The following is a 71,490-nucleotide window of genomic DNA, read 5'->3' as shown; positions in this document are numbered from 1 at the left end:
TTAAGCTATTCATTATAATTTAGTTTTCACTTAATTTTAACCAAACAGGCCGTGGAGAAAATGGTTCCACCTGTAATGAAAAGGATGAAAAACAAAAAGGGTTTGACTCCTAAAGAATTATTCTCAGTCACACAAAGAGTTGCACAAAGAAGCAGTATCTGAAGTAAAAGATGCGGCAAATACTTTAGTAGTGGTAGCAACTCTTGTTATCAGCCTAGGGATCACCGCAGGCATGACCATTTCCGTTAATGACATTGATGGTACACAAGCAAACTCCTATTTTTCCGAAGAAGACATGGTATACGTTATTTTTCCTATCAATTGCATTTGGAACATGCTTTTGTGCTTCATCTATGTTCTTCTATGCTTCAGCTATTCTTCCTTCAAGTTGGGAACCAAAAGATGATTCTGTCCACTTGCGGCAAACAAAGTTGGTATTTGGGAATATAACACTTTTTGGCGTCTCTTGCAATCATGTTTACTGCTATTGTTTCCGGTTCCATATTGATCTTTGAATTCTTATCCAATTGGATCCTTTATTTCATTACTGGACTTGGTGGTGTCGTATTGGCTGTGCATCTTACACTTGACCATAAGCGATGGATTAACGTTTTGCACTCAGTGCTATCCTATTGTCAAGATTATTATGCCCGATACACAAAATCTCTGAAGCCTGCTACACCATTGCCAAACAAAGAAAAGCTTAAATTAGTTGGAATAAACTAAAGCATAATATCGTGCGCGCTCAAGAGTTTTGGCTGATTATAAGATGGAAAATTTGCAAGGACATTTTATATTTTAAGACAGTTTTACATTAGATTAAGGCTCTGTGATTCGTTTTCTTTGTGAATCTATTATGTGTCTTCTATTCTTTTCATTTCACATTTACATCTTTGCTCAATTGAACTGCTTGTGCATGGAATATGAAATAATTTTCGGAAAACGGATCTTGATATTATATATGATGGTGAATGCTAAACATGCTGCATCTCGATCAGAAGCACTCTCTAGATCTAGACTGTATATGCTTAACAGCATATTCTTTTTCGAATCTACTTAGGGAGAGGAAAAAACAAGGTACTTCTTTCATCTGTTTCATGTGAACTTGATTGTGCATCAAGTCATCAACCAAACAAGGTAAGTATTAGTGAATTGCATATCAATATTCATGGTGATAAAAAAATAAAAATATTATATATACTATTAGTTTCATTGTTATTAAACTCAAATTTTTTAAATAAAATCTTCAGATATGAATAAAAATAAATGGTTAAAAGAAAGAGATTTTAATAAAAATTGACATAAGTTAATCATCGATACACACTAAAACAGTAAATATTTATTATATACAATAATATTTAATATCTTCAAATAAACATATGAAATATTCTCTAACTAATATAATACTTTAGTGCATTGTTGGAAAATTCAGTTGATAAATAATCATAAGTGGCGGGGGTGGGCATAAACCCGCGGCCCACTAAATCCGTCGGTCCAATTGGTGAATTTGACGGGTGAACTCAGTGGAACTCGGTTGGTCTTGGAAAACATGTTACGTGGGTGGCCGAAAGCAAGCGACAAGCCCAAACTGAATTGGGCTTCTATATTTTTAGAACTATGCACATCAGATAATTTTATGTTTGTGTCTGCACAGTTTGATTTTTTTGTTTTTCCTCCTTTTATGTTTCCTTAATTTTTATACTACTATATACGTTATCAGATAATTTATACACATATTTAATAAGATTTTATTATAAAGTAAATTCGCATTAAATGTTACTGATTAAAGTACTCATTTATTTTAGCATATCAATTTTCTTCAAAATCATAAATGTTATGTAATTATATTTGCTGATATGATTATGTGTTAAGTTAATTTATGTATAAATTCACTTATAATTAAACAAAGTTATTTTACGTTTTAAATTTCAGTACTTGTATGAATAACGCTGTTTCTTTGGCTAGTTTATGGCGTATTTTATTTCTCTCTTTTGTTTCCGCCCTGCACTCCTTTGGGGTAAATGCATCTACCGATTATAGTGAACTGGGTATTGTTGTGGGTGAGGCAGAGCATCTACAATCACTGGACCCGAAAGCTGTTTTTTGGAGCTAGACAGTATGATTTTTATTTGGTTTATTTTATGTTCTTTTATTTCAAAATACTAAAGGAGATAAGTTATTATTTGTCTAGCTAATTGTTAATTTCTGCTAATACTCTTACAAGTTATAGTAATTACCTTTTATATTTTAATCTTATTTAGGTCTGAAATTTTGAATAGATTTACTCAACAAAATATACGTAGGAAGTAGGAATTAGGATTAATTTTTCAAGTCGACTTGCTAACTTTGAATGCTGACAATTAACCTAAATACAATATATTTTTTTATACCTTAAAAGTTTGATTTCTATTTGTATAATATAATTTTGTTTGATATACTAGGAATGGTGCAAGAAGAATCAAACTATTAGTTGCATAACTTATAAGTTACTTTTTCAGTGATTTTTTAAAAAATTAACCTAAAATTATTAAGATATATATTTTCCATTTTTCTTCTTCTTAACATCACCCCCACACCTCTGCACCATCACCCAGATAATTATTCTCTTTCTCTTTATAAATTACAATTCCTTTATATCTCAAAAAGCTTCTTTAACATCACCCAGGTAAATTTTGCAATATCTACAACAACGAAGTTAATTAACTCGCTGATAAGTTCAATGATTCAAGAAGCTTAGAAAAGGAGGCATAATCAGATACTTCAAAGGCACGCCAAAATACAGAAACAGTATTTTTAAGACGGATTTACTGATACCACCTTTTTCTTGATGCAAATGGAAAATATTGGAGTGTAGGAAAGTACAGAAAATCAAGATAGAAATGTGGTTAACCCTAAAAAAGCAGAAAATTGCTCTAGAGAGATTTTAATTACAACGGGATTATTTTTTGGATCACTGTAGTGATTAGACATGTCATTCCTGACTGAAAATGGAGGTTATCTTTATATGTATGATTGATTGTCTGCTACACCATTCATCTTCTTACAACCGTGCTCTCATCCATTCTGTATTTCCAAAGAGAGCGGAAAGAACAGCCAAAATCCCTTTGAGTCACCTTATCTGCCTTGATATACCACCTTAGTCTCCAAGTACTATAGGTTATTTTCTTGACTACACCTTCTAATCTAACAACCTATCATTCACTTTGCAATGGCCTCTATAAATGCACTATGTTCCATTACAACATCCACACAGCAAACAATCATTACAATGACAATTAATTAACCCGTTATTTGCGTCTTTCCAAAAGCAGCAAAGAAATCTGGAATTTTCAATCATCAATTTGATGGATGAAGTTAATCATCTTCTTCTCCTTCCTACTAGCACTGTTGCTTTACCCCAGTCAATGCTGCAGCTCCTAAACCCTGGCCAAACATGTCATTAGAGTAAAAATGTAAATATAAAGTCTCGTACGGAATAAAAATGGACAAGTAATATATAATTAATTGATAAAGACCCACAAACCTAATTCATATATTTTAGTGAATGTTTATTTCACCAAATGTTATTTATAATTACTAGCGGAAACACAGATTTTATTGGGTATGTGTCCGCATTTCTACGAGAGTGAACATTTAATTATAATTTAAAAACAATTGTGAAACTTTCTTGTGTAATTTTTTTTAATAATTAAGAGCATAATTGTCTTAAAAATATAGTAACCAAATAATTGTCTTAAAAATATAGTAACCAAAAAATAGTTAACAAAAGAAATATTCTATTTATCTATTGTTATAATATGAATGAGATTAAAAAAAATCATTAGATTTTTTCTCTTTGCCTATAAAAATACTTAAGAATACTTAAGAAGAAACAATAAAGTAAAAAAAAAAATCAGAAGAAGAAAATAGTTAAAAATTTCATAAAATATAAAATGTTTTTTTTTTTTATTTTGTGTATCTCGTTTTTCTCTTTGTCAACACAACACATACATCTTTTTACCTCCATGAAATATTAGAAAATTATATACTCTCATAACTTTTGTTTCCTAAAGGCATAAAGCTAATAAAAAAAAGTAATTAAAAAAACTTATAGCATATGAATGAGATAAGAGAAAAATTATTGCCTATAAAAACACTTAAAAGAAGAAGCAACATAGTAAATAAATAAAAATAAAACTAAAGAAGAAGACAGTTAAAAAAAATCTATAAAATATAAGAGATTTTTAACTTATTTTATATCTTCTAATTTCTCTCTTTAGATTAAAGAGTCTTTTGTCAACAAAGCACTATATATTTTTTTACAATCCTTAATATTGAAAAATTATATATTTTTATGGTTCTCTTTCCCTAAAGGCACAAGGATAAAACAAAATTTTTTTTAAAAAAAACTTAAAAAATCTCTAGAGTATTGTTATTAGTTTGAAGAAAGTATATGTTGAAAAAAAAAAGTAATATGCGGTTACACAAACACAAATGATTAAAATAAGATGTTCATAAAAATGAAGCCTTTAAATATTAATTAAAATATTGGGTAGGTTTTTAAAATTTTAAAAATGGATAGTATAATTAACAAATTAGTAGATTTTTAAAATTAAAAAATGGACAGTTTTAATTAAAATATTGGCTTGTTAAATAATTAACAACAAAAAGATAGCAGTTTTAGTTAACTAATTTGTAGGCTTTTAAGATTAGTTATCTTTGTTACTCTTTTTTATTTTTTTTCAAATGGAAACAAAAAAAAAAATCACCAAAAAAATAAAGAAAAGAAAGGGGAGAAAAATAGTTATTGAAAAATATGATGAAAAAATGAGTAAGTTGAAAGCAAATAACGTAAGGAGTTTAATAAAAACAAAAGTTGAAAAAAATTAAGAATCCTTTCAATTTTAAAATTTGTTCATTCCAAAATATTATTTATTGTAATGTCTTAAAAAAAACATGAAAAATAAGGAGAGGTACATGAAACAAACAATTCTATTGAATCTTGCAAAACACTTGTAAAATTTCAAGAAGCTAAGATTTTCTCATCTTCACATATAAAAGGAAAAAAAATCATGTATTCAGAAAAAAAAAAACTTCCATGGACCACAAAGCAGAATATTTTTGTATCTTTTTTGAAACACAAAAGAAATATATTTTGTATGCAAACTTAGAAACAATAAATTGTAATACTTAAAAAACTGATAACAAAATTGAGTAATTTTTTTTTAAAATTGAACTGATAATAGGAGGACCAGTAATAGAAACATAGATTCAAAAGAAGGGTTAAAAGAATTTAAGAACATGAAAATAAAATATAATATGGAGTTCGATTTTCGCCTAGGCTCATCAAGAAACAATGAAACCCCTCTCCTTTTCTAGAGTATAGGCTCAAATTCCCTTCTCAGTTCTCAAAGAAACCAAAGTGAAAAATCTGCATTTAATCCTTCACATGCTTCAATGAGTGATGAAAAAAAAATCAGAGGCAAAAAAACAAAAATAAAAAAAATCTTTCAATTCAATTACTGAAAAAGAAATTTCATGTAAATTATAGTAATCAAATGTGTAATTTAAAACAACCATATAACTTTCTTGAATCTGTGTAATTTTTTTAATAATTAAAGGTATAATTGTCTTAAAAATATATAAAAAAAAACAGTTAACAAAGGATATCCCTTTTATCTATTATTATAGATGTGTAATTTATATACATAAAAAAATTGAAAATTAATTGTTGATATAAAATACAATATCTTTTATATAAATAAAGATATTTTAGTTGTTATCATATATTCATAGGATAAAAAATTTGAGCCAAACACGTGTTTTAAGTATTGATGGAATATTAAAAAGATTCTCAATCAATTTTAACAATTTATCAACATATTTTTTTAAAATTCTCAAGAATGTCATTTCTATGTTATATTTTTTGAAATAACAATATTCCAACAAATACAATAACCTTTCGTGAAGTTTTCTGTTCTTTTTCTTGCATTTTATCTGTATTATCGTAGCCAGAAAGATTATTGTATGGGAGCTACGAGAACTCTTGCCTAATTTTCTTCTAATAAAAAAAATGTCTGTTATGTTTTGAGGAAACTAAATTGAATAATTGATTTTCTTATTGTTTGTTCGTGCACTTTGCTGTCAGGAATCGTGTTCAAAGGGGTGGTCACGCGGAATAAAATGTCTCAAACAGTTTGAATTAGTATACTAATCATTGAATTAGTAATTTAGATGAAAGAAAAAAATAATTAATATTAAAAATCAGTAAAACGGATGATTAATTTTTTTCATATAACCTGAATGATTATTTTTAGTGATTTTCGTTTTTAATTATATTTTTTCAATTTAAATTTGATATATTACTTAAATAAAAGATCAAGTCAAGTAATAATCGGATAACCAACGACTTAATATACATTAATGTACCAAATTAATCAAAATATTATTTTAATGAGTTTAATATAATGCATTGTAAGTGTAATGAGAAATGATGTTTACTTGAATAAAATGAGAGAAGGGAAAGAAAGACAACTTAATAGCCGAGAAAATTTTGTTTCAAGGCACATGTGCAATGTGCAGCGTGCAGCGTGACTTTCTTTTCTTTAACTAATATAATGCGCGTAAGTTAGGAATATTTTAAAATATATAATATTCCCAACTTAAAACAAAATATATCAAATATTCTTTAACTAATACTTTGAGTGCAATGTGCAGCGTGACTTTCTAATATTTGAAGGAACTGGTTGTCTTGTCCCTTTTTACATTACCTACGTGTTTCGCTCCAAACAGATGGAAAATTTACTTTATAATTGATCATAACCAGAGGAATACCCAGAGATAGAAGAAGGAAAGCACAGGAGTGAGTTATGTCTGACTCAGATGCAATTACGTTGTCAGCAGCTGATGACATTCCCAAGCCTGAGAGTACGTTAATAGTTAATACTATTTTATTATTGACTTCGTTAATATTCTGTGCTTGTACATTCCATGCGTGCCTGCACGTACAGTTTAAATTTTGCACTTTAATTTGTATTATATGTGTATAAATAAATAAATTGAATCAGAAACAAAGTATTTACTTTTTAAATTTCAGTAGTTGTATTGTATGAATAAGATTTCACTTTGCTATTATATTTTTGCTGTTTTTTAATTTTGTTTATGGTTTTTTTGTTATTATATATTTCTGTTTTTCTGTTCGTCCTGCTCTACTCATGTTTCAATTCTGATGTAGACATATATATCCTTTAGTAAATGCATCTGCAGATTGTAGTGATCTGGGTATTGTCGTGGATGAAGCAGAGCATCTACAATTACTAGGTATATATTATTGAATTGGTAAATGGTTTATTTTCTGTTCTTATATTTGAAAATTATTTAATAATTTATAGTGAAACCATTTGGACACAACTAAATTGATATATCCAAATAAAGATATTTTCAAGAAGAAAAAATACTAAAGGATCGAATTATATAAGAATATTTTAGGTTTTCAAGTTAGTTTTGACTTTTGAGTTAAAAAATTGTTCAGATATTTTTCATCTTATTGACATCACCCAGCAATACCCACATCACCCAGAAAAATGACAACCGAGTTGAACCAGCATACTGATACTGCTAGTCACCGCTCTGTCGACTTGATCACCGGGTTCTTCTATTTACTTTACAATTATTCTTTCCACTTTATAAATTACAATTCCTTTTATGCCTAAAAACTGCATTGCAACTGCTACACAATACAGTCAACATATTATTTATTAAGAGAAAATTTGGATAATTTGCATTAAAGTTATAGGTTTTATTCTTATTGTTGTCATAGTGGAGAAAAAAATGGTATTTTGGTAATATATATCATATCCCGTTATATATCCTTAGTCTTATATAGCCAAGAGCTTCCTCATGATAAGAGGAGAAACACTAAATAATTCTCTTGAAACCCTAACGATCGACAAACCAAATAGGATGAGTAAAAGAGACTAAATATATAATTTGCATGTCTTCTCCTTCAAGTTTAGGTTGGCTAGCTTAATCTCGCTTTGAAAAACTATTTTTTTCCTACTACCCCAAGATCATTCTACTTTTTGTATCATGTTTTTAAAATTAAACTATTCATTATTCGAATCTATTAATTGAGGTAAGTCAAACTTAATTCTAAAAGAAATTTGATTGTATGAAGTGCATATGAGATGCAGGAATGCATAAAAGACAAATATATATAGTATCAGCTTCAGGAAATTGGAATAAGGCTTCATCCTATTTCAAAATCCATCCTTATTGGTGGCGAATTTCATTGTCTGCACGTGGAATTACAGCCCTACATATTGCAGTTATAATGGAACAAACTAGTTTTGTACAAAAGTTGGTTGAGTGTATGGACGTGCAAGATTTGGAAATTTGCATGGCAGATAGGAATACAGCCTTTTGTTTGGCTGCGATTTCTGGAAATAAGAAAATTGCTGAAATTCTGTTTGGTAAGAATCCGAGGTTGCTATGGATTAGAGGCCAAAAAGATATGCTGCCAATTCAATTAGCATCTTCTGCTGGCCACATTAAAATGACAGAATTTTTATTTCAAAAGACTGAAGAGGACTTACACAATATTCTACCCTTCCAAGACGTTGTGAAGCTATTTTTCTCTACCATCACCAACAGCATTTACAGTAAGCTCATCCACATTTCTTTCGCATAACAATAAATAAACAATATAAATAAAATTAGTAACGAGTCAATTTATATTTATATGTATTTTTTTATAAAAAAATCGACTACTAAAATTTTTATGGCCCCATAATTAGTTGCACAGTTTTTTATTACTAAATTTGGTTTCTCTTGTTTCACTTTTCTCCGCACAAGCTATCCCACTGCACATTCACAGAATTTCCTAACTAATTACTGTAATAACCGCATGTACATTCCTTTTGCGTATTCAACAATAATTTTCTCTTGCCTAATGATTTTTATGCATGCTCATCTTCATTTGATTCTGGCCATGGCAGCCGTTACATCAAAATTGTTGAATCGTGATCCAAAATTGCTTACCATAAAAAACGAAAGGGAATTGACACCTTTGCAAATGCTTGCTCAATTTTGTGAGTTCTCATAATCCTTACAAACTTGCTTTTTCTAGTTTACAAATGTTACTCCTAGTTTTCTGAATCTAACTTCAAAGCAAGCAACTCATTTATATAATGTAGTAAGTTATCGGAGTTTTTAATAATAGGTTTAGTTATCCATTTGGTCCTTATAGTTTTCAAACTTATCTAATTTAGTTTCAATAGTTAATATAGTTTATCTTTTAATTTCCAATAAATCTCTATCATTAAAATTGTTTAACACCGTCAGAAGATTGTTGTCAAGACCTTAGGTTTTGTTGCTCTTCTCGCACAATATCGCAAAACTCCCTTGACAATCGGCATTTTCAATTCATCTCACTCTCAGTCACTCAAAACTGATTGCAATTTGCTTCAACTAAGCATTGGCCCATGTCGTCCATTGTTACAACCAACTGAAAATCAGGCGTGTTCTTCTTTAACAGAGGATGAAGACATATTAAGGTTAAAGTTGGTTTATTGCAAAACTCAGAGCTTATCAAGGTTGATTTATTGCGAGTGTGGAAGGAGGTTAAGGTTGTTTATGTCATGAACTAAAAGAAATTTGGAACAAATTTTGCACATGTGCGATGCGAGGTGTCGTGCGAGATGCAGTGCGAGGTGTCATGCGAAAACACACCTGAGCGTTCTTCGTGCAAGTGAGAGGAGTTCTGAGTGAACTTTGGCAACAATTTTCTAATGGTGTTAAACAATTTTAACGGTAAGGACCTATTGGGAATTAAAAGGTAAACTACATGGCCTATAAGTCATCTATTAACTATAAGGATTAAATTGGATAAGTTTGAAAATTATAGGGATCAAATGGGTAATTAAACCTTAATAATAAAATAAAAATCAATGGCTAATATTAAATACGCACGCATAATAAATTGCATACGTTTTATAATATCAACTACCATTAACTTTTTGATAAATGACCGAAATTACTTAATCATTTTTCATGAATGGTTAATATTATATACACATGCATAATAAATCAGGAATTTTCTATATATATATGTGCTTTTTTATGATTTTTCTATTTTAAAAATTTAATTAAAAACATCAACAGGATAAAAGAAATTATTATTACATTATCTTATAATTAATTACTTTAAAAATAAAATTTATGATATTTTGTTATCACCATGCATTGATGTAAAATATTCATAAGCTCTCTCAATGACTAGTTTTTATGATATTTTCTCCCAACTATTTTTTTTATCTACCATACTTTAATTGTAGACATTATCTAAGGAAATTGAATTAAATTCATTAAAATCCAAACTATAAAATCTTAATCATAAAAGTCCTAAAAAAATGATAAGTCTATATTACTGCATAATCTTTTGAAATCTATAAGACTTTTATACCAAATAAGTCTTTCAAAATCCTAATCTAATACGTCTCCTTATATATATGTTTATAGACTTAAATGATTTTTTGGTCTCTACAAAATATGATATTTTTTATCTGTCATTTAAATTTTTTTAAAACTTTAGTATTTTAAATATTTAATTTTTTTGTTTTGGTCTCTATTGTGAGTAACAACAATAATATAATTGACGATATAACAATGTTGCCGGTTTATTGACTCGTCATGTCATTAAAGAATCTAATTAAAAAGTTATTTATAATATTTTTGGTAAGTAAATTTTAAATTCCTTATCAGTTAATTCAACGTGATCAATTATTTAACTGTTGAAGATTTAAAAACATAGTTTATCAATTTAAACATGAATATCCAGACTCTTTAACCATGTAACAAGTTAATAGACAATCAACATTATTGTCACGTTACGGTTTAATGTAATTACTTGATGGTTAAGCAAAACAAAAAAAATCTTTAAAAGACTAAACTCAAAACAAAGATTTTTACCTGTACACAAAAATCTTTAGTGGACTAAAATAAAAAAAATCTCATATTTTACATTCAGCAAAAGGTTATCTAAGCCATATTTATATTAACTCATTAATGAAAACAGGCTACGGGACACTATATCCAACATGTGTGTACTAATTACTTTATTTAACTAAATACCATGTATGTATGCGTATATGACTAATGATTTAAACTCAATGGTAGCCTTGTGCAAGGAAACTATTGGTCATCAAGACATTGTAAGTTCGTTGTTTAAGGGAATGCAAAAAGAGAAAAAGACTATCAACTCTGTAGAATTGTCAAAAGCAATGTTCGATGCAGCACAATCAGGAAACGTTACGATTTTAGAGTTTCTTTTTAACAACCATCCAGATTTGCTATTTGAAGTGGATTCCACAAAGCAAAGAAGCTTACTTCATATTGCTATTCTATATCGACAAGAATATGTATACCGACTAATATTAAGCAAGGGTGCTTTCAAGAATGTTATGATACAGTTGATTGATTCCGACGGTAACAATGTTCTTCACTTAGCTGCAGAGTTCGATTCTAAAGAAAGATTAGGATTACCATCACTCCCTGTTCTAATGTGTAGTGAGGAGAAATGGTTTCAGGTATACATATCTACTTGATTAGTATTTTTTTTATATATACAAATAGTGTTTTCTCTTTGCCATTTTTTCTGTTTTACACGTCCCTTGTCTTTTTTTATGGTAAAAAAAATGTGAGAACAACTACTTTTTCCATAAAAAAAAATGTCTTTCTCTATCCTTAAATTTTTCTCTAGTATAAAAAAATATTATAATAATATTTTTTTACAATTACTTCACTAATCACTACATTTATGCTCGCCATCTTACTAATTATATTTTTGTTTGCACTTTAATCGAATCAGGAAGTGGAGAAAATAGTTCCACCTGCTATGAAAAGAATGAAAAATAATGATGGTTTGACTCCTAAAGAAGTATATTACCGGTCACACAAAGATTTGCACACAGAAGCGGCATCTATAGTGAAAAATTTGGCAAATACTTTATTAGTGGTGGCAATTCTAATTGTCACCCTAGGGATCACCGGAGCTATAACCGTTCCTATTAAGGATCTTGATAGTACAAGTAGTCCTTTTTTTCCAAAGAAGACATGGTATACGTTCTTTTTTCTATCAATTGCATTTGGAACATGGCTTTGTGCTTCATCTATGTTCTGCTACGCTTCCGTTATTCTTCCTCAAAGTTTGCAACCAAAAGATGAGTCTGCACGCGTGCGGCAAAAAAAAATGGTAATTGGGAGTGTGTCACTTTTTGTCTCTATTTTAGTCATGTATACTGCTGCTATTTCTGGTGCCATAGTGGTCTTTGACTTCTTATCCAATTGGAGCATTTACCTCATTTGTGGATTTGGGGGTATTACATTTGTTTTGCATATTTATCTTGACTATACTCTATGGTACCAAGTTGTGAAGTCCGCGCTATCCTTTTTCCAGCTATGTCTTAGTGAAGCTGACAGGATTCTTATGGCCAAACTGCAAGACCTATGAAGTCTATGACCCATTGGCAAACAAAATAATGCTTAAAATAATTGGAATAGACTTAAACATAGTTAAGATCCTGCTCAAAATTTCTGGCTGTTTTATAAGATGGATAGTTTGCAGGAACATTTCTTTTTTTTAACAGTTTTACATCAGAGTATGTCGTGTGATTCTTTTTCTTTGTGAATCTACTAGACTTTAACCTGTGCAACGCACGAGCGATTTCTCTTTATTATTATTATTAAACCAAGCCTACAAATAATGCAAACATACTGTCTGTTAGAAGGAACATTTCATTAAAAATTCTGCAAACATTTCGGTAAATTGTGCTACAAGTGGATTTCCTTTTATACTTTTCACATACACATTTTTCCTTAATTTAACTGCTGGTGAATGCAATATGAAAAAAAATACAGATTTTGATATAATATATGCCTCCTAAAATGGTGAATGGTAAAACATTATCTTTCAAGCATCTAGACCCTATATACAAAGAATTAACATGATGGAAGGAAATCCAAATCCATAATCCTTTTCCCTCCCAGCTCAAGACAATAAAGAAAAGAGGCATTTCAGAAGCAAGCAAATACACTGGTGTTTATCCTAAATTCTCGTAACCCTCACCCCGAAGCAAATGGCAAAAGAATTCGCTATCAGAAGAGAAAAAAAATATTCATCGAATACACCAATCTAATACCGGATAAGTGATTGCATTGAAATTTAAACTTCATATATTTCAAGTAGAACATTATTAATCATATTCATGTACACCCACCAATACGTGTCATTCATCTATTATTTAGCTTTTTTAATTTAATTTATCCCTCATGTATTTCATATGATAGAAAAATTATTAGCTAGGTAGCTCTGAATCCCTTAATTTTGATCAATCTTAAAGAGACTATTTAAGTTTTTTAATTTTAAAAATAACTAATACAACATCAATACAACATCAAAATCATTGGTTCCAGCCCCTAAACCCCCAGCCAAACCAGCCCCTGCCACACCAACTCCAGCTCCAGCAAAATCATTGGTTCCCTCATTACCCCAATCACCTTTCTCTGATTCTTCTTCTAATCAATACAACTTCAAAATTCTAAGGAAGACCAAATCATTCAGCACACTAATCCGCTTGCTCAAAACCACCCAAATTATCAACCAAGTCAATGCACAACTTGTAACTACAAAATCTGGAGGAGGTTTAACCATCCTTGCACCTGATGATGGTGCCTTCTCACATCTCCAAGCAGGTTACTTCAACTCTCTCGGCGATCGCCAACAAAAAGCATTGATACAGTTCCATGTTCTTCCAGTTTCTGTCTCAAGCTCTAATTTTGACTCTCTTAGCAATCCAGTAATGACACTGGCCAGTGATTAGCCCCAATGGGTATCAAATAAATGTGACAGCTTATGGGAACAGTGTGAATATTTCAACTGGGGTTGTGAATGCCACTCTCACAGGCATTATGTACAGTGATAAGACACTTGCCATACATCATGTGGACACGGTGCTTATTCCTTTGTATTTCTCAAAGCCTAAGCCTCCAGCTCCTGCTCCCACGTTGGCAAAGGCACCTAAAGCTGATAAGGATAACTCATCTGCGCAAGATGATGATCAGGGAGAGTCAAATAAGGCCACTTCTGCTGCCAATGCCATCAATTTAATTAGCATTCACGGAACAATGTTGGTGTCCCTTGGTGTTGCTTTAGTGGCAGCAGTAACATTCTCCATATGAGGAAGAGTCATTTGCTGGCTCTTCCTTAATTTTTCAGAACAACTGTGAAGTTATCTTTATGCTCTTTTTCTTTGTTTTGTCTGTATTGTCGTAGCCAGAAAGATTGTTGTATTGCTTAATTTTCCTTAATTTCTTCAAATAAAAATAGTTTCTGCTATGTTTTGAGAAAGAGAAAAATGAATTGAATACTTGATTTTCTTATATTATGCTTTGATATTGCAAACTGCAAACATCAAATCCAATATACTGCTAGATGTTTGTTCGTGCACTCTGCTATTCAGGAATCGCTTTCAAAGTGTTGGTTGGGCGGAATAAAATGTCTCAAGCATATAATAAAATGGCTTCAGCATGATGAGTGATCACATTCTGTTGGATAACAATATATTGGCATTGTCGTGTTCAAATGACATATGAGGGCTCTGTTTTGACTTATGAAGCAGAAGACGTGATAAAAGACTATCAGCCTATGTTTAAAATGTTTTATAGGAGTTACAATGTGTTTAAATTGCTATTTTAGTCGTAAAGCATTTTCGAAAAAAAATTATCAGAATAACTTTTACAAATTCAAACCTTTCTTATTTAGAATATAACTAGTTTGCTTCTTTTTAATACTTGGAAAATGATTTATTGTTTAGAACTTATCTGTTGCAAGATCAAAAACAATTTTTCACACTATATACATTCTCTAATGTAAAATTTATAATTAAGATTAATTTTGTAACATACCTAATCAATTATTGTCAACGGTTCAAAATCAATTTTACTCAATTTTAAATCATTGAAGCCCTTATTCTTCCATGTAAAAAGGATGCCTTTACCCACACAGAAAATAGTCACCTCCTGATTTGATTGAATGGGTAGCATATAACAAAACGACATAAACTCTTAATGATGTCGATAAAAAATGTTGAAGAAAATAAATGATTGAATATACAGATTCAGTGCTAATTTAGTTTAAGAGTTAGCTAGAATTGATTTTAAACGATTCAATGCATAATTTGGATACATGTTTAAATTAATTTAAAATGTGTGTTAGCATTAAAAAGTATGTTTTTCTTCTTTCTTAATTTCTTTTTTTAGGATGAAACGTATGTTTTATTAAAAAATGTAAGAATTAATTTTCTAGTTATAAATAAACAAGACCAAAGAAGTAAAACATTTTCAACTTGGAGCAGAAGAATCCGCCTTAATTTTTTTTTTTTTACAATATGTTGTATGATTAAAGTGGGATAATTTTTGTTGTCCCTTTTGATTTTTAAGAAATATTTTTTAAATGCACATACATATAAACAGATAAAATAATTATATATAATACGAAATACAATATCAATCAAAATGAAACTTCCCTTTTCTTATGTTATTTCCTCTCCTTTTACAGTAATTTGATTACTTTTTGGGTGCCTGTTTTTTAACTCTGTGGTAGCTCTTCTGTCAGGTGTTATATTGATAGGGACTGCTATTACCTCCAATTTTCTTTTTTCTTTTCTTTTTCGTTTAAAATGGCCGTATATATATATATATAGCACCGAAAAGAAAGCCTACCAGAGGGAAAATCAAGACATCATGCTAGAAGGAGACCACTATAATACTAATGTTTAGTTGCATTCTTTGGCCTAATAAAACAGGAATATCTTCATATTAATTTATTGAATGAAGTTAAAAATCGTAGAGATGGGATACAAAAACAAGTACTTTGAAACAGGAAAGAAATATTATTTAGAACAAAATATAAAGAGCCAAATAAACTTAAATATCGCGTGATGGAACCATTAATCCATCTCCTAGGAACTTGGGATATAACAAATAATGGAGTTTTAGGTACATGGAAGTATGGTGTAGGTTTCAAGTGCGATTCTTAGCTCCTGAGTCCTTATTACCAAAACCTGACAGATAATGCCACATAAGGAGCTAATCATTTGATTTCCTTTCCTTCCTGATGGATGCAATAACTCAACCTCTAAACAGATCACACACCAATAACTACGACGTGAACACAAATAGTTCCATTAACTTCCATACATATGCACATTTCAGTGTACCTTGGGCTCCCACTTCCTTATCGTTGCCAAATCTCTTCTGTCTCACCCAACTAATCAAACAAGATGCACCACCTTTCCTATGTCCATGATAGGTAAAGTTGATTTCCTACTAGCTACATCAAAGATGCAACTTACCTTTTTCCTTTCTAACTAAACCCTACACCTATCCACAAATCACTCTCCCAGCCTCAAAATAAAAGGCAACCTCTTACCCCTCTTTCCTCACAGCAACACTCACAAGTCACAACACAACCCAACCCTAGCGAGTAGCAGCAGCCTCAAAGTACCCTACACCCTCACTTAAAGCTCTCTCACTCCTGAACCCTAAAATGAAGACACAACAACAATCTCTCTTCTCAGCCTCAATTTTACTAGTTATAGCACTTATAACCTTTTTCCACACCACTTCAGCCCAACTCACACCAATCCAAGCCCCAGTTTCATCACCCCCATCCCCGCCACTACCACAACCACCAGCATTCACACCACCATCTCCACCAGCCACTGCTCCAGCTCCAGGATTCAACACAGTACCCTTAGTTCCCGTGACACCAAGTGGCGCTCCCACACCCACCATCCCAAAAGCACCCTCCATTGACATAGTCCAAATCCTAAGAAAAGCAAAGAGATTCTCTGTCCTCATTAGGCTCCTCAAAACCACCCAACTCATCAACCAACTCAACTCACAGCTTCTGACCTCAGGCTCAGGAGGTTTAACCCTCTTCGCCCCAGAAGACAGTGCCTTCTCAAAACTAAAAGCTGGTTTCCTCAACTCTCTTAGTGACAGACAAAAAGTGGAACTTTTACAATTCCACACACTCTCTTCCTTCATTTCCATCTCAAACTTCGACACACTCACCAACCCCGTTCAGACTCAGGCCGGCGACGACCCCAAGAGGCTCCAGCTCAACGTCACCACGTTTGGTGGCAGCCAGGTGAGCATGGCCACCGGCGCCGTCAACGCCTCCGTCACCGGAACCGTTTACACCGACAACAAGCTCGCCATATACCAGGTGGACAAAGTGCTTCTCCCCCTTGACCTTGTGCTTCCCAGCGAGGCTCCGGCACCGGCGCCGGGAAAGGCTAAAGGGGCGTCGCCGAAGACCGATAAGACGAAGTCCGGCGCCGATGACGGTGCCGCCGGTGGCGATAGTGACAATGGTGATAACAAGGACTTGCCTGCTGAAGCTTCTTCTGCTGGTTCCGTGAGTTTCAAGTTTGGTGTGGTTGCCTTTGTTTTTGGGGTGGCTTTGATGGGTGAAGCCGTTGTGTGATGTGAAAGGGCGAGTGGTTCTATTGTGTTGTTTGAGGTTTTTTACGTGAGTGTTGGATATTGTTGTGTTTTGTTTTCTGGTTCAATTAATTGTTTGCATGTAGCATTGGATTAAAACGTATACAAGGTGGATTTCTTTTTCTTTTTGTTAGTGCATGAATATTGGGGATTGATGGTAGGCGATTTTTCTTTAAACTATAATAGCTAATAAGTTTAATCGAAAATGAAAATCTATTTGTAGGATAATTCTTTGTTATGAAGAAATCTAATTTAATTTGTTCGCACGGATCACATTGGCTATGGAATTCGATTACACAACCATATGTTAAAGTTTAACTTTGAAACATAAAATCGCATGCACGAATGAAACCATTAACAGATGAAGACCAACGAATCCAGGACTAGTGTAATTCATGGGATGAGATCATGAGCTCTCCAGAAAATTAGCTAGCCAAAACTGGTTGAAATGCAAGCAACTAACGTACGTGGTGCAAATAAAGAGAATGTGCAGGAGGAGAGGAATAAAAGCGATACCGATGTGTTATTTATTATTCTTATTATATTTTTAGTTTAAATTTTATTTACTATTGACATATAAAAAAAACTACACTTTCAATTATCATTTATATGAGTTTTAACATAATTACTGTAAAAACAAATTACTATGTGTAACAACTTGTGATTAATGTGAAAGAAAAAACTAGGTTCACTTTTACTTTAAGACACATGCTTAACCCTAATGAATCCTTCAAACTCAACATGTATTAATGCATTACGGATAAGTAATCCATAATACATTTGTATGCATGTTTATGAAGGTGCAGTGGCTTTACCCGAACAAGTGTGTGAACCCAAGTGCAGTGCGACACAACTTAAATCAAGCAGCTGCAGGGAAAGGGTGCAGGAAGGGACAAGGTGTGACAGCTTTGGGAAGAGAATGGAGTGGGGAAAAAACACTACCAAGGGGCATAATAATCTATTTGGGTTCATTATTTTAGCTTATGGGGTGCACCAAGTAAAAAAACAGTGCATTAAGTAATTACTAAGTCATGTTTGTCCAATCCAATCCTATCTGAATTGCGGGCCTAATGGGCCGACCAAGTAAAAATAATTAGTGTTTTTTCTCTTTTAATTTATTGAAATATGCTACGTACAATCACATTAATGCTTAATATAATGATTATCACATGTAAAATTTTATAAAAGTTTCATTTTTCTCATATTCTAGCATGCACTTAATTTCTGGAATAAAAAATAGCATACATTTAATTTCATGAACAATGGTGTAAAAAATTATACTATCAAATAATCAGAAATCACCTTAAATATAATTTTTAAAATAGTCACTAACAAAGTGAATAATTTTATACATGAGAAATTATATTTTCGGTATATTTAAATTAAATTATTCTAACATTACCAAATTGTCGACTAACAATTCATACCTAAATATTTAAGTATCTTTTAAAATAACCAAATTGTCAGTAGTATTTAATATATTTATAACTCAATGAAATTCATCACAAATAATAATATCTTTCTACTTTAAGTATTTTATTATCATTTGTTAACATGCAAACTTGGCCGAATATTAAAATTTTAATTCAAGTCAATAAAGATTCAAGTAATTAATAAAAAAACAGATTGTGGTTGGTAGCTGTCATGTACTAGACAATTTTTAAGATGAACTGGACTAAGTTAAATTAAAATTGGAACTAAATTTTCAGAACCTAATTTATATATATATATCATCAAGCTATTCAAGGAAGGTAATTGAATTTGACTTATTTTCACACCCTGAATATTGCAGAAACTGGTTTTATCATTTTACGCAAAGGCTGATTTATTTATATACATTTAATGTATGGAGGAAGAATTTGTCATTTATAGTAATTTTACGAGACTCAAATAAAATTATCTCGTAGAAGATACAACACTTCTGCAATTTAGTAGATGCATGTATTGATTTTAGTAAAAAGAAAAAAGAAATTCAAAAACACTATTGCAAAGACCATCACTTCCAATATATTATTGATTCTGTTTATACCTATGACAGCGAGAACAAATACGAGTTGATCGATTTCCACTAATTTGTTTAATTGAAAAACATATTTAGAGAGCAAAAGGGCAAACGTACTTCTAAGTTCTTCAAAAGGCAACATTTAATTAATGTTTAGTTATCTGCACACGTTTCGAATGAGATAAATGATTGTCATTTTACACATCCTATTCAAAATTAAAATCAACTGCATTTAACTTCAAAAACAAACAGGTAGCCATATTAATAACTACCTATCTCGAGGTTTCCTCCTTCTCGTGATTCACATTAATTAGAAGGAGTGACCAATTTGGTTTCTTTGTTTATTTAATTGTTATTTCGTAAATGTACTCTAAATAGATTACTTTTGCCTTCCTTCATCTTGAGGAAAGAAAAATGTGTGATCTTAAGAAATTGAAAGTTCCGTGGTCGGTCATTTTGTTAACCATGCAAACTGCAACCCCACAAAAGAAGTAAACGGAATGAAATCTATTGTGCCTTTGCTGAAAGGGCACTAGGGCAGTGACTTCATTAAAAGCTTAAAGCTTAAAGCGTCGCGTGCCTTTTTTCCCCCCCCAAACAACAAATTAAGCAGAGACACTTGCACATTCCAGCGTTTGCCTCTTGGCAAAATCTCATGTAGGGAAATGCACTCTTCCTTTGGTTGTTGAAGTGATTGTGAAGCTTGGATGAAGATTAAGATTCAAATATCAATAATGACGTTTTTCTTTTACAATAATATTTTCAACGTGAAGAAATATTTACTATTTTTTATACTCGAGAATATTCAAAATAATAGTATTTCAAATTATTTTTTTATTTTATTTGTGATATAAGGTGATCTATAGCAATTCTTAATTGAGGTCGAAAGTTTAGAAAAAGGGCTCAGACCAGTAAATTAAGAAAGGTTCTGACACCACCTTCGACATAGAAGAATATCTCTTTTAATTTTTATCTGACTATTTAAAAGGAATTAATTATTTTAGTTGTGCATTTTAGGTGCATGTGTTAAGAATAATAGGTAATGAACATCATTCACTCTAAACTTGGAGGTGGATAAGTGGAAAGCAGAAACATATGAGAGAAAATGTGAAAGATGATGCAATGAAAGTAGGGAAAAAAATGAGAAAACAAATTAGTTGGAAAAAATATTTTTCATTAATTGGTTTCCATTATATTTAATCTTTATTTTAGCAAATAAAAAATTGAAATATAATATCTTTATATTCTATTGTCTTCCATTTTATTTCCTCTGCTCAACAATCTAATGATAATGTGTTTGATTGACAGTTGACACGTGTTCTAAATCACGTTTGTAGCCCAATCCATGAGTGAAATTCTCAGTGCAGATTAAGTAAATAACTGCATACAAACACGTAAGATTAGAAATCAGACCAGTTTAAAAACATATTGGAACAGAACTGGCAAAATTAACTTGTTTTTTTTTATAGCAATATTAAGTTAAGAGTACTGTCATTAATAGAAGTGGAAATATTAAGTCGTTCGAAAATTCAGCATTTAACATGAATTGAAATTATTCTTTTTTTTAAATTAAAGATTCAAACATAACTAATTTTTTCTAAGAATTGAAATTAAAATTAAAATTATTTTATAAAGATTAAAAAATTATTTTAAAATTTAAAGAAAATAATTTACTGTTCAAAGTAATTGTAGTTAACTTGACTTAATCAATAGTATTATTAAATTTCTTCAGCCTCTAAAATTTTCTGCCACGTGTTAATCAGCTGACTGCTTGCTGATTTACTTTTTCTTTTTTTTACTTGCTTGCTCTCTTCTTTAACTTGCTCAGTTTCTTGAGGTTTTTTTTTTTTTTAATTACGGGTTACTATGCCTGCAAAGCAGGCTGGCCCACACCTAATTTATGTATAATCGAATGTATGTGATATCAGGATATTAAAAATAAAAAGGAAACTTCAAACTGTACCGAATGAAAGAATTAGCACTTTTTTTTTATGGAATGCACATGATATTTGGATGTTGGTTTTTTATTTTATCGTGTTAATTAGTGTTGTGAATAACCAATATTTGTGGGACAACTTGACTGACTTTTTAAATTAATTCTTTTAATGATTTTGGATTCAATTTTATTCAAATCACTACATAGTATTAATAAGTGTTATAAATGTAAAATATTTGGATACCGAAATGTATCATATGAATATTTGGATTTTTTCCATAAAAAATATTTATCAATTTTATTGAACACAATGCCATTGGCCATCCTTTAATAAAAAAATTATAAGTAAATCACCTATTATTGATAATATAGATGTAAAATATCTATAAATTTTATATAATTAATTTATGTCAAAAAATTTGATTCAACATTTTTTATAAGGTTTCTTTTTTTAACTATATTGTTTCAATTTACAAAGTTTAAATTTGAGATCCTATTTAGGATATTTGAATCAGTTTTATTCAGGTCAATTATGTGCATATTTTTTTAATAATTGAAAATGTTGAAATACATGTTTTAATGTAAATCCAACAAATAAAAATAAACTAAACACAAAAATAAGAAGTTTAGTCTGTTGTCAAAATAACTTTTCTTTCACACACAATTTTATAATAGAATTTCAAATATGCTAATCACTAAAAAATACAGGTGTTTGATAGAAAAATATTTCTTCATGAAAAGGAAAGGGGGAAAGGACAGAAATGTAAAAGTAATAAATTTAATGAATGGTCCTAGGCAAAGCATTTAAAAGAGTGTTTTGCATATGAATGATATTATGAGTAATACATTATTAATGATATATTAGTGAAAGCGTGTGGTAAGTGGGCAAGTGATAACGTGATTCACTCGCTGAAAGGAAGCAGAATCGATCAGTCATTATTCCGCAGGACAGACCAATGACCAATGACCAATGACCAATGACCAATCCACTCATTCTTAGGTGCAGGTCAAATGATCCAACGTAAGCGTCACCTGTTCCTTCAGCTTTCCAACAAGTCCTCGATTGACCATGCGACACGTGGCCTCATTTTAGTTTTTGACTTTTCATAAAACGTGGTTGGAAGTGTTTCGTACTTAGGTTAAGTCACGTCGTTACTTGCCATTCAACTCTTCTGCTGTACTACCTACTGTGTAAGAAATTGTACTCATACTTCAAATTTATTTAACTTCCTTCTTATAACATAAGAAAAAGATTAAAAAAAAGTATGAGATAATTAAGATGTGTGATATGATACTCTGATAGAAAGATGCAAAAAGTGAAGTATAAAAATATAAAAAGTATAATTTATTCATTAATTATTTAATCGGTTTGTTAAAAATTTGATAATTTGTTGGTTTATAAAAAAAAATTTCCTTTTATTCTTTCATTACTTCTAAATGAAGTGTTAATCATATATTTATATAATAAAAATATTATATAGAAAATTATTCCCAAAAAATAATTAAATAATTATATTGAATGATGTAAGATTGATTGGGATTATAAATTAATTGCTCCATTATTACATGAAGACAAATTTATTAGCATTGATATAAGATTTTTACAATTGGTTAAGACTTTAACATTATTTCCTCCGTTCGAAATCGAAAATAATAATTATTTAAGTTGTTTTACATAATAATTAATATTAAATTAAAAAACTAAAATAACAATTATTTTAAAATATTTTTTTTTCTGTTACATAATCATTATAATGGGAGGGAGGAAGTATTTAACAAATCAATTTAATCATTCATGACTATATATTATTTTAATGATTTCTATAAAATCCTATAAAACTAGTATGCGTTTATTTAATTTATTTTAAAATAATCAATTAAATTTATCAAAATTTGAAAGTTGATTTGAAAAAGGAAACTATTACTTGACTTAAGCAGCAATAAAAAATTAAAAACATAATAAAATTACCAATATTTATCATCATTATTAAAAAGTATTATATTATTATAATATATAATTTTTAGAAGACTTAAATATATTTTTATTTTTTATAATTTAGTTTTTTTTTCATTTTTTCCTTGAAAAAAGTTATGTTAGTAATTGTACATAAAGTATTTTAGATAACATTTTAAACAATAAAAAGTGTCTTGAATAGTAAAATAATATTATCTAAAATATTTTTAAAAAATAAAACAAACAAATTTTAGAAAAAAAAATACAGAAGAAAATCATTAAATTACATAAACTAAGTAAAAGATATTGAAGTCTTTCTGGAATATGGTATGTGTGTTTGGAGATTCTGATTTCTGAGCGGTCAACTTGGCGTTTGGAGTGGTGCCTACTGCCTAGTTCTTTAGTTTAGTCAAAAGATCCAAACCCCGCATTTACCTCCAAATTACAGCTAAGCTAAGCATACCATTTTAATCCACTCTCATAAATCATAATCGCGTGCCCTGGCCCCACCACCTTTCTCAAGTCAACCCTCCTTCTTCCTCTTCTCTCATCTTCACTCCAAACTTAACTTTTTTTTTTAATTCTTATTAATACTTTTTAATAAAACTATTATGATTTATACTTTAAATAAAATAAAATAATCAATTAAAAATATACATTAATACTAATTTAAATTAAAAAGGTAATATTTTATATTTTGAACATTTTATTTTATAATTCATCTCGTTAAGATACTTTATCTGACTTTTTCTTATAATAACTACATAGTTTCTTTTTCTAATAATTAAACTCCTTAACATTGTTAAAAATATCAGTTATATTTTAGTTTGATTAAATTTAAAGGGAATTCATGATTGAAATACAGAAGTATAAATTTTTTTATTTATTTTAAAAAGTCTACATACTCTCTCTTATTCTTTTTTAGTAAAAAATAATTATTTTCCATAAAAGACAATTAGATTGAAATTCGTATAATAAAACACACAATATTAGTAGAAAATAAAATTTTTTACTAAATTGTGAATTTTTTTCCTGATGATATTGGTGCAAATATTCACCATACGAATCAATGATTAATTTTTTTTAGAAATTACGAACACACAAAAAATAAATATTTTTTTTAATATAATTTATTTTATATCAAAGATCAAAATTTAAATTCTAAAACACTTAAGGGACACAAATAACTATCACTTGTGTCAATCACATTTAATTAAAACATCTTCAACACAGGTGCTTCATAAATGACTTACAATTAAACAATGTTGTTTAACAATTTTTTATCATTGGAACAGATGGCATGATAATATATTGCTTAAGTGAGTTGTTTATACAAGAAATCATTGTTTAATTTATTCTTACCAATTAAAGAATCATTTTTCAATTAACAAATTTAATGTGACTCAAGTTAAATATTTTTTCTAACAACTTTAGCATGGAGTAAATTTTTGTCTAATTTTTTAAAATTTATGTAACATTCTAGGACTCATAAATTTTAGATAAACAACTTATTTAAATAATCATACATTATATATGTTATTACTATACTTTTATTTTATGAGAGAAAATCATACTCAAACATTATACGATTATTATGAACAATAAATTTTTTAAATATTTTAAGACTCAAATTCAAGATACCAATAAATTATAATAGTCTTCCAGAAAAAGTTTCCTCATAGGCAAAGGCAACCCAACACTCAAAGGAAATGTCTTGCGTAACTTGTCTTCTTAGGTCAAAAATATGAGATTATTTATTTTTGTTTGTTAGCGTGTATTTCCCAATATTTACTGATCGGGTCATTTGTGGAACATAAAAACCTTTCATCATATCTTGAAAATCTCAATATATAATTGTTTGTATCAGTTAATTGTGATCAAATATAGATCATTTAACATTAATTGAATTGACTCAACACTCATTTTTGATAGAAGTGATCAAAATACGATCTAATTCGATCTTGAAGTTACACAACCTTATAATCTCAAGTATTATGTGAGTAGAGACTAATGGGTATTGATAGGAATGGATCTAGATAATACCACTAAAAAATAACTAATTAGGATCAATTAATAATGAAAATTACATATATGTCCATTAAGATTTTTTCCTTGCGGCAAAGATTTTTATCAAGGGATAAATTACCAATTTATGATAAAAAAATAAACACGACATCCAAAATTATACGATCATCTACCCATTTTTGAATTAAAGCAAACAAAGTGATAAAAAACCTCAAAACGGTAGCAAATGCCAAATGCATCCATCCTATTTCCTTATCTTGTGGGGGAAAAAGAAACAAAACATGATGCACGCATATCAAGGAACTGCAAACAGTGTGGACTTTAAGCAAGTTTGAAATCATAGCCGAAGAAAGCAAAAACGAACAAACGAAGGGCATCAAAGAAAGGTGTACCTCAAACACTATTTCACCCACAAAGTCAAAACCTAAACAACACACAAGACAGAGCCAGCAAAGAGTCCCAACTTCCCCATCTATTACCATTTAAGCCTCATCTGAAATAAAGTAACAACAACTAATAAGTAATAATACTAACATCTCTTTCAAGCCATTCCAAGAACACCAAAATTGTAATTTCCTACAAAAGCCGAACCCTTCTTTTTTAGGTTGACAAGCCAAACCAACCTATCTTTAACCCTTTGCTTTACTCTTTCCCTGCCTCGCAGTCGCAGCAAAGCAAGGGGAAACCAAACCTAACCCCAAAATAAATGCAAATAAAAAAACAAAACAAAAAATGAATGGACCAGAATCTGCATGATCAATCCGTCAAACTTAGGAAAGTCATTATCACGCAGGCTGCATCGAAACTCCTACGGGATTGAAAATTAGAAAAAAAAGAAACAACACAAAGTCATAGGAAATTCAGTCCCTCTTACTTTTCCTTCTTGCACTCATACGCGGATTCGGCCCATTTTTTAATTCTCCATCCTCATCGCTTCTTCTTAACCCTTTGAACATTCAATCCCTCACCCAACACCACCATCAACTGTTTCATAGTCTTTCTTTCTCTCTTGCGTTTCCCAGAATAATTTTTCCGGAAAATTTCTTCACTCCCACCCCAGATCTGAAACTTCCGCAAGTTCTTATCTTTTCCCTTAGAAACTTCTGTGTTCTTAAAATTATCATCTGGGTATCGAAGATAACAACATATTAAATCCCCCAAGTGGAGTTTCAACGCGGAAACCCTAGAATTTATTGAATGGCTTCAGGGGCAATTTTCTCGTCCCTCCGGCGGAGAAGGTCGCCGACGTTGGAAGCGTTTCTGGCCCCCGTTGACTTAAGCGACGTCGCTTTGGTTCAGACCCTCATCTCCGTTGCCAACGAGATTGTGTCGTGTTTTTCGAAGCGTAGTTTCTTCTTCCAGCGCAAGAACTCGCGGTCTCTGATCCGAAAAGTGGAAGTTTTTCAGTTGCTTTTGGAGTATTTGCGTGATTCCCAATCGGGTTCTTCGTGTCTTCCACCCACGGCGGTGCTTTGTCTCAAGGAGCTCTACCTCTTGCTCTACCGCTCCAAGATTCTCCTCGATTACTGCGCCCAATCGAGTAAGTTGTGGCTCTTGCTTCAGAACCATTCCATCTCTGGTCACTTCCATGATTTGAACCAGGAGATTTCTACCCTTATGGATGTTTTTCCTGTTAAGGATGTTTTGTTGAGTAAGGATGTTAGGGAACAGGTTGAGCTCTTGCAGAAACAGTCTAGAAGAGCTAAGCTTTTTATAGATATGAAGGATGATGCTCTCAGGCTTCGGTTTTTCTCCTTTCTTGATGAGTTTGAGAATGGAGGGATTCCTGATTCTGCTGAATTGGGGTCTTTCTATGTTGAGAAGCTGCAGATTGTTGATGCGGCTAGTTGTAGGACTGAAATTGAGGGCTTGGAGGAGCAGATTGTTAATCATGAAGGTGACATTGAGCCTACTATTTCTGTGCTTAATGGGTTGGTGGCTATGACTAGATATTGCAGGTTTTTGCTCTTTGGCTTTGAGGAGGATGAGCTTGGTTTTGAGAGTGGAAGTCAGAAGAAGCCTAAGAGGAGGTTGATTACTCAGGAAATTGCTGAAACGTTTTTTACTGTTCCTAAGGACTTTTGCTGTCCAATTTCGTTGGATTTGATGAGAGACCCTGTGATTATTTCCACTGGTCAAACCTATGACCGGAGTTCAATTTCGAGGTGGATGGAAGAAGGGCATACTACTTGCCCCAAAACAGGTCAAATGCTTGCTCACACTCGTCTTGTTCCAAACCGGGCTCTGAGGAATTTGATTGTGAAGTGGTGCACTGCACATGGAGTTCCTCTTGAGCCACCAGAGGTCATGGATGCGATGGGTGAAGTTTTCCCGTCGGCCTGTCCCACCAAAGCTTCCCTTGAAGCCAACAGAGCCACAGCGACGCTTCTCATTCAACAGCTCGCTGGTGGGTCTCAAGCTGGGAAGACTGTGGCTGCCCGGGAAATAAGGTTGCTTGCAAAAACTGGAAAGGAAAACCGAGCCTTCATTGCAGAAGCAGGGGCAATTCCGTATCTGAGGAATTTACTTTCATCGCGAAATGCTGTTGCTCAGGAGAATTCTGTGACTGCGCTGCTCAATTTGTCCATTTTTGACAAGAACAAAAGTAGGATTATGGACGAGGAAGGGTGTCTAGGATCGATTGTTGATGTGTTGAGATTTGGACACACCACAGAGGCAAAGGAAAATGCTGCTGCGACGTTGTTCAGTCTATCGGCCGTCCATGACTATAAGAAAATAATTGCAGATGAGATGCGAGCAGTCGAGGCCCTCGCAGGACTGTTGCAAGAGGGGACTCCAAGAGGAAAGAAGGATGCTGTGACAGCTTTGTTCAATCTTTCCACACACACTGAGAATTGTGTTAGAATGATCGAGGCCGGGGCAGTGACAGCTCTTGTTAGTGCTTTGGGGAATGAAGGAGTTTCAGAAGAAGCAGCTGGTGCACTGGCCTTGATCGTCCGGCAGCCAATTGGGGCCAAAGCAGTGGTGAATGAGGAATCAGCAGTGGCTGGATTAATTGGAATGATGCGTTGTGGAACACCGAGAGGTAAAGAGAATGCGGTTGCAGCGATGCTCGAGTTGTGCCGGAGTGGAGGTGCAGCTGCAACAGAAAGGGTTGTGAAGGCACCAGCTTTGGCCGGATTACTTCAAACCCTTCTTTTTACGGGGACAAAACGCGCAAGAAGAAAAGCAGCTTCACTTGCAAGAGTTTTTCAGAGATGTGAGCATGCAACTTTACATTATGGTGGATTAGGTGTTGGCTATGCGTTTGCTAGCAATTCAAATACAACTAGGGATACCAGCTTTGCGGGTGATGTTTCAGTACCAATGTCCATTTCTGTGTTATAGTGGTAATACTCCTGTGTTTACTTAAGTTCCCAATTTTTGTTGTAACTTGTAAGTGTTTACAGATTCTTTTATTGAAATTTAAAGTCATAAGAAATTATAGCAATATCATCATGTATTCTAAGAGATCCAGGAGTGTTGTTGAGCAGTTAGCCTCAACACATATGTTATGAGTCAAATGATGTAAGAATAGAGAATGCTCATAAAAAAGAGAGACCATGTCTGGAATCATATTTGTTTCTTGCCTTTTTTTCTACTTATTTTCATAATCGATGATGGCCATGGCGACAGAACCTCGCACATACGCAATCATATCAACATATATAATTTGGGACATCTTTGCGCGTCACATTATCACTTTTAACCACAAATTCGTAAACAATCTATGAGTTTCTTACGCTAGCTGTTTTCATTTTTTTTTTCTCTCTCCAAAAGTCCAGCGGTTGGACCAGCCTAGTGATTTGTGAGTATTGAATTAGAACCGTTAAATTGGACCATAGTGTGAACAATTAAAATATTTTTGTGTTATGTAATATAAAGAGTGTTTTTAATTATAAATTCAATTTGTTCTCCAGTCCTCTGTCAATAAAATGGGTGTGTTCAGATTGAGTTGCGTCTCGCTGGATATTACGTGAGGAATGCCTCAAATCAAATGTGATTCTTAAATTCTATAGTTATCACAGTCCACTAAATCTGTTCCTAGAAGAATCTAGACTTAGACTATACGGGTGAATGTTCTATTCTTTTTTGTCCACGATGGCATTGATACACTTTTTATTGGCATAAAGTTAAAACGAAGGTAGATCACACAGATGAGATGCTCCCTGCCTGGAGTGTCTATGCTCTTTTGATCCATGAGAAAGCAATTGGGGTGAGTGTGCATTTGTATCGTGGGAAAGGTACGAGGGAGAAAATTCTTCGAGTAATTTTATGAAGATCCTGAAAAGAGGTTAGGAGGTAGATATTTCAAAGAGGGATATTATTCTCGAAATTAAAGTAATTGGCCCCTTTGAGTGGTGCAGGATAGTCGTCAGACTCATCACTTATTCTTTCCTTTCCCATAATTATGACGCTGATGACCAAACCAGGTTTCCTCCAATCAGATTCTTTCCATGGATGCACATCACCACTGTATCAAAAAGCTCATCACATGTTTCATTTGAAAAAAATAGAGTACAGAATATTTTATCAACATAATACAAGAGATTAGTCTCTCATTAAGATTCAAATCCCGATAAGAAAGTATATACTTAGTGTTTGATCTTTCTTCCAACATGATTGCTTTAGAGAATAGTACATGTCAAAAATATAAATATTTTTTTTAAAATTCATTTTAAATAAAAAATTGACAATTTTATTTTATTTTCCTTTAATTTTTTTGTATAAGAAGGGAAAATTAAAGATATTTTCTCAAAGTAAACAACTATTGTTTCTGCTCTATATTTTCGATAAAAATAAATAAATAAAAAGATTGATTAACCAAAGAAGAAGAAAAAGTGTCAAATAGAATTGAATTTTTCGTCTCAGGAAAAAAAAAGATTGAATTTTCCGTATGAAGAATATGGTGATCAACGATATGTTTGTAACGTTAATTTATTTTCAACTGATGAATTGATAATAACTTCAACGTTTAAATGCATTTTTAGTCTATATAATTTAGTTTTTTTTTTTAATTTTCGTTTCTTTTATTTTTTTCTTTCTAAACCTTGTAAAATGTAATTATTTTATTTTTAGTTGTGAAAGTGCTTTAAATATATTTTTTTCATTGTTTCTCAAAGAATTTTTTTCTATTTAATACATTTTAAAGACAAAAAATAAAATAAACACATTTTACTAGAATTAAAATATATTTTTACAGAAATAAAAATAAAAAATACATTAAATTACAAGAAAAAAATGTATTTAAACCTAATTTTAGTGGTTATGCAGCAGGTCCCCATAAGTTCTGAATCCCCTATATTTTATCTTCTTTTTACGTGCCTTATATTTTATCTTAAATATTTACAAGAAGAAGATACATGTTAATTTTGTGATTCAAAATTCGTCATAAATCCTTTCTAAACATTCAAACCAGTTGGAGGGATTCCAGTCCTGCAGATTCCACGCCGTCCAAACAATCCATGAAAACAATGATCATGGACTCATGGTAGCTTGTTTGTTTCTGCCATCGCTTTTTGGGAAGTAATTGGAGCCACACATTACAGGTTTTTCTAAATGCTTGACTAACAACAGACATTCTATTAAAATCTAAATATCTGTAGACACGTTCTAATCTAAAATTTATGATTAATATTATTAAAACTATTTTATCTAACTTTAAAACAAATTCACTTCAACTTGTGGATATTAATTAAACAGATATGTGCATCTCATTTTTATTTATTTATTTGTGTACAATAACATTAATGAAGTTTAAACCTATACTCTCGTACACTACATACACCTCTAATTGCCTAAGGTAATTAATCCATTATAGGCATAATATTCACTATTCATGAGATAAATTTTATTGTACGGGTGAGGTAAGGTGGGGCATGACTTCACCAAACGAGTATTTAATATTCAAGACTAAATGAATGAGAAAGAAAGTGGTAACACAAAGGACACGTAAATGAAAAATAATTGGAGATTTCGCCAAAAACTTATAATCAGAGAGACATGGTGGTAGTTGAGGTTGAGTAATATGCTGCAGTTGGAGAAAGACGGTTGTTAATGGTGACAATAACACTGTATTAGTATTAATTTTCAATTGCTTTATTGATTCTCAGCCATTATATTAGTCGTACTTTGTTGCTCCATCATTAATTTTGTCCGACCAAAGAAGCAGCTCGAATGGAGTGTCTTATGTCCCAGCAATGGGACCAGTTCACCCGATTAATCTTTTGCTCATCATGAAAATGGAGTTTTGTTAGAGTTGTTATAGTGTTATTTTAATAATAAAAAAATAAAATTTAGTCTCAGTAATCTATGCCAAAGTTTTAGTACATATTTGGATAAACTTTTCCAACATAGTTTGTATCATTTTTGAGGCAAAAACACAAAAAACATGTAAATTTGTTACTTTTGCATTTTATCTATTGAAAAGAGTGAAAATTGGTGACAACGTACGTAAATACACACATACTCTTAAAAAGTAATCTATAATTATAATTTTGACTGCAATTAAAAGTTTTTTTAGTGTTTGATAGTGTAATACGACTACAACTATAATCAGATCAATCACATTTATTTATTTGTAATTTCTTATCATATCAAAAAAATAAAACTGCAATAATGACTGTAATTTAAAACTTTATGTTTGTCAATCATTAATACCAATTTTTAATGCATGAATTATCAAAGCAAGGTAGAGATAAATATCATTCAAGAAGACGAGACAAATTCTAAGAAATTAAACCTAGAACTATAATTTTTTTATTATAAAAAAGTAAGTTAAAATGATTTAAAATTCAATTCAGAAAATCATATAAACTCTTTTATCCAAATAGTTTTTGTTTTTAAATTTAAGTTTGAAAATAAAATTGAGTACAAAATTTAATATCACTTCTAAGAGAACCTTAGAGATTAAAAAACAATAAAATCAATATGTATCATAGAGATCTACCGTGAATTTTGTATGGAGATGTAGTAAATTATTATCAGAATTTAAGGCAAATTGCCATAATTTGAACAACAAACTTCATGCAAATTATCATCATGCAAACATATAGCATATAATAATTATCTAAGGTTCTGTTTGAAGTGGTAATAAATTTGTTATCACTTCATACAAACTTTACTACTAGAAGATGTGAGTGAATTATGATAATAATTTGCCTTATATAAAAATCTCTCGTCTTCTGGTTTTTTTCTTAAAAAAAAAAAAAGTGTCCAGTGGTCCCATTTTTTATTTCTTTCCCATTTGCCAGTTCTATTTTGTAAATGATGAGTTTTTCCCTATTTTACACTTGACATTACTCGATATATTGTTTCCCAAATTACGCAATCTTCAAAATTTCAAGTCATGATAACATTCACACATATAGTATAATGTGTCAGCCCCCCTTTTTGGGTAGTTCTTAGATGTCTAAAGTTACGTGTGGTTTTCATTTAGTTATATTTGGTCATCATGGGCAATTAGTTAATTTTGGATTTCTCAAAATACTTTTTCTCAACTTTGTCTATATCTTATTTATTATATCATAATTTATTACACCGGATAATATATGAAATTTTAGTAAGATAAAATAAACAAGATAATAACACTAAAAGTTCCCATAAAGTTAGTATTTCTCTTATTTATTATATCATACTAATATTTACATTTTTTATTGAAAAATTAAGCATACTTCTTTTATACAGTATTTCTCTTGCTTTGTAGTTTTAAAGGGCATTAATATATGGTCTGTATATAAAAATAGGAGAAGTAAGTGTAATTTTTTAAAAATAATGGCTATTAATGTGTATTAAAAGATTAAAAAAATCCTCATTTCTCACTAATTTGTTGCCATGAGAAAGGAATGCTATTCCATCCCTATTTTCCATTGCAAAAATTTATTGTTCCATGTGTAAAGTTAAAGGAATTAGATGTACTCTTCCTAAAAAAGGAAATAGGAATAATGGTGTACATATAATTAATGTTAAACTCAGATGAACGGTTATATACAAATTAAAGGATTTATTGAGAATACAATTTTTAATTTATAACAAAAATATCAAGTTTATTGTTAGGGAAAATCTGAGATTAAGGAATTAGGGACTTTAGTTAACTTATATTAATATGGAAAAAAGAAAATGTAATAATTTGATTGTGCAGCATATCAGGGAAACAAGTACTCTAGAAATCGTATCCAGAAATATTAAATTAAAATAGGAGGATTAATTGTCAATTTGCGTTGCAGAGATGGGCTTGTACTGTGTCTGTTTATAGACCATAGTCCCGTTTGAGTATAATTGATGTCATCTTGAAGCAATAATAGCCATGTTTTAATCTGTATGTACATTATACTGTACTTATTGAAAAGAGCTTAATTATCAGCTTATCAGAGGCCCACGAAGACGCCTTACAAATGTGAAAGCAATTGATAGCCATTGCCTATTGGGCTTTCTTCTGGAAACTTATTGCTCCGATTCCTTTACTTGATTTCCAATCTAGGGCCAAGCTTTGTTGTTCATGGATCACCTACAGCTCCAATATACTTTACTGCAGCAAAATTCAAAATGTCGTTTTTTTTTTTCTTTTTCAAACTACACTCTCAAACATAGTTTTTTCTATTATACTCACCCATTAGTTAAAATTTACTACAAAAGTACAAAATAATGAGTGAATCTTCTAAAACAAAGTGAGGCGAACACAATTTTGTATTTTATAACGAATTTTAGCCAATAATAAAGAATATTAGAAAAAGTGAATTAGAAAGTTTGTTTTTATTTCTCTCTCTCTTTTTAACCAAGTTTGAAGTTCCTATGTTTAACCATTAGTGAAAAAAATAAGAAATCTCACGCTGGGACCATTTGCCAACGAGTATGGAAAATCATGGCAAGTATTAAGTGTTTAATTGAGCCTGAACTTTCTTATTACTCCTTTCTTTTAGTATCTCAACATGAAGGTGACGTAAGCGGATCCTTATTTCCCTTTAAATTAACATGACTGTAGTTTTTTTTAGCTCTTTTATAGAAGGTAATCTTATTCTAGTCTTGTGATATTAAAACATGACTGCATAATATTACAAGAAAGAAAAATAGACAAATTTTGTTATGTGGAAAATTTGAGCGTTTCTTTCACATAAGGTAAAGAAAAAAAATTGTGCGTTTCTTTACCAGCACGCAAAGAAAATGGCAAACCCAACTTTTCGTTCATTTACTTGGTTGGGAGTCCAAAAGTTTTTAATCACTTCGTACTTAGAATTGCAGTGCAGTGACCAATTATAGCCTAACATGTAGAGTTAGCAGCTGCAAGATAATCGGATTTTTCTGATGATATGGACTTGATCATTTTCAAGACCAAATTGAATGCTGTAATAAGCAGTTGGAAATAAATTACAAAAAGCATCATAATCATAATGATAATAACACTAATAAGTTAATAACTACCTTCTATATAAGCAATAGTACATAACATACATGAGGTTTCATAAAAAAAAAACTAGTAGTACATATAAAGGGAAAGAAAAATATTCCCATTGATCATTTTTCCAGTTTCCTTACTTCTGTGGCACATATGAAACACTTCTTCGGTTAGTTTTTCTTGAAGTGCTAAATACACTTTCAGGATCTAGATATACTCATGAATACTAAATGTTTTGTATTTGGCTAAAAATGAATGTTCCTTTGAGCGGGCTCTGTTAACGGACCTCTAATTTGGCGCTTCTCTTTAAAGCTAAAAGCTGCTTTTAATAAATAGTTTTATGATCAAGGGAAGGAAATTCAAAGCAAGGCACAACTGTAGTAAGTGATGATTATCCATCTATTTCAACATTGATTGAAATTTAGCAATTCCAGCTCATTGCCATTATCACACCATAAAATGCATTTGAAGCCAATAGTTAACTTAATGAGTAAGAGCCTTAGCTGAAAGAACAATGATTTCACGAGCATAATTTTGGCCTTCCGAACAGAGGGATGCGAAATTAGAACCATCTGCCATATATTAAATTAACGATATAGTTAACTGGGATGAAATTTCAAAGGGGTTCCTAGCTTAAATCACAAAATTGGTGGAGGGTGGGACTTCTTGCAGATCTGACTTATTCACTTAATTGAAATGTTTTAGTCAACAACAAAAAATTCAATAACCAATTTACAATTTTGTTTCTTCATACTGCCACACCCTTCTCCATGGTTGTCATTTTACACAAGAATATATGTGAATGAAAAAAAGATTCACTTCCGGTCTTAATTAAAAGGCTTTGAAATGTTTTAGCTAATATTGAGAAATTCAATCAGCAATGAGAAAGATTTGAAAATTTGATCCTTTATACTGCCACACCCTTCTTCCTTCGTGTACACAAGAATATATGCGAATGAAGAAAAGATTAACCTTCGTGTATATCAAAATTAAATGGGCTACTACGATAAGAGCCCTGTTAAGGACTGTACCTTCAGGTATAGGTAACACTAACTAGCTGTTAATAATATAAATGGCGTACAAGCCAGCAAATCTAGTTAAGACAATGTCCTACTTCACTCTTTCACACAGCTTAATTTTTGTTTGGAAAAAACTTTCATAATATTTTATAGGTGCCGTTTATATTGTTATCTAGTTAGAACTTAGAATTGAACTTTTATCACGATTATCTGCATCATAAAAATTTAAATTAAAAAATTATATAAATATCAAAATAAAACTGTAAATCTAATTAAAAAATAAACATAATTAAATAAGATGTGAGATATTCAATTTTATTATCTTTTAATGAATTTCATTTAATAAAAATATTACTATATTTAAAAGAGTGTGTAAACAAAGAGTGTAACATTTCTCTTTCTCCTCTAACCTCTTCTTTAATCAATAGCAATAAATTGTAATATGTAACCATTACTTGATCCTTTGACCTTCAAACGGAGGTCCCCTCATTGGCACATAACCTTTTGCAAGTATAAACTAAAAAGCATCAAAAGTGGGTAAATGGTCACAGGTTTTGGGTGGTTGTGTGTCTTTTGAAAAACAGCAGAAGAAAACAGTAGGAAACCCACGTTCCCATTTAACATCCTAACCGTCCCACTACTACGTCTCACAGAGTTATGCCACTATGAAACAACATTATCTTCCACTTTGAGTTTTGATTCTTTCTATTCTATTTCTATCTTCCACAGACTATAGTAAAAACCTTAACCAAATCAAAAGGAGGATAATCACCTTGCCAAAAAATCAAATAATGATGAAGTGGGGAGGAAGAAAACACTCTTCAGCTTCTTCTTCTTCTTCTAGCTCTTCTTTTATTTCTCATGCATCTCCTTTCTCTTGGTTGTCAAAGTTCAAGCACATGAGAATCAATTCAGAAAGTGCTGGAAAAACGAAGCACAAGGCAAAGCAGAGTGGTTCACCACAGTATTCTTGTGAGTATGGAGAAGATAAATATTGTGTAAAGGATGATGATGGTGCTTTCTGTAGACAATTACCATTTAATGAAGAGAGTTATGAGGATAAGAAGAATAAAGATATTGATGATAATGTTAAAGTCATTTCCTGCTCAACCACAAGTTGCCTTGGTGTTAGAAGGGATGCTAAGAAACATGGAAAGAGAGAAGGCACACTCAAGTTAAAGGAGAAGGATAATATTGGTCTTGGAGAAGAAAGAAAGTTGCTGAATGATGGGAAGGTTTCAAAGGAGATGGATGAGTACAATAGAGAAAAGGAATATGAAAACTTAAGGAGAAGATTTGAGAGGAAAGCACAAAAGGCTTTTCAAGAGCAACTCTTGACATTAGGAAGAGAAGTGGAGGAAGTTGAGTTTGGATCCAGTAAAACAGTGGAAAAAGAAGATGTGTTGCAATATGAATCACCTAGAACAATTTGCACCCCAAGAACACATGCTTTTTCCACTTCATCAGTTTCAAAGAATCCTATCCTTGGAAATATTACAGAAGAGATTGAGAAAACTGAGAGGCTGTCTCCCAAGAAAATGAGTTCTGAGAGGCAGAACTTGAAACAATCTGAGGAGTTGAAGAGGCAGAAGCAACCACATCATCTTCCTCCCAGCAGAGAACTTCAAAGGAGGAAACAAAAGCCAAGCTCTAGGGTCAAAATACATTCTCCAAGGATGGTTTCCAAGGTTGAAATCTGCAAAATAAAGGCTCTAGAAGACATGAAGAAAGCAAAACTAAAGACAAAGAAAAAAAGGGAGGAAACTGTGGAGGAAACACCAGGATTAGAGAGCTTTGCTGTGATCAAGTCCTCATTGGATCCAAAGCAAGATTTCAGAGATTCAATGATTGAGATGATCATTGAGAATCAGATTAGCAAGCCAGAAGAAATGGAAGATCTGTTGGCATGTTATCTGACTTTGAATGCAGATGAGTATCATGATCTCATCATCAAAGTGTTCCGGCAGGTATGGTCTGACATGACCCGAGGTGGTTTGGGTATTAAACTAAACTTGCAATGGAGTTACTATGAATAAAAAAAACCTGTGTCTAGTTTACTGGCTTGACCACAATGAATATTCGTTCTAAAACCATATATATGTAGTTCTTGCTATGCTTTAGTTTTTCTTAGAACTCAATATTCTCTCCATGTAATTGTGTTTCCATAAATTTCAAGTTTAATTGCATCATCACGATCTCGAGTAACTCCATGCTTCCAAATAACTATTAATATGAGTTATTTCTTCTTTGTGCAATGTGCATGCATATGTACATAACATGCACAAAAAACTCTTGTTAGTAGTTATTTGGAAGCATGGTGGAATTGTTGACAATCTAATCATGATTAATTATCTAGCAAATGTTTGGCTCAGTAGTATATTCAATCCGCATTCGGTAGCATTGTTTTTGAAGAAGGTGTTACGTTAGGAATCCAAATGACAATATTAGCCAACAAGAGTTAATGCACACACTGCTATGATGCACATCATGTATGGCTTTTTGGGAAGGAAAAAGGGAAAGGAAGGAAAAGAGATGAAATGAAATGATATTTATTTTTCTTTTTCTAAGAGCATTGAGTTACAATTCACTTGCGGATACAAGACCCATCATCTAATTGCTTTCAAGTCAGGCATTCACAAGTTACAATGCCTGAAGAATACTAGGGATACTGTTAAAAGGAAGAAGCAATTAAGCTTCATTGCCCTTCAATGATATCTGCTTGAACCATGCTACAGCAGGCTTTTTTCTCAGCAACTTGATATTTTGATATATACATAAAAATAGCAGAAATGAACAAAGCTAACTCCATGACATTGTCTCACAACTTACGGCACGAGTCTATGCTAGCTAGATCCACTAATCGATACTACTAATTTGTTGAAGCCAACCAATTTCTGAATCATTAAAGCTTTCTCTTTAGCATTGTTTTCATGAACCCTTTAATTTATAGACTTACCACCTATCCTAAAACATGGGCATTCCTTTTGGTTATATTATCAAACGTTTAGAACTTTAGCTACATATTGTCCTCCCATCACGTGCCAGCATGGCAGCATCCTAGAAGTTCTTACTCAATACTCACTAACCAGAGACATAGCCCACTAAACAAGAGTCTCGAGTAAATGACAAAGTTAGTTTCTGAAACTGTGATTCCTTGTTACTTTAGTTTCTTTTTTTTTTCCTAACACAATCAAATATAAACTAAATCAGTTACCGAAATGTTTATTTTGAAAAATATTTAAATATTAATTAAACAATATTAGTTTAAAATGATAGTATAAAGCGATATTTTGATTAAAAAATGTTAAAGCAACTAAGAATTAACATTTAAAAATCTTTTTGCCTAACTTATTAAGGTAGCAATATGTATTTGTTTAGTCCGCATTAATGGATTCCATATATACAATTTAGTCTTTTTGTTTTTTCGTAGCGGTAATAAGGATCAAACCTATATTGGGTATGTATACTACTCGCGTTAATATGACCCATATTTATTAGAAATCCAGACAAAATAATCTTAGTGAAGTTTGGCTAACCCTCTTTTCTTTAGACTAATTTTTGGACTCAAGTTACACCTAATCCATATCTATCTAGCATGGTATCAAAGCTTTTACTGACCTAGTGGTTTAGAATTCAATATGTGTGTGTCACCTCTGTTATTTAAATAAATAAATAAATAAAGTTGAGTTTAAGCACCATGAGGCATGAGCAGATTTAGGCGTATATATATATAAAGTTATCAATTTCCTAAATTATGTTGCATGAAGACTTTATGCTTTGACCTGCAATTCTATCGTAATAACCATGATGATCATCAACCCAAAAATCATTTATCTTTTGAAGATTAACTTATCATAATTCCCTGATTGTTTCTTTTACATTTTGATCTTTCTCTTTCATTTCTCAGTCTATGATATTCAAGACTCTATGTGCAAAGTTAACATACATAAAAACCTAATCACTAATATTATATTAAACAATCTTAATTACGCTGTAGAAGACCTAATTCGTATTGAAACTCTGCATATTTTTTATATACATGTCGTTGCTCATTCAACATTCAACACTTCATAAGTTTAGTTAATACGCCAAGTCAATCATTTCATTATAAAATCTTAACAACTGTCAATAGAGGGGAAAAAATTGTAATAAATTTTGCACATTTCATAAGATTATATACAGGGATTAAATCAACACATATTTTTCACTTTCACAGCCAAATTGTATATTTACTAATCATAGTTACGAGCACAATGATTTGGCCATGCGATGATGCGATCTTCCACTTTGGTCAAAGTCTACGGTTTAGTTTTGCCTTTGACTGGGTCAATTGTCCACTACCCCCATTCAGTTTCATTTTCGGTGGGTTGTGAAAGTGAAGTGGATTACAACTTGTGACTTGTGAGCAAAAATGTAAAAGTTGCAAGCAAAAACATTTTAATGATTGTTTCACTGATTTGATAGTATTTTTTTATATATAAGAAACTTCATGAAATAAATAAAAGTTATACCAGCGGTTATGAAAAAAAACAACTAAAAGTTGATGAAATTTCAACTGCAGTGGATATTTTTGTTTAATTTTTGTTTTGCATTTCGGGGCTCGAGGAACTGGAAAAAAAATCGTAAAAAAGAAAATTGACGAAAAAAGTTATTTAAATGTCCAATTGCTGGGCAACTACATTTTCAAATTAGCATATCATAATTTCATCACAGCCTTGGTATTTTGCTGCAGGCCTTTGAAAGCGAGAAGTTTTGTGTATTTTGAGAATATATATAACACTACCCTAATAAAAACATAACTCGTGACGACCAAGGCTTTAAATATAGATACAAAACTGCTGAAAATATGTTGGAAGTTCTTTGAACTCTGTAAGCAATGTTTAGAAAATTTCATTAAATTCCTGAGATGAATCATCGTCGAATTGGTAAATGTATTTTTAATACTATATGATATATTAAATAATTAACTGACATAATCATTAAAAAAAATTAAACAAACTTATAAATTAACATAGAAAACATGCATGTCTTACCAAATAAATAATGCTCCCTTGGATGATGACAGTAGGTTACACAAACAATCAAACAAATAGCTGATAATTGGGTTTACACCTTTGAATCCCTGTCACCCCTAGATACAAGATACTAAAAATCAGTTAATTAAGCTCAGATTTAGCTTCAGGGTCATAATAACGCCGATACAATACTCCTAAGAAATTAAGCTAAGATTCACAAATCACAGCCATTGACATTTCAGATAAATACACATGCCTGAGATATCTCAAGTATAAATCAATATAAATTGCACGTTTTCAAGTTAATCAGTTATCAGCAACTTAAATTCACAAGTCTGTAACACAAATAGGAACTTCTTTTATTGTTTCTAGCATACTCATATTCTTCTACTTTCTATATACCTAATTTGAAATAAAAAAAAATAAAGACAAACTGCTAAATGCATCAGCCAAGAGTAAAATAAGGACTCCACCAAGAAATTAGGTGCACATCATGCCATCACATGGTTTAGCAGAAAGCTTCATGACCAAAATAAATCGAGCCCCTAAAATAAGCAAATCTAAACATGTAATAGTCAAATCCAAACGAAGGCCAGAAATATGAACTAAATAACCAGAACTCCATCATGGGAATAAAAAATAGCAATAATCGAAGAAAAAGCAGAGAGAAATTAATGGACAATTGAACATATCAAAATGGCATGACTGACATGTTCTCCAGATTCGGTAAAAAAATTAAATGGACTATCATGGATAAAAAAAATTATTTAGAAAAAGAAAGTTGATAAATACATACATTATACGTAACCAGAATGTGTATGTATGTGTGTACACACTCACAATCATAAATCATTTTATCTTGTATTTCCTAATATGAAAAATCCTAGTTTTCTAGTAATCTATTGTCTAAACTCGAGACTATAAATTTATTAATCAGAAGACCTGTGAAAATTATTGAATGATGAAATTGGAGCTAAAAGTATCTACTCACAATATCTTCTTGCTCCCAATACAAAAATTATCAATTTCAGTAATCAGTTTTTAAATGTGATATTCTTAAGCCTGGTAGTATCATTTAAATCTCATAAATTCAATATGCAACAGTTCTTTCCATCCTAATTAGTGAAGCAACATAGCCCTAAATAATCTAAAAAAATATTCGTGTTCATAGTGAAAGCAAGAGACAAGTACTACCACTCTTCAACCTTAATCCCAAACAAGACAAAAGGTACTTACTACAATTACTTCTTCACAAGTAGTACGATATGGGGTAATAGGTATGTATTCTTTTCTCACTTATCTTATTTACAAATAATGTCATCCATTACATGATTTAACAAAATCACATTATAGACCCTTTTTTAAATGTCAATATTTTTTAAATGTCAATATTGGTCGGGTACCACCCTGCAGGCAGTGTCGGACCCACATTAATTTGAGGGTGTATACTTACACCCTTTCATTTTTAAAAATTCATCAATAAATTTTCTTTTAAATTAAAAATTGTAAATAAAATCTTTTATTTTTATATTTTATTCCATTTATATTTATATAATTAAATCCATTAATTTAATTTTTTATAATTTATTCTCACTAACTTAGGATCTTGATTCCACCACTGCCACCACCATCACCTGTGGGAGACCGCAACAGATGGTATATGCAGTTGGTTTCTATTATATGGAAAAGCAACATAAGGAATGGATCAATAGGGAGAAAAGTGTAGAAAAACGAACCATACTTTTAGCACAGTAGAACCAAAAGAGAGTGAGCAGTATAAAAATTGACTAAATTCTATAGAGGATGCAATCATTTAACCAAAAATATAGAATATGTATACCTACATTTATTACATGAAAATTGAGGGGCATCACAAGCTAAAAGGAATAATCAATTGCAACTAAGTTTGCTCTGCTTTGCTAAGAATGCCCCATCTGTTCTGGAGGGTTATTTACATTCCTAATGTTCCACCAAAATTTGGCATTACTTCTGCCATCAGAATCCTCTCTTTCAGACTGAGCTTCCTGCATTTCTGACGAACCAGGATTCTCTGTCAAGAATCGTTCCCAGAATATGTCATTAACACCAGTAGTCAGAGGAGCTGTTTCGACAGGTTGTTCTTTTGATGCATCAAGATCAGGAGCCGCAACTACAGCTGGCTCAGAACTCACGTTGATTCCATGTGACTTAGGCTGATCTTCAACTTCTAGTTGCACACAAGATATAGCTGGACTATCTGCACAACTTGTAGATTCATCAAAATCCAAGTTTAAATGACTTTGAACAAAGACGTCACCAACATCATGTGTAATATTCTCCCAAAACGTCATGGATGACTCAAGGAGATCCAACCGTTCTGTGCTCGATGAGAAAATAGAAGCACCATCTGCATTTTCCCTTGGTAATACTTGGGAAGTTTCCATATGATCTTCAATGCTAGCGTCATCACTAAAGAGACCACTTCTTGGCAACCTCCGTTTTCTATCCATGTTTTCTGTCAACAGCAAGAGATTTAAGGCAATCCCAGGTTTCTGCAACACTTGAGAGACAGAAGAAACCAAATTTTCTTGCTTCTTTTCCAACTTTTCCAAACGATCATTGGAGTGTTGTAATTGTACCTCATACATTTTCCACTCCTGTTCATGCATCTCTAACTCCCGAAGAAGTTGTTCTTTTTCATGTTTAAGCTTCTCTATCTCATCCTTAAAACTCTGCCTTTCTGATTCAGTCAGCGAAGAAACCCCTTGACCCTGGATATTCTGCAAAGAATGGCTATGGACAGGTTTGCGCCTATGGATGTTCTTCAAAAGATGTGGCTGACCTCTTACAAAATCATCATTTGCAAATTCCCATTGTTCAGGATCAATCTTTCTAAAGCCCTGATCAAACAGAAAACCATGTCACAGTTCAAGCAATCAAACCATTCATGAGAAAACAAGAAAACAAAACAAAGAAGAAGAAGAAAACAAGTTATCAAATCCATAAACATGAAGAAGATCGAATTTGCTTACGTAAGTGTTGAGCTGCCTGATGAAACTGGAAAAGTTGTTGTGCTTAAAGTATTTGGGTAACAAATCCCTTGAAAACTCTGGTGGGTTCCAAACAATGAAACTCCTATTGGTGGCACTCCATGAAACAATGGAATTAGTTGAAGGATCATCCACCATCTCATAAATCTTGGTGAGGAAAGGTGGCAGGGAACTAGAACTGCCCTGAGCTTCCTCCATCATCCAAAACACAAATCTCAAAGCAGACTGAACTCTCAAAAACCCTTTAGTATGTATACCCAGAAAGAAAGAAAAAACCTTTTACCTTTTTCACAAATTTAACCACTACAAAACAATACACAAATTTTTACATATATATATATAAAATACACTCCCTTGTTCTCCCATCATTTTCCTTTCTAGCTAGGTTTCATTAATCCCAGTAAACACCAATTAATAATTCCCGAAAAAAAAGAGACCCTTTTTTAGCAATTCAGTTCACAAACCCTCCTTCAAGCAAATTAATGTTCACAACCTTACCTTCACTCCCCCAGCTATAGCTGGTGTTGAATCACACACCCAAAGGTGAAACCTTTGTCGAGATTCAAATGCTCAAACACAAGAGCAAAGCTGAAAATGGAAACAGCGAAACCGAAAAAGGATTGCTTCTCCTCCAAATACGAAAAGTTCATATTTCTGTCCATAGTTGCCAAAAGCTCAAATTCTGACCATGATTTTCAACAGTATTTAATGAATTGATTTTTTCACAGAAAATGAAATATCTAATTTCATAAAGTTTTAAAAAATGAAAAAGAACTTGCTGGTCAAGTAAATAATAAATGAATATTTAATTAATAGTTTTTTTTATAAAAAAATAGAAAGACAATAAAATGAGATAAATTATCATTTTGAAGGAGATTGATGAGAAGGTGCAGGGAAAAAGAGATCTTTGGGTTATTTAGTGCTTCCAAATGTGTTTGGATCCTTCTAGGCAAGGTAGACAATTTTGAATTTTCTTCTTTTGATTCGTTTTCTATTTTTCAACACTATTTATTCTGATTGATTTTATCGGAAAAAACAAAAGAAAAAGAAGATTAAAATTACCCAAAAAAAAAGGAAATTCCAAGTATCTTTGACACATCGAGCACAGAAATTTGGTTGCTCTGACCTCGTACATGGATTGGAAGTTCATGAATATGTAAGATATAATGAGTGTCCTTGAACTATTAGTTTAAAAATAAAATAAAAATATTTATTATATTAAAAACAAAAAAATTAATATTTCTTTTTATATGTTTTTTTACTTCATTTCTTTTTATATGTTGTTCAAAGTTTTTAATTATTAGACAAATGAAAAGTCAAAAAATAAATGGCATTAACTTTAAAAATCCTTTTTTTTATGGAATTTTTTCTTACAACTAGTGTTTTTTTTCACAAGTTTCGAACATAAGAGATTGCTGGTATAAAAATACCTAAAGAGTTTGTACAGAGCAATGCCTGTGAATTTTTTTTATATATAATTAAAGAGAATTCGCATGTTTGATTTCACATTGGGAAATCAATTATGGGTTGATTTTGGATATATTTTTATATATTTAGTTTTAGGTTAAAGAATAATCAAAAACTGATTTAAGTTCTGAATTGGTTATATGTTTCAATAACTTTAAATAACTTTTGTGTTCAAAATTTTGGATTGAAACATATAAACATAAATCATATCACTTTAAAATTAATTTAACCAAAATTAATTTCATTAAAAATTAATTTTATCAACATACATCCAAACATACAAAAAAATAAAATAACTTATTTTCATATAAATTATCAATTATTCCGTTATGTTGAAAAGTTTAATATGATAAAACCTATTATTGTTGGTATAGGAGTACTAAAGTTTAAATAATTTACATAAAGTTTTAGATTAAAATTTTGTTACCGTCATGATTTATTAAAAAATAAAAGTTTAATGAGATAAGGTGAAAATAACTTATAAATATCACTATCAGTTATTTTTTGTCAGCTCTTCTTTGTAATTATTACATTTATAAGATGAATTAAATATAATATAAATAAACTCTTCAAACCTTATTTAAATTTCATGGGGTCTATTTCGGCTGATAACGAGAATAGGAAATAGGAATTGTAACAAATGAGGAAAAGTAACAAATTCGATAGAATCTTTGAAATGAACCAAAATACAGAAAATTCAAAATCAACTAATCAGGTTTAAGATGGGTTAGAATGAATTTGGACTAAGATTTTTTTTCTTTCTAAAAAAAACATTTAATGCGATGCGAGACAAATGAAAAGTGAGATTGCTTATAAAATTCACTTTACGTAACAAATAACAATATTGAAGCTTTCCTATAATAAAAAAACATTGAAGCTAAGCCTGATAGGATGGAAGTACCGAGGGCTCAATAATACACATTAATGCAATATTCCTGCCTCCTTGTCTCTATCTCGTGATTATTATTATTATTATTGAATGCAGTGATTATTATTATTTTATATTGCTTATCATCACTATTATTTTTTGTTTCAGGATACTGGAAATTGGAATTGCAGCTGAATTCAAGGGACTATAGTTTGCCCTAATTTTGGACGAATCGTAAAATATGAGAATATTATATTCGATATGAAGATTGCTAGTAATAATTTTTTTAATATAGTTCTTTTAATATACTTACTGAACAATATTTCTAAAACATTATTCTTTTAATCGGGTTGGTTTGAATGATGTCACAGGTAAATATTGTTAATTTTTATTAACAGATCGGATTCAACTCGTCATCTTTTTTATTTTTTCTTCTTTCTTAAACATTTAACTAATTTTATATCTTCTTTAAGATTTTAAGATTTTGTTGGTATTGTTATATTTTTTTAATATACTTTTTTTATTAGTGAAAACTTTTTCAAATCATAAAATTATAAATAAGATTTATTAAATAAAAATGATTTGAAACTTTTCAGTTTTTAATAAATTTTAGCTGATAGTAAAAATTATACTAAAAAAATATATTAGAGAATGTGTTAATAATTTCTCTTTATTCGATATATCTGAGGGAAAAGTTAAAACTTTGAAAGAATTTTCCCACGTTTTGCAGGGAGAGAAACAGAAAAGGCTCCTTAAGGGAACGCATGACTTGCATCTGTATGGTTTGAATAAATGAAAGATTGAGAGAAGAATTATGCTGGTCTATTCTTTGAATGTTGCTATTTTTTTCTTTTTGCTATGATTATTCGTTAGAGTAAATAAAGAAAAAAGAAAAGAAAAGAAAAGAAAAGAGAAGCTGAGTTTGTGATTATAAATGTAGAATAGTTCTAAGAGAGGTGCTTTCGATCAGCCTATATCACTTTCAGCCTCAGTCTATTTAGGTTTCTGATAATTTGGTGGGAAAAACAATGCATTAAAAAAATCAAAAGAAAAACAATGCATTAAAAAAATCAAAAGAAAAGTATCCCACGCAATGCAGAATGCAGATATTAATTAAAAATAAATCTCTGTCGCTTTTTTTTAATGAAAATTATTATGCCTTAGTTTATGAAGGAGCGTTTAAAAGTCATTGATCCTTTTCTCTTCTAAGAGGACAAAGTCGATGCCATATCCGAATTAACGAAAGAAACACATATCATATCTTAATTTTTAGATTGTGTTTTCAAGTTGATTAGTCCTTTTATTTTTAAAATGAGTAAACACCCATTTCCATCTCTAGAAAAATTATAAGACCTTATTTGGTTCCTAACCGAAAAAAGAAACTGAATAGACTCTCAAGATTATAAATATGAGATATTTTATAATCTCAATAGAATGATAAGATAAATAAAATGAAATAGAATAGTTATTTATACAAAAAAATTTCTTCAATTTTAAGCAATTCAAAATCATATATGACATACTAAAATATTTTTTTTTATAAGCAACCCATTAAACAACTCTCATTGTATGCTCTAATGGCTCACTAGGGTTACTTGGTTTGGTTAGTGGATTTTGGGGTGCCAATATAATTTGAATGTTAAAATCTATCAAGTTACAACTTTTCTTCTTTTTTGCTCCAAATAATAATAATAATAATAATAATAATAATAACGCCTCACTTGGGTTGCTACAATGCTACTAATCAATTAAACAAGTTCTTAAGCAAAATGGGTTTCACTTCCTTTTTTCTCTCTCTTTTCTTTCTTTGGTTTTTCCCCCATTTTTACTCTAATTTATGAAAAGAACATAGGAATCAAAAGGATGAATGTTTTATTATTTAAATGTCTACTCATTTTATTAAACTGTTTTTTTGTATATAAAAAAAGATTGTTGAAATTCTCATTTTTATTCATAGTTGGAGGGGAGAAAAACATAGCATAGAACACGTGAGACTTATAAATTCGATAGTCAAGTGACTTATCTCTATCTCCTGTGTGTAGTGGATAAAATCAAAATTGTTTCTTGTGATGTTAATGACAAGGCTATGTTATCATGTCTTAGTTAAAGACAGACTTGTAAAATAAATTTGATTTTTATATTTTATGGAAAGACAAGTTTATTTGTCTGTATGGATGGTTGTAATGATAATTAAGACGGTATGCAAGGGCAAATTTGCCATTTCCATTTGTTCAATAATCATATACTGTCTTAGAAAAAGATTGACAGACTAAGTGAAAATGCAACCAGTTGACTTTTGTTGATCCTTCTTTTCTTAAACTTTGAAAATGAAGGCCTTGTTATCTTTTTGATTTCCTCCTCTACTATTACTTTGATTTCTCTCTACCGTTAAACAGAATAAAAAGAATGGACAAAAAGAAAAGCAATATTATTGTGCACTGTGTAGCGTCACCACAAATTTAAATCACAATGATTACAAAAACAATTATATTAATGCTTTCATCTGACCTTATCCCCGACCAAAATGATCTTACCACACGTTCCTCATTTACCTAAGCCCTGGGTAGTTATGAAAAATGCACGATTGAAAGTGATTGTTATTATACGGTAGTTGAAACAGCAAATTGAAAAGGTAGAGAGGTTTTTAAAAAATTCACCCATGATACCGAACATTATTAGTTAATTGTTGAAGTGTTCAATGGGGCTACCTATAGTTTGTAATTATTCCAAGAGATTACAATTCAGCTGCACATGTGAAGGATCTCCGTGCAGAAGTGCAATCTCTATAGTTATATAATCTCTTCACTTTTATCATATATTAAATAATCACATATTTTAAACTATCTCAATAAAATTGTGCGAGGGTCATTCCCAAAGACTATCCTTAGCAAACCTTGTCACAACCAATCGTCAATCACGAGTTGATCCCATCTCATTGAAGTGGGTTCAGTTTAAGGGAACAAAACAGTCACAAAGGCCATATGATATTTTTTTTGATAGGCCAAAGGCAATAATATTACCTATAAGAAACAATTTCACGCTACAATTTAAGCTTATTTTTCTAAACTCAAACTTCAATGCATAATTTTTATAAATTTTGTCACCGAATTAATTACTTAAGTATCGAGTAGTAGTACGATTACACTTTTCTACCATTTACTTCGATCTGTGCCATTGAAGCATACAAGTTGCAACCAAATTTGATAATTTAAGTTTTCAAGGTATAGCTCTATTGTTCATTTATTATAACACTCTAATAATCAGGGATGGCAGAAAAGCGGTATCCTTTAGCACCCCTCCATGCATAATATGCAATTCGAGTCTCGTAAAAGCCTGTATCCAAAAATCAATAAAATTATGTTGCAAGTTTATCCAGCAAAAGATCCACATGACAGATATGATAAAATCTGCATAGTCACGGTTGATACAAACTAAATTGTTCTCTATTATTGAAGAAGCGTCTATGAACAAAAGCAGTTAGATATTTAAAGCTCTAGAGCAAATAAAACAGGTAAAAAATAATGGCAAGCAGCATCATTCCATACATAAATAAAATGAAAAGAATAATTAATTCATAATTGTAAACATAATCATAGGGATGAAGATCACCTGTCCCCATTCCATACCTCTAGTTCTACTCTCACCAAAGAAAAGCGAACATTAAAGTGTCAGCTGATAAATTGTGTTATTATAGTATTAATGCTAGCATATTTTAAGTGGTGGGATAGTCAATGAGGACAGGTGATATGGATCCATAATTGCATACCTCATTATTTGCAATTCTAGTTCAAATATAGCATGTAACTTTCATTGCAAAGTGGCAACTTTTTTTATAGAATTTATGTTCTTGGTGAGTATTGGTGTGTCCCATTGAGTATTGGCGTGTCCCATTACTTTGGAACATTTTTTAATGATTCATTGCAAAGGTTGATCAACACAAGGAGGCTGCACAGTTTATGATTTATGAAAAAAATTTCTGCCAATCATAAAGTGCATCACCATCCCCAATTTGACCAAACTCATTTGAATATTTGACAAAATTGGCATGCTTTCTGTGTTTCGGTGTAAAGCTAAAAGGCAGTTGGAGTGAAAAACATTTTAGTAGTTCTTAATGCATAACTACCAACAATTTTTATTTTTTTTGCTCAGCAGCATAACTAACTACCAACAAATAATTGTCAAAAACAATTAATTTCTTTTTGTATTAAACTAGAGTGCCTAACATACATAATGCATATGACATTTAGAGAATCCAACATACCTGGGAGAAAGCTAAGGAACCCTAGGGCTAAAAGGCCATATGCTTGAGATCGTTCTCCCCCCATATGACCAGTGAAGATAAAGTATGAAAGAAACAGAAGTCCTGTACCAAGGAATAACAGGAACAGTGCAAGGGCAATGGATTTCCAGGGAACTTTATCCAAGGCTTTTGGTGTATAATCAAATCTTGGGTCAAAAGGTCTATTCCTATCACCGATATAATCATCCTCATCTGTGGCAAGAGGGGAATAACGAACACGTCTAGTAGTCATATCTGTTCCTGAGTTCTTTGCTCCTAAAACTTTTAACCCAAATTAAAAAGGGCCAATTAGATTTAGATCTGATAGGTGCAGAGAAAGAACAAAACCAGAAACTATAACACTACAAGGGATGAAAAGACTTGCAACTAATTGGCAATAAATAATAGAGATACAATAATATGTACAACTATAAGTTTTCAACATTTAAAAATTATTAGTGACCATAACTATAAGGGACTTGGGAGTCAGTTTAGAGACTCTGCACATGCTACTTTTTAGATAACTGATGATGGTGAAAAATCAGTATAAAGAACAGAGAGTTTGGCTCCTCTAAAGTGAGGGATGCGCAGGAGAAATAATGCAGAGTAATAACAGTTGTTTGGAATATCAACGGAGTAAATTTTAACAAATTCATGGTTTGTTACATATACGTGTGTATTTTATTACAGTTCCATTGAATTTTTAATCAATGGTTATAAATTTGAACAATTCCCTCGAGAAAAGCCAAAATTCAGAAGAACACAAGCATCACAATGAATAAATACATCATCTATCCAAGTCTAATGTTGGAACAATATTAAATACAGTCACATTTGGTATGCCATACTTATAGAATGTAATAGATCTTCTTTCAATTCTTTTTGTGGTGATATGCCATGTTGAAATTGTACTAGGGAATAACTTTTAAAGATCTTGGCAGAATCTGTTAACTAACACAAAGGGAATAAAATAAAAACATAAATACCCTTCATTTTGCTATTATTGACTAAAAATTAGGTTCCTTATTTTTTTATTTTTTTTTTGGCAGTAGAATTTCTTCAAAGTTACCTGGCAGAATAAGTGGAACTGAAGAGAATTTTAAATTAAAACTCAGGTAGGTTGGATATCATCTCCATTATTTCTTGAATCTAATGGAACCATTTCCATGTAAGACCAGCCGAAATATTCTCACCCAATATTCAAAAATCTTGGGCATTTAGTTTAAGAAAACCCATATCCATTAAGAATCAACTTCAAAAGTTCTAAGTGATAATAGCTATGCACAATAACATAAAGCAATTAGAAATGATGAACTATGACCACAGGTTCTAAAGTGAAGACAAGCTTTTTTCCAAAGATTTGAATAATAGTGATTAAGCAAAGAATTCAAGTACTGCAGTGTGAGGGGATGCTATCTATGATTATCATATTAATTTACATGGTACGTGTAATCTGGGAATTAGAGTTTATATCTAAAGATATAGGGACTAATTTTCAATAATATGAGAAATTAAGGTCCAGTTGTTTTAGTCTTGGGATATAAGCTCTCGGGTCCAATTAAGAATCTATTTCCTATCTCCTAGTCTACTTGTTTAAGAACGTATCATCTCCTAGTCTAATCATAAAGACTAAAGAGTCATAAACAGTTCGGAAAAATTGAGAACAAAGCAAAGTTTTCTCAATCAGAAAATTAGCAAAGCACTCAAAAACCGATTCCAGATGAAAGCAAGAATCTTCATCTTCATGTAAAATCAGAAATGGGGAGAATCAAAATTTCCCACAACCCAGGTATCAAAAAATTACTATTACTACCTTTTACGACTATCAACAAGCAGCTCAAAATAGATTATATGAATGATGGATATCTTCTACCCTTCGATTCCAAATTGAAAGAGGCGAATAATTGTGTGAGCGAAGGAACTCGAGAGTTTATTGTGGACCGGTTCTTAGGGCACAAATCAGCAGCAATTTGCAACCACATACATACATCATAACATAACAAAATTTTTAGAAAATCTGTACAGATCTTTGCGAATTCGGAAAAAGAATGGGAACCTGTTTTTGCTGGCCTCGATGTCCGATGGTGGCTGTTTTGGTAGAATGGGTGTTCGTGTTTGGCTCAGTTCATTTTGGGCTTCAATGTAGTAATTGGGACAAGTACATCTCTGTTGACTAACAAATATTACGTTGATAAGATGACCTTTTAATTTTTATATTTTAGTTTTTAAACACATCAAATTATTTTTTTTAACAAAAAAAATTATAAAATGGGTCTAATTTTTAAAGAATATATATAATTTTTTTTATTATTTCCTTAAATTTTTTTAGAATAATAAAAAAAGTAAATAAATACAAAAGTTATGTTATTTTACAATACTAGTAAGCGGTTGTTTGTTTGAAAATGAAAAAATGAGTTCAACTTAATGAATTGGCCCGTTTAATGGACAAAAAAGTTGAGATTTTTAACGTGCGCTTTAGATTCATATAATATAAGAAGGAGAAAAATATATTTTGCTTGCAAATGTGCATAATTAATTCTAGAAGGTAGAGGGTATTAACGAGCCAACCCAACTACAAGGGAATAGATATACAATGTTGGAAAGTAAAAGTAAACCTCTAAATTCTTGCAATTAAGCAAGGCATATGTGCTGATGAAAATATATTAATTTCCATGATATAAGGAGACATTAGCAATGAGGGAGCAAGAAAGAAAGAAATTAGAGATGATGAGCTTAATTGATAAAATGAAAAAGCCATATATAATGGCCAAGAGATACGAATGGGAAGCTTTGGGAAAAATTTTCAAGAAACACAAGGATTTATTGGACAAGCAAATTGACTTGCATGAGAGGACTCCTCTTCACTACGCAGCACACTGTGGCAGGGAGACATCAAGCGTGTGCTGAGGTTGCAGGACGACATGGGGAACACACCGCTTCACGAGGAGAAAGAAGGCCCAGATCAGCAGTATGAGCCATTGCTGCGTATCACAAACAACCGCTGTGTATAGGGCTGCTGCACAGCTTTATGGATATTGGAACGATATGAGCACCTCGCTTATGAAAAGGAAGACAATGAACTCACAACTCTGCAATTGCTAGCAAAAATGCCCTCTACGTTTAAAAGTCAAACCCAAATGGGGCCTTTGAAAAATTTCATGGATGTGGTACACCATGTGGAAGATTATGGCCAAAGGTGCAAATTCATTATACATTTCTTCAAAGAAAAAGTATTTCTATTGTTTGGACATTATTTTTTCCTTCACGTGTTTCTTGTATGCTTTGTTAATGTTCAGAATGGGAAGAGATTGATAAACTTTGGAGGAAAAAGGAAATGCATAATTTAGCAAAGGAACTTGTAAACTTGCTAGCACCAAAAGACTATTCATGGCGAAATACTGCTATAGCAAGGGATAGAACAGTTTCCATGGGGAGATCACAACAAGAAGGAAAGTCTAAAGAAATAAAAGGGGAACAAGAGGGCGCAAGGAAACCAACTTATACCCCCTTGCTTATGGCTGCTTGCAATGGAATTACGGAGATTGTTGAAGTAATAATTCATTTCCATCCTCATTCAATTGAGCATGTTAGTGACGACGAGCAGAACATATTGTACATGGCTGTCAAACACCGCCAGAAGAAAATTTACCAAATCTTAAAGAAATTGAAAATGGTGAGAAGTCTTGCTGGAAAAATAGACAAGGAAAATAACACTGTCCTTCACTACACTGCAGAATTTCAAGGGGGTTCCCAACCGGGTTTTGCTATGCAATTGCAAGAGGAGTTGCATTATATTTTGTCATTATGAGAAATGATATTGATAAATAGTTTCCTCCTACTTCACAATTTTGATGTGTTGATTCATATTCTAATTCTAATCATATAACAAAAGTAAATGTGTTCAAGAGAAAAATAAAAATGACCTTGCTGACACAATATATACTCTCACTTTAGTATTTAGTATTACCATTATTTTAGTCCTAACTTTATAAAACCTTGATTTTGCAAAACATCATTCACATAGTTATTAAAGTTTGCAAAAAAAAATGTAGTAAAAAAGACTACAGTAGTCATTGCTTACAATCTAATCTGTGTGTATCTCTACATATTGTGCATTCATACTTATACAGCGAATAGAAAAGAGACTCCCTTATCACTACACCATTCACAAGAACAAATACAACAAAACAGCAAAGCAACTTTTTATGGAAAAGCATGAAGCACTGCTCAGCGATGCTCGTGAATGGATAAAAGAAACTGCTCAGTCATGTTCTGCAGTTGCTGTTCTTGTTGCCACTGTTGTCTTTGCCGCGGCATACACAGTCCCCGGAGGCACAGATGACAATGGCTTCCCTAGATTTCTTCATGAAACTATATTCTTGGTGTTCACAATTATGGATATTGTGGCTCTTGTAAGTTCACTGGGTTCGGTGAATATGTTCCTTTCAATCCTCACATCACCTTGTGAGATGTGGGATTTTCGGAAGTCTCTCCCACGGAAATTGAATGCAGGTTTTGCCTTGCTGTTCTTCTCCATGGCCGCAACAATGCTATCATTCAGTGCAACAGTTCTGATCAACATCAAGTTAGAGAAGAACAAATGGACTTCAACTTTGACTTATGCTGCAGCATTCTTTCCTGTCTGTATATTTGCATTGGTGCAGTTCCCTCTATATGTTGCCATGAAAGGATGTTTGAGGAGTTTGCTTAGGAACCTTAAGAAGATCATTCCTCGTTTCCTCCTCAACTTGGTCAAAAAGAGCAGGAGAAAGAAATTGTGGGACATTTGAATTGGAAACTCTATTTTGTGCCCCCCTCCCCTTCCTATTTTTTCACATTTTTTCTTCAATCGTAATTTCTTTTGGTTGGGTCCATTTGTCTATGACACTTTACTTTTTCAAGGTCGTCAACATACAGTGATTGTATATTTGTATGGGTTATTTGTGGTAAAATAACCATTGGACATGGATGTCCATGAATAAGATACCACGTCTTTATCGTGACTTTTGGTACACAAGAAACAACCATCGATGGATGTGGCTTTAGTAGGAATTTTAAATTTAAACATAACATTTTTAATAGGTCATCTGGTGCTGTTAAATGAACACCAGTAAAGTGTACTATTATTTTTTAAAAGTAGCTCTACCTTGAGACAATTATTAATATAATCAAATGCATTTTTTTTACAATGTCGGCAAATGCATAACGAATAGCATTATTGAAAATTTAAAATGCAAAATATAGTTTGATAAAAAAATTTATTGCATTTAATATAGTAGAGGAACTTTTGAGGCTCAAAAAATCATCAAAGGCAGTTCTAGCCAAATAAAATTCACCTTAAAGCAGGTCACCAATCCCTCCATCTTGGTCAACGTGGAGTGTACATATTTACAAGACAAATAATGATACAATGAACATTTACAATGAGTGTGACTTAGCAGCTGTACAAATTATGTCCTTAACGCCAATGTCCAAAGGGAGAAAGGAGATGTTGAGTCATTCAATTAATCATCAAACTTCGAATACAAATCAGCAAGTGCACGGTAGAGAATGGCAGCAGCAGGTGGCCTAGGCAACGAGCCAAGAAGTATATCTGTTGCAGTAATAGATTGGCTGCCATAGAAACGGGAATTTTCTTGTGTGCGAGTAGTCACCATACTTCCTTCAAGTGAACATCCAACAAATGCACCTGCATGTAGTATTATAGTGGTCAAACATTACACCCTAAAACAAAAACAGATCAGACTCGAGTCACCTAAGCAAAAACTCCAAATGGAACAAAGAACCATTAAGTTCAATTCTGGGATATAAAGGTTACACAATTAACTTCATAACATCAATCTGAAAAGTTAATGAGCGAATCTGGCTTTTGGAGATTCAATTGCAGCATGCTTGTTAATTGCTAAAATACAAGTTTCAGTGAGAAACAACCAAGTCCCAATCAGCCTTCCATGGGTTCCATATTTAAGTCAATTTTAACCATCATGTGATCACAAATACCTGAAGATTATATGAAGAGGAAAGATAAAATGAAAAATAGAAGAGAGAATTCTTTGCTTATTTGCTCTCATATTTTCTGTAGCAAGCAATTAATTAAGAAGTTGAGCTACATCAATGCCAAATGGGATTTGGCAGTCAAGGTTAGTCTCAGATTATGCTTTCCTCTCCCCTTTTCCACCCTCAAGAAAACCTTCTACTGAACTGTGCTCACTTAAGAGTGGAACATTAGCTGCACGTGTATCTATTGTTGAAGAATTTTATCTACAAATCAATACTTACATAATTATGACAATGATAGCATCTTCGGTTACTAAATTTCCACAAACAAAAGTGAAAAAGTTTACAGCCATTCCAGTTCAAATATATATATTCATTGGTAGTTGATAGAAACAAAAGAGTCAAATGATCCTATAGGCAGAGACTACAGAGTATATTGAAGTTGAACTACCAGACTAAGAAATATTTACATTGAATAACAAAAGAAAAGATCAAGTTGCATACTGTTGCAAAACCTAAGGTTTCAGTATACTAGATGATCACAAATAAGAAACATACCTTTACTGCAGCTGTAGGTATAACAAGCAGCATAGCCACCATCACCAGCTCGAACATCAGCTTCAACTGACCTACCAACAATGCCTACTGCAGCACTCAAACCAGCTCCAAGTGAAAGATGCATATTGCCACTAAATGTCTTGACAGCATCATTTGTTCTCAAAACAATAATGAAGTCTGTCAACTCACCTCCAGCCTATGTGGTTAAATAAATAAATCAACACTTCAGAATATATAGAAACAAATAAATATCAGTAAAACCTTGAGACAGACTACATATGTATGGAGTAGGAAGTCAGAATCAGTGCTTGGTACAGTTGAGGAGTAAACAGAATAATATTAAAATGAAGATCTGTGTGGAAACTTAGCTATTGCATAATATATATTTCTGTAAATTTCACCAGAAGTTACTATTAAATTCTAGAGTCCAACAAAATAAAATGTTCTGGTATTACAGTTGACCAGAAGCAGTATGTATAGCATATAGTGATAGATTTTTGGCAACTGATCCATAGTCATTCATAAGCAAAGTCATTAGTAATTGCACTGTTTGGCCAATATCGTTTAAGATTAGTTACTTCACCTGAGCCCCCCACCCTACACCAAAGGTGGAAACAGCAGATGGAGGAGACCATGAACCATCTTCCCTACGTGCAACCACAAGTCCTGTTCCAATATTATAAGTAACCACCACTCCTACTTTGACCACGGTGATAATTGCAAGGCCTTTTGCTTGTCTTAGAATGGCATCTGGAATTGACTTCTCCGGCTTTAGAAAACCTATCTGCAAAAGTGAAATTCTAGATGAAGTAAAACTTATTTCAGCACATAAAATTTAAACAGCAGACTTCTTCACAATATGTTGTATTGGTATAATATCATTAAGAACCTAAACTTTTAATCTTAAAATTTACAAAGTGATGCCAACATCAAGAAGATATACAGATACGAAGACAAACCACAATCATGCCAAGACAATCAAATTTACAATTTGGGGGAGGGGGGAGAGAATCAAATTTACAATTGTGTGACATGCAGTTTAGGGTCAGGGAGACAGGCAATCAACATAGCTGCTGAATCTTTGATTGTTACCAAGTAATTACATAGCAACTCCACCCACATAATACTAGATTAACATTTCATGATTTCATCTATGTCACTAAATCAGTCCCTAATAAAAAAACCCAGCTGCTCACCATTATTTGTTAGAACAATGCACTTCACAAAAAACTAAGAATCCAGAACAAAATAACAGGATAATTATAATGGATTTTCTAGTTCAGATCAGCATTGTAGAAAGTTCTTCACAGATGTCAAGCCCACAATAATTAGCACAAGTCATTCATGATTTCTGCTTCAACAATTGGAAATAATACCTGATTATAAGCCTTGATAGTGTTAGTTGCCTTGTAAATTTCATATTCCATAGACTGCCCCCAAGGAAAATTAATCCACGATCTCAAAGTGCTCAGATCTGTCAGGTCATGGGTTGGCAACTGAGCAGCATTACTTACATGATTCATCAAATAAGGCTGCACAGAGTCAAGTCGGACACAGCATACATCACATACTCTTTGGGGGTCAGAAACTCGGAATTTTGAAGGCAACAAGCTCCGCCCCTTGGAACACTCACCACAAAATATTCCTCCACAAAACCGGCAGTGATGACGGGAGCACATGATGGGATGAAATCTCACACCACAAAGCATACAAGAAGAAGCAGCACTATCTGCTAACCATTTTGGAGGCTCTGCTTCCAGTAGTTCCTTTACATTACCAAAGTTGGCCTCTGTGAGAGTTTGTGCCATTTCTCTCCAAGCTTGTTCAAGCACATGGCTGGATATCCATGAAAAATTACATGTATGAATATCTCCCGATGCCAAAGAAGTCACTTTTCCTCGAGCTACAAGTAACATTTCTGCTAGCACATCCCACATAGTCAATTCCCTTTCATCTCCAACGTATTGATTCCATCCCATATCATCATCAGGAAAATAGCCACCATTTGAGTGAAAACCATTGGTCCACTCTTTGTGATCATCTTCCAACATTGGTGGAACAGAAACTGGTATCCAAACTCCAGTATCTTCTTGCAGTGGAGTATCATAATAGAAGTACTTTCCCCGCTTCTGAAGATTAGCTGAAGACTCCATGTCCTCGTTATTCTTTTCCATTTGTTTTTCGGGTGATTCAAGATATAATCTAGAAGAATTTATACAATGCCCTTCAGTGCTATCATTGAAAAACGAATCACAATACTCTTTAGTAACACAATTGCTCCTCCGACCATCCACCTCATCATCCTGTCAATGATATCAAGCACAATAAACAAATCAACCATATAAACCAAAGAGCACCAAACTACAACCTGTCTCAAAAGGGGAAAATCAATATTGTTTTAACTTTAAAGTAACGTATTATAATTTAATGCCTGCAAATGATCCAGGAATAGTTCCCTTATTCCTCTTTCTCTTCCAGTTTCATTTTTAAATGCAACTTCAACACATCAAATCACCCCCCAATAAAAAAGATATGCAAGGCCAATTTCGACACATACACAAAAATCCAAAAAAGTGCAGAAATTTCCAATTCCCCAGACAAAAACACGTGCATATCTAATTAGGGAAGGAGAAAATTTACCAGAGGAGAATCGGAATAGGATATCTTGTCGCCAAGGGAGCAACTAGAAACCCTTGCAGATAAATTTTCCACAAATTTAACCTGATTCTGAGAATCCAAGATTTTGCCCTCCATTGGAACACCTAAAACAAAGACCAAAATAGGACATGTATGTGCATATACTGTTTACATATATTATCAGCCAAAAAGAAAATTTTGCGCTGAATATCAATTCGAGGCCAAAAGAACAAAACTTTGAGAGGACAAACGAAAAGGGTCTGTGATGGAATTCGAATTAGAGCTTCAATGGCGTGTTATCAATACAGAGTTCCCCCGAGGTTTTTACGTCTCCTTTGCGTGCAAACCCTGAATATTTTCGACTTTCTTCTCGTCGTTCTAATTTTTAATTTGTTATCTTATACATATACAGCGTTCCCCCAAATTTTTAATTTTTAAATTAGAAAGTTATTCAACGAAAACATTCCATATTACGATAACTAAAAACAAAAAAAATATATTTTAAAGATTATTTTTTAAAACAACTTAAAAAAAATATTTTTTAATGGCTGATATTAAAATATATTTTTTAAAAAAGAAGATTGATATTAAAAGAAAAATATATATCATTTATTTTATTTCATCCCATTAATAAAGATTGAATTCATATCCATTTTGAATATGATTGCGTGAGAGTATTGTTGATTCTATAAGTTCTCCTTCAAGATAAAATTACAAGGGTAAATAAATAATATTTCAGACCCAAAAGTCTAAAGTTATATAGAAATTGAGCTCAATGGAAGTTTTTAAACATCTTTTTTTTTTCTTAATCCAGTAAAATATCTTTAAAAGCTAAAATTGAAATACGCCTGGAAATCAAAACCGCCAATACTTCAAATCCAATGAACTTAGTCGAAATATTAATTAATTTTTAATATTTTTTATACTATAATAGTAATAAAGTTAGAATTTATGATCTTATATATATATATATTATCTTTTTTACCATCAAATATTAGTTTTTGTTTTCTTAGGTAATTAAATGTTAATTGTTAATTTTTATTAGTTTTATAGATGATTGTGATTTTTTTCTTTATTCAAATAAACTTATATATCATTTTTTATATATTATCTAACGTTCCTCATCACTAAAACAATCCCGGTAAATATAAACGAAATTTACATTCTTACATTCTTAAAAAGGGGATTATAAATTAAATACATACTAAGAAAATTTATCATTATTTTCTTAAGAAAAAGAGAAAGAATTTAATTAAAATGTGTGTAAAAGCTTTTCAAACTATTATTGAATCAACTTTATTTTTATAATAATTATTTTTAAAATTTACTATCTTAAATAAATTTTAATTGGCTACCACTATAAAAAAAACATACTAATAACAAGTGAAAATTAAATTCTAAAAACAATGAAACTAATAGAAAAACAAACTCAAAATAAAAATCTAAACAGAAGACGAAAAAAAGTAACGTTGCAGCCTGCAAGGCTTGTGACAGAGGAAGAAACAACCAGAAACTCCTGGAAATGACGTATTCCCTGCTATGCTTGTGCTTGGCCAGCCAGAGTTTGCCAATCAATTACACCTTTACACATGCTGAAACAAATACTAATTTTAAATTCGTATACGATTGTAAACAAAAACAAATTACATAAATAAATACATTATACATTCAACTGAAGTCCAGCTGTCATGATGATAAGTCTTTATATTAAGTGGTAATTCATCAACGATTTTATTGTTTACATATTTAACAATAAAAATGTTATACCCTTATTATCATTATTAATAAAAAAATATATTAAATAAAAAAAATTCCAAATATTAGTTATATATATTTTCAATCCCAATACTTTAATTTAATTTTTATATTTTACGATTTATACCTCTTAACTAGTATTTTATAAACTATTTCGTTGTCATCAGAAAAACAGATACGGTGTCGTTGTATGGAATGTATATAATTTTATTGTCTGAAAACAACGTTTCTTGTCTTCGACGACATTTACCGGTCACGTCAAAAGAAAAATCGACATTTACCGGGGAAAGTGGTAGAAAATTTGGCTTTGTAAAAAACATTTCAATATTATGCGTCAAATATAACACGAAGGCTTTCTTTTCTTTTCCTTTTATATTTTTTTCATTGTCGTGTGTGTGTGTGTGTGTGTTGAGAGCTTTACCAACTTCAAAACTTGGAGCTTTTCATTTCATTGATGGCGTTCTCTCTCTTCATCCCCAGCCAACCCTTCCCTTTGGTGCCAACCCTTCTTCTTCTCGTTCTCCTCCACGCTTCTCTCTTGGAACCCTCTCACGGCGCTAGAATTTCCAAGGATGCTTCAACTCGGCACCTGTTTGAGTCGAGGAACACTAAGCACCCCAACAAGTGTGGAGAGTTGGTGGCGCTGTCTCAGTGCTCGCAGAACTCAAAGTGCAGCTGGTGCACCAGTGAGGTCCTTGATGACATGTGTTTCACCAAATCTGAGGCGTGGAGGTTGCCACAACAGGTTTACTCTTGCAGCTTGATCCGGTGAGATCCCATTATGTTTTGCTCCTATTTGTCATTGGGATCTGTGCCTCCCAAAGCTGCCATTTTTACTCTCATTGTGTATGAAAGAAATCATGAGTTGATGTTGGAGGGGTCTTGTTGTAACTCTAATTGTTGTTGTTTTGTTGATTCGATCTATGATTTGTTAGATTGGAATCATGCTTAGGATAGAGATCACAGGAGATGAATACATTTGATCTTTTGTTGTGTAATTTTGTCGTCTGACCTGATGTTTTTTTTTGGCTTCATTATAATGTAAAAAAAAACTTCGTACCCCATTGCCCAGAGGCTCTTCGCTATGCGAAGGTATGGGGGAGGGATATTGTACGCAGCCTTATCCTTGCATATGCAAGGAGGTTGTTTCCGGATTCGAACCCATGACCAACAAGTCACCAAGGCACAACTTTACCACTGCACCAGGGCTCGCCCTCCATCATTATAATGTACTGAGAATAAAAAATTTATATTTATATTGGTGTGAAGGATGTGATCCAAAAGGCTAAGAAGCACTTAAGCTCTGACTATAGACTATAGTACTATACCAATGGTATACTCCTGAGTCCTGATTATAATTAAATAAGGAAACAAAACATGAAATTAAAAAATATAAGGAAACTATTCATTAGAGATGATTTAAGACACCCTAAAACAACATTTGGAAGATTCAAACAACATAAAAATTAGAAATCAAGAGTTTCAAAAACTTGAAAGTGTAATCTGGGAATGGAGATGGAAAGTACAGGCTGTATCTAGGATTAGGGGCTAGCAGGACTAGACTTCATTTGAGACAAAGGTTAATGGAGTGGCAGATGATAATAGCTGGAAATGGAGGGAAAGATAACACAGAATTGTATATAGAACTAAAGAGGCTGGTGAAGCCAAGCACCTTCAAAACTCCCTCCCCAATGCTATACTGCCATTGGAAAAGATTCATACAGTATGCTATAGGATTCATATAATAGTCAAACTAACAACAAACCAGCTATGATCACAACAAACAATGCCAAGAAACAGCCGGGAAATGTCAAACCAAATGGAGAGAGAGAACATGTCAGATTTGAGCATTATACATTACTTCTTAGATTTAAGAAGTGGTCACCATTACAGTAAACCAAATGGAGCATTACTCGTACGTCCCTGTAATTTTATGGTCACGGCATACAAATCCTGTTTTAATGATTTAATTTTCAGAATTCACATACTAAACTTGAAGACTCTAACTCCTTATTGTCGCCACTTGAAATACTTTCCCTCATGTCTATGGCGCAATGTTTTTGCAAGGTCGTCATTCTTGAAGTTCTCCATTAACAGAGCATCATTGGTCGACCATCTAGCAATTTCATCTTTATACCTGTGAGATTATGTTTTGATATTATTCCTGATATTATATTTATTATTAGAATATTTTATTTCCTATTAATCAGTAATTTATTGATCTTGTAATCAATACTAATTCCCTTTTTATATTATAAATAGTGTGAGATGTGATCTACATTGACACACAACATTACACAATAAGACACGTTATACTTATGATATGAAATAATAATTTTGTTTAACAAAATTGCAAGTAATTGACTTGGGTATGGATATTTAAGATACTAGGATAGGTGCTTTCTGAAAACATGGATATACGGTCAAATCCACGCAGATGTCATCTGTAGAAGAAAGGAGTAAGAGCATCTCTAAGGTGGTTGCTTAATTTACTTTTCCTGTTAAGCTACCATTCCTAAAACACAATTGAAGTATTAGAATTTAGAACCATGTGAGTTGTCATCTGAAATAAGGAACCGCATCTTGCAGAATCGATGTTTGTATATCAGAAAAAAAGTTGACCCATCAATGCATGTAGGGAACTCTACCAAGGCAGCAACTAAAAAAAAAGAAACACTAGAAGAAATTGAACTAGAAATTGAAGCAAAGATGATGATTAATGAACAAACCATGATTTATTAGTGATTACAAAAATCAGTCCACAAATCAAACAATAAAACAGATACATAAACTAGAAAAGAATAAAATAGATCCTTTATTTCCTTGTATAGTTGAGAATGAATCATCATAACTTCAAAACCCAGTTTCTTTATGATAAACAAGGTTATGTTTATCCATATACACAGTGCCTGAAATCTGAATTTTGGTGCCATCTGAGAGACAACTAAGTCTAAGATAGCTTAAAAGGTCCAATCTTTGATGCTCCATAAATAGTATGTTCCTATCCCCACTGTGTTTCTTGGAGAAATTCGTATGTTCTCTGTGAGCAGGAATTTTTTTTCTTGCTCTTTATCAGTAATGTATAGTAACTCAGCTATGGCATTAAAAATGTAGTTAAATAAAGGAGACAACAGTGGCTTATGTAATCTACCAGCTGCAACTTTCACTGAACACCAGAGAATTGAAAATATTCTTTCATCTTTGTAACTGATCTTCACTTAGCAATATGCTAAAAAATAAAATAGTCTGTTTTAAGGATGCCTGGAGGCTTACTGTGACAGGGTAGTTGATATGAAAACTATTGAGAGAGATTAATTGATTCAATCTCATTGTATTCACGAAATCCATAATAAGTTGCATCAAAAGCTTCAGTTTGTTTACAGTGTTTCCTAAACTTTCTTTTCCAGTTACCAGTTAGTGGATCAGCACGGTAGAATTTAAACAGGGTAAAATGTCACAAATTGTGACAGGGATGTCATGCTAATTTCTTCACATGCATCTTTCATGTTCAGAAATACCTTAATAGTGCAAAAGGTGCCCCGGTGAGTAGATATAACAGTATACTCTAAAAAACAGAATTTGTGGTTATCTTTCTGATTTTTTTTGCAGGTGCAGGTCACTCATGTGAGCTTAAAAGCCATTGAAATAAATTTAGATTATAAAATGGGGACAAAAAAATGGCTGGTGAGCTGGATTTTCCCTGTAATGGATTATCTAAAGTCGTTTGTGAAATTTTCCATGCTACATGAGACTACAATTCTTCAAATCTACTAATGAGCGGAAAAGATGTACTTTACTTTAAAATACCAACCTTCGCACTACCAATGCTCAAAGCTAGTGTTTCTTCCTCCCAAGAGTACTACTGGGGTAAAAAATGAGGTGGCAAAAGAATGCATCAAATTTTCGGTAGATCCGATTTCTCTTCCCGGCAGAAGAGAGATTTCCATATGTAACAGCAGTGGCCTTGTTCAATTTCGTATGTTCCAAAAAAAATCTCAAAAAAGTAAGCTTCGATAACAGGGAGGTTCTGCCAAGTTAAATACTGTAATAACATGGGGCCAAAAGATGAAATACTGTAACGGTGAACACCGAAATCTAAGAACTGGCCTTCTGCCTCTAACTCAGCTTCAAAATAGGAACACTATTGTATTCGGAACTTCTTATTCACTTTCACATTTTCTACACATGGATATTATTATGCCAAAATGAGTCCTGAATAGGAAGCAGGGACACTTCTCCAAACAACTGGACACGCAATGGACACCTCTCTGGACGACACAATAGACACATTTGTGATTTGTCCCTTTTGCACAACAACATCCATTCACTGACTTTGCATTCATGGTCCCTCTGTTTCATTCGTCATTGGTTATTTTTCATTCGTTCTGTATCCTATGTTTTAGATTTTAGATTTTAGCCGTATCCAAGTGTCCGTACTTCATAAATGGACTTATTAGGTTGGAAGATCTTTGAAACTTACTTAGTTTAGTGTATTTTTCGCTAATCTTGTTGTTCTATCTAGTAAACTAAGTGTGCGATTGAATTGTGCAATTCATTATTCAATCGCTCAATCTCAAACCTTTTTTACAATTAAAACAAAAGTGAGAACTTTGTCTGAAAAGACTTTTTAAAAGCAAAAATTCAAAACTTTTTCTTTATTTCTCTTGTTCTTCGATTCAGTTTAAAATTTTCTCCCTCCTTACTTTGTTTCCTATATAAAGTATAAACCAAACAAAGTTTTCAAATAGTTGGTCATTTAATTGGCAACAGCCCTTGTCTTAAAATGTGGGATTCTAATCATTGACGAATTATTTGCTGCAACTTAACAACTTACTCCTTAACTCCAACATCATGTCTGAATGGAAGTGTGCTATCCATTTTCAAAACCTGATCCAGACTCATTATAACCATAAGTTGAAACAAACTGAAAGGGAGCCATTAACAAACACATCAATTAAATTAAAGTTAAACTAAAGAATTAGTAATACACAACATTTTCCCTCCTCACTCACAACCAGACATTGAACAAACAATTCATTGTTGATTGTTCAACTCACTAAGAGGAAGGAAGGAAATAAATCATCATAAAAATAATTATAAAAAGAATCTAACAATCTAACGTCGCTGCTGCACAGTGACATAGTGCTTAACAGCATCCCTCATATCATCACATTCACAGCAATCCGACTCATTAAAAAAGCTTTTCAATTTCCAAAGCTCCCGGTCGAAAATATCATCCACGAAGGGCCTTATCAGAATTGCGTTGTCGGGTTGGTTTGAAAACGAATTCGGGTTATCATCGACGATAACGACCCGTTTGAGGTCGCGACCCGTTTCGTTAAGATCCTTCACGAGCTTCCCGTCGATGTTTCGGCACGAGTCACGGTAAAGCCGGTGCGAGATGAACCGGTTCCGGTCGAGCCGGTCAAGGACCATGGAGGCGTATTCCTTCAGCGCCGCGGTGAAAACGACAACCTCGTACTTGGCGGCGAGGGACTCGAGGAACTCGTCGACGCCGGGACGTTTCAGGACGTAGAAGTCCATGGGCTCGCCGCCGATGACCGGTCGGACGACGAAGTCGAAGCGCTCCGGCGGCGGCGAGGGGTGGGAGTGGACGAGCGTTTCGTCGAGGTCGAGGAACACCGTTTTTCGGAGGGAGAACGACGGAGGGAGGAGCGTGGTGGTGTCGTCGAACAAGAGGGTTCGGCGAATGTTGTCGAGTTGTTCGTGTTCGTCGGTTGTTGTTTTTGTCTTTTTGAGGATATTGTACGAGGTTGCTTTTTTCTTGTGGGCGCTGGTGCTGAGGTGCGCGATCTTGAAGAAGAGTTTCGTGATGCGGCGGCGGATGGTGGCCAGGCCGGCGGAGGACGCCGCCACTACATTTTTAATGGAGGTTTTCCTGCGCCAGCGACGGTTACTGTGGTTGTTGCTGTTGCGGAGGTCCTTGATGGACTTCACTGGGCTTCTCTTCACTTTTGATACCATTTTTTGGATTCTTTGGATATCGGAGAGAGAAATCAGAGAATGGCGAAAATGATGTGGTTTGTGCTGTTGTGTTGAGTTAAGGGGCATTTTAAACTCTAGGTACGGTGCAACGGTCACAACAAGCTTCGGAACCGAAGCTATATTCCAACCTTTTTTGTTTGGCATTTTTGCCTCTTGGTTTGTTACTGTACAACGTGTGTTTTTTGTTTGTTGTTTATTGTGCTCATCTTATCCGTAAAAAAAAAAAAAAAACAAACAAACAAACGTAAATGATTTGTTTTTCAATGTATAATTAACTGAAAGATGTGAAAGCTGAAATTTTAGTCTCCAAGAAGATAAAGAGTGTGACCACAAATATATTTGGTTAAGGTCAATGTGATTCTATTTAATAGTTAATATATAAATATATTTGTCATATATAATTTTTTTTAGATATATTTATCATATTTTTTATTTTTTCAAAAAATAAATTTTATATTTTTATTTTACATAAACACATTTTATAATGAATTAGACAATTAGGAATAAAGATGATTATATAAAAAAAATTAATGTTAAGTGAACCAAGCTTCGTTTTTTTAGATTAATTAATAAAAAAAGCCCAACAAAAACAACTCGTAAGAACTTGTTTTGTTATTAATGAAATTTTAATTTACATAAAGAAATATTATAGTTTTAAAAAGTACTTTAAATAGTTCCATCAAAAAAGTACATTAAATAAATAATTCCGAGTGTATATTTCTGTTTTCGTACTTTAAAAATTAGAAAAGATTAAATTATCCAATTAGACCATTAATTAATAATACTTTTATTGTATGCATCAAAATGCTTTTTAGTGATCGTTAAGATGACAAGTTTTTTTTTTTTGGAAGGCATTAAGACAACAAGTTAAGGTACTCATATCAAAATTTGAGTTACATTGATTCCTATAAAAAATATTTGTTAAAACATAAAAACTAATATTAAAAAAAAGAATTTGTTATATATGTTTCTATAAAAAAAATCACATTATATTATTTTTTTAATTTTTAATTATGTACTTAAAAGTAGAAGATGATAAATTATTTAATTATATACTTAAAAGTAGAAGATGATAAATTATTTAATTATACCGTGAATATTAAAGAGTAAAATAATAGAAAGCTTCTATTCAGTAAAAAAATAATATTCTTTTCTTCCAAAAAAAAAAGGGATTAAAAAGTGATTATGGTATTGAGTACCTTGAGTTAGATTGATTGTTATAAAAAGTATTTGTTATTGTTGCAACTAGCATCAAGCTCAAGGTATTAGGTCAGTTATAAAGATTAACACTACTTGACATTTTGTTTTGTTTTTCCCCTCTTCTTTTCATTGTGGGAGAGTTTTCATATAGAATGATGTTATTAATTCAATGAGACATATTAGGAGTTGATTAGCGAGAATGTTTTAGGTCAACCAGTCCTTAGCTTGTAATTTTATTAATGTGAATTTGGTGGATGGTGATTGAGGAATCAAACTTAGTACCCAATAAACAATCCTAAAAATTCCATAACCAACAAATGTCAAGCTTTATGGATCATATTAGTTCCAAAGGTTCACATTGTTGGATTTATTATGTTATTCATTTCTGATTTATTGTGTTATTCTTTTCTTATTGTGGGTGAGTCCAGTGGCGAATCCAAGACTCTAAGTTAGTAGAGATAAATTATAAAAAATAAAATCAGTAGATTCAATTATATAAATATAAATAAAATAAAATATAAAAATATAAGATTTTATTTACAAATTTAATGAATTTTAAAAAATGAGGGGGTGCAAGTGCACCCCCCTCATTTTTTAAATTGAAGCCAACCTGGATCCGCCACAGGGTGGGTCTACATAGAAGAATGTCATTAATTCAATAAGACAAACGAGTCTACATAGAAGAATGTCATTAATTCAATAAGACAAACGGGTCTACATAGAAGAATGTCATTAATTCAATAAGACAAACGTAAATGATTGATTGGCAAGAATTTGAGCTTGATGTGACCAAATAATCCTTAGCTTATGGCATAATTTATGCTTGAGGTTCGATGCATGATAATTGTGGACTCAGACTAAGTACTCAACCTCAATTACGAAGGGTTTACAACTCTTCCGGTCCCAAGTTGTATTTGGCTAAGGATTGTAGATAATAATGCTAACCTTATCAAGTTGTTGGTTAAATGCTAGAGTGATTGATCATATATAGTTGAATACTTGGATTGAATTAAGCTCATGAAGTCAAATAATGAACCTGGTGACTACCTAGGATGGTCAAAAACCCCTCTAGTTAGCCTAACATGAGGGTATTGTGGTCAGACAATCAAGTGTTAGGCTAAAAAATTACTTTGGAAGGTTAATTGAGCATAATGCCATTATGAGAATCTGATTTCCTATACTATGAGTTGATTCAAGATGTTATCACACTCTTGTAAGGATGCAATTGAATTACGATTGGCTACTACATGACGAAATAAGTAAAAAATAGCTAAGGTATTTGTTGGTTGGACGGTAACTTTTACATCGATTAGTGTCCTTTATCCAAAAATAATTTGGTCGAAGTTGTCCTCTTGGTACAATATACAATCATATTTTCCCTTACTACCTAATATGTTAGAATTATGTTGTTTCACCTTTGTCCTCTTAAGTGTCAAGCTTTTGGTTGGATTGCCATTTTTTAAAAGTAAGTCCATACCTATTATTTGTTTCCTGATTGCATAAGTTTCAATTAAAATTACCTTTCTTTTGGAGTAAGGTCATACTTAGGTCTTTGTCTTTTGAGTGCCTAGATATTACTTGGACCAACCTCCTTTTTGGAATAAGGTCATGATTAAGTGTTTACCTTCTGATTGTCTAGGTCCTAATTGAACTAATATCCTTCATGGAGTTATCGTGTGTTGTTGGTGCGAGTCAATAAATACCACTAATTGCAACTTTTACAATTGCTTGAGGTACACCACCATTCATATTTCTTTGTTGCAATTTCTACAAATGTTTGCTCAAGGAACCAAGTTAAGATCCTCACATTACTTTCTTCATGATAGTGTTGTATTTATTAATTGTTTGAGTATATAAAAACAAACTAGCCTAACAATAAAAACAACTAAAATTTAAGTTTTAGTCTATCAAGAGAAACGTATTTTCTTCTAATTTTTATAAAGTATAAAAGATCACCTATGTTAACAAAAATATCACATGTTTTGATATATATCTACCATTTAAAATAAAAAATTCTCTTAAAATTTATTTTAGGTCTCACTTATTTTTGAATTGATCTATATAAAAAAAATATTATTTAAAATTCCATACCTTCTCTTTTCATATTTCCCGCTGAATTCATGAGAATAATATAATTTTGAACAAATTTTATGTTATTATTTGTCATTTGATTTTTCTGTCTCTAAAGATATCACTAACTTGGTTATGCTTTAATAAACCATTATTATGAATACAAAGTAAAATAATTGCTTAATTTTTTAATTTTCTTGAATTGATGCCTTCTTTTCTTTTCTTAATTGTATGCTGTTATGCTTAACAAAATAAGAGTCCAATATTAACCCAAACTTTAATTTTCTGACTTTGACTCTAGGAATTGATTACAATTATAACAACAAATGTATGATAACTAGTCCAAATTAATAAAATAAATGATCTTGAGATTGAACTAAAACAAGAGTCCAATATTAGCCCAAACCTGGGAGTGAGAGTGACACCAGTGGAAGGTTTTTTTTTTTCATTATCAGAAAACATAATTGGTCTAGAGAGAGTCAAAATAGAAGTAATGGAGGATTTGGTGAAAGAGACTGGCAACTCTAATTGGTTATAAGACACTGAGACGCCAGACCACATGATGAAGAAAACAAAACAATTTGATTATTGTTTGTGTGAGGAACAAATCAACAAAAACAAAGACACAAGTGGAGGTGGAAGAGTGTAGTGTAGTGGACATGTTGAATTCAAATTCAATCTCTTCTTCTCTTCTATTTTCTTTTCCACGTTCCACTTATATTCACCATTGGGGAGGAA

The 71,490-nt window shown here is 32.0% G+C and overlaps 11 protein-coding genes and 1 pseudogene across 12 annotated transcripts in view; 8 read left to right on the top strand and 4 right to left on the bottom strand.

Moving 5' to 3' along the window:
• Positions 1-515, top strand: part of LOC114373299 — a 1,149-nt gene extending 634 nt beyond the window's left edge. Inside the window, exons 2-3 of the mRNA XM_028330793.1 lie at positions 128-260; positions 373-515. Of these exons, the coding sequence (XP_028186594.1) occupies positions 128-260; positions 373-515 (276 nt within the window). The remainder of the gene's footprint in view (positions 1-127; positions 261-372) is intronic.
• Positions 516-7,489: 6,974 nt separating this feature from the next.
• Positions 7,490-12,628, top strand: LOC114375855. Its single transcript, XM_028333722.1, has 4 exons — positions 7,490-8,639; positions 8,976-9,068; positions 11,155-11,564; positions 11,846-12,628. The coding sequence occupies exons 1-4, from the start codon at positions 8,174-8,176 to the stop codon at positions 12,485-12,487; spliced, it is 1,611 nt and encodes a 536-aa protein (XP_028189523.1). The 5' UTR covers positions 7,490-8,173; the 3' UTR covers positions 12,488-12,628.
• A 784-nt stretch (positions 12,629-13,412) lies between these two features.
• On the top strand, positions 13,413-14,308 carry LOC114373298 (annotated as a pseudogene).
• A 2,156-nt stretch (positions 14,309-16,464) lies between these two features.
• LOC114374771 (fasciclin-like arabinogalactan protein 11) lies at positions 16,465-17,677 on the top strand. The gene has a single exon (XM_028332442.1). The coding sequence runs from the start codon at positions 16,583-16,585 to the stop codon at positions 17,525-17,527; it is 945 nt and encodes a 314-aa protein (XP_028188243.1). The 5' UTR covers positions 16,465-16,582; the 3' UTR covers positions 17,528-17,677.
• Positions 17,678-26,155: 8,478 nt separating this feature from the next.
• LOC114374993 (U-box domain-containing protein 17-like) lies at positions 26,156-29,039 on the top strand. Its single transcript, XM_028332724.1, has one exon. The coding sequence runs from the start codon at positions 26,659-26,661 to the stop codon at positions 28,807-28,809; it is 2,151 nt and encodes a 716-aa protein (XP_028188525.1). The 5' UTR covers positions 26,156-26,658; the 3' UTR covers positions 28,810-29,039.
• A 7,626-nt stretch (positions 29,040-36,665) lies between these two features.
• On the top strand, positions 36,666-37,907 carry LOC114373297 (transcription repressor OFP5-like). Its single transcript, XM_028330792.1, has one exon. The coding sequence runs from the start codon at positions 36,666-36,668 to the stop codon at positions 37,905-37,907; it is 1,242 nt and encodes a 413-aa protein (XP_028186593.1).
• Positions 37,908-42,654: 4,747 nt separating this feature from the next.
• On the bottom strand, positions 42,655-44,796 carry LOC114377310 (heat stress transcription factor A-4a-like). Its single transcript, XM_028335760.1, has 2 exons — positions 43,898-44,796; positions 42,655-43,765 (listed from the first exon to the last, which is right to left on the bottom strand). Exons 1-2 carry the CDS (start codon positions 44,114-44,116, stop codon positions 42,806-42,808), a joined length of 1,179 nt encoding a protein of 392 aa, XP_028191561.1. The 5' UTR covers positions 44,117-44,796; the 3' UTR covers positions 42,655-42,805.
• A 4,500-nt stretch (positions 44,797-49,296) lies between these two features.
• LOC114373135 (transmembrane protein 230-like) lies at positions 49,297-52,720 on the bottom strand. Of its 2 annotated transcripts, none has more exons than XM_028330673.1 (3): positions 52,586-52,720; positions 50,512-50,811; positions 49,297-49,583 (listed from the first exon to the last, which is right to left on the bottom strand). In XM_028330673.1, exons 2-3 carry the CDS (start codon positions 50,780-50,782, stop codon positions 49,504-49,506), a joined length of 351 nt encoding a protein of 116 aa, XP_028186474.1. In that variant the 5' UTR covers positions 50,783-50,811; positions 52,586-52,720; the 3' UTR covers positions 49,297-49,503. The 2 variants fall into 2 exon arrangements, with proteins under 2 accessions (XP_028186474.1, XP_028186475.1); XM_028330674.1 differs by having other exon boundaries at positions 52,343-52,704.
• Positions 52,721-54,623: 1,903 nt separating this feature from the next.
• LOC114373296 (ankyrin repeat-containing protein ITN1-like) lies at positions 54,624-55,446 on the top strand (the record flags this gene model as incomplete). The annotated part of the gene is made up of 1 exon (XM_028330791.1): positions 54,624-55,446. A coding segment is annotated over one exon (696 nt), but the record flags the coding sequence as incomplete, so codon positions are not given.
• A 327-nt stretch (positions 55,447-55,773) lies between these two features.
• On the bottom strand, positions 55,774-60,101 carry LOC114377053. Its single transcript, XM_028335429.1, has 5 exons — positions 59,725-60,101; positions 58,461-59,387; positions 57,668-57,868; positions 57,085-57,280; positions 55,774-56,218 (listed from the first exon to the last, which is right to left on the bottom strand). Exons 1-5 carry the CDS (start codon positions 59,836-59,838, stop codon positions 56,034-56,036), a joined length of 1,623 nt encoding a protein of 540 aa, XP_028191230.1. The 5' UTR covers positions 59,839-60,101; the 3' UTR covers positions 55,774-56,033.
• Positions 60,102-61,837: 1,736 nt separating this feature from the next.
• Positions 61,838-62,540, top strand: LOC114375237. Its single transcript, XM_028333009.1, has one exon. The coding sequence runs from the start codon at positions 61,931-61,933 to the stop codon at positions 62,246-62,248; it is 318 nt and encodes a 105-aa protein (XP_028188810.1). The 5' UTR covers positions 61,838-61,930; the 3' UTR covers positions 62,249-62,540.
• A 3,874-nt stretch (positions 62,541-66,414) lies between these two features.
• Positions 66,415-67,531, bottom strand: LOC114375384 (probable C-terminal domain small phosphatase). Its single transcript, XM_028333158.1, has one exon. It carries the CDS (start codon positions 67,459-67,461, stop codon positions 66,592-66,594), a length of 870 nt encoding a protein of 289 aa, XP_028188959.1. The 5' UTR covers positions 67,462-67,531; the 3' UTR covers positions 66,415-66,591.
• Positions 67,532-71,490: the final 3,959 nt, after the last annotated feature.

Source organism: Glycine soja, chromosome 11 (assembly GCF_004193775.1).
Source record: "Glycine soja cultivar W05 chromosome 11, ASM419377v2, whole genome shotgun sequence".
NCBI lineage: Eukaryota > Viridiplantae > Streptophyta > Magnoliopsida > Fabales > Fabaceae > Glycine > Glycine soja.
The sequence above is the reverse complement of the archived record's forward strand: the minus strand, read 5'-3'. Positions and strand labels throughout refer to the sequence as shown.

Bases quoted from the DNA above. Each gene is read 5' to 3' on its own strand.
- LOC114375855 (XM_028333722.1), top strand. From the start codon at position 8,174: ATGCATAAAAGACAAATATATATAGTATCAGCTTCAGGAAATTGGAAT. The intron at 8,640-8,975 runs GTAAGCTCATCC...TGGCCATGGCAG, and splicing joins CATCACCAACAGCATTTACA to CCGTTACATCAAAATTGTTG. The intron at 9,069-11,154 runs GTGAGTTCTCAT...ACTCAATGGTAG, and splicing joins GCAAATGCTTGCTCAATTTT to CCTTGTGCAAGGAAACTATT.
- LOC114374771 (XM_028332442.1), top strand. From the start codon at position 16,583: ATGAAGACACAACAACAATCTCTCTTCTCAGCCTCAATTTTACTAGTT.
- LOC114374993 (XM_028332724.1), top strand. From the start codon at position 26,659: ATGGCTTCAGGGGCAATTTTCTCGTCCCTCCGGCGGAGAAGGTCGCCG.
- LOC114373297 (XM_028330792.1), top strand. From the start codon at position 36,666: ATGAAGTGGGGAGGAAGAAAACACTCTTCAGCTTCTTCTTCTTCTTCT.
- LOC114377310 (XM_028335760.1), bottom strand. From the start codon at position 44,116: ATGATGGAGGAAGCTCAGGGCAGTTCTAGTTCCCTGCCACCTTTCCTC. The intron at 43,766-43,897 runs GTAAGCAAATTC...CTGTTTGATCAG, and splicing joins TCAGGCAGCTCAACACTTAC to GGCTTTAGAAAGATTGATCC.
- LOC114373135 (XM_028330673.1), bottom strand. From the start codon at position 50,782: ATGACTACTAGACGTGTTCGTTATTCCCCTCTTGCCACAGATGAGGAT. The intron at 49,584-50,511 runs GTATGTTGGATT...TTTTGGATACAG, and splicing joins GTTCCTTAGCTTTCTCCCAG to GCTTTTACGAGACTCGAATT.
- LOC114377053 (XM_028335429.1), bottom strand. From the start codon at position 59,838: ATGGAGGGCAAAATCTTGGATTCTCAGAATCAGGTTAAATTTGTGGAA. The intron at 57,869-58,460 runs GTATTATTTCCA...TCACTTTTGCAG, and splicing joins CTATCAAGGCTTATAATCAG to ATAGGTTTTCTAAAGCCGGA. The intron at 56,219-57,084 runs GTATGTTTCTTA...TACTACATGCAG, and splicing joins TACCTACAGCTGCAGTAAAG to GTGCATTTGTTGGATGTTCA.
- LOC114375237 (XM_028333009.1), top strand. From the start codon at position 61,931: ATGGCGTTCTCTCTCTTCATCCCCAGCCAACCCTTCCCTTTGGTGCCA.
- LOC114375384 (XM_028333158.1), bottom strand. From the start codon at position 67,461: ATGGTATCAAAAGTGAAGAGAAGCCCAGTGAAGTCCATCAAGGACCTC.